Genomic DNA, 72,089 nt, shown 5'->3' with positions numbered 1-72,089 from the left:
ACACCCTGGGGGCCATGGTGAGATTGAAGGGCAGCACTCTGAATTGGAAATGACTGGCTCACAGCTGGAAGTGGAGGAACCTTCTGGAGCACTTATCCATCTTTATGTGGTAATACGTGTCCTGAAGGTCTACAGAGCACATCCAATCATTCTCCTCTAGAAAGGGAAGGACAGACTGAATCGTGACCATATGGAATTTTGTTTGATGAATGAAATTGTTCAGAAGGCTGAGATCTAAAACTGGTCTCCAGTCCCCTGTCTTTTTTGGCAATAAAAAGAATCCTGAGTAAACTCTGGATCCTCTTTGGTCTGGTGGGACTTCTTGGATGATTTTTTTTCTAGCAGCTTCTGAATCTCTACAGCTGCTTGGTCTCTCTGACTGGGTGGAATATCAGGGACTCTTTTTGTGGTCTTTGGAAAGAGAGTAACAGGAATTTGGTAACCTCTGGTGATAATTCTCTACATCCAAGTATCTGAAGTTATCAATACCCAGGCTGTCTGGTGCAGTGAAAATGTTCCCCCGACTGCTTCCAGAGGTAAGCAATTGGGCCTCCATTCAGGAGTGCTGGTAGGTCTGCCAGGAGAAGGGATTTCTGGAGCCCTGATTTCATGGACCTTCTCTGCCATGGGGAGGGCATCTTCCACTTCAACTCACCCCTCTGCCCCAAGGGGAGTATTCACCATGTGTGCCTTGAAAAGGCCCTTGGGACTTTTTGAGTCACATTTTTCCATTCCTCTGATTAGTGGAGTAGGATCGCTGAGGAGCAGAGAAATGAATGCCCATGGCAGAAAGGATCTTTCCATCTTTTTCACACCTGGCTAGTGTGTCTCTGACTTTGGGGCCAAACAAGGAAGATCGGTCAATAGCAGCATTGATGAAGGAAGACTTGAAAGGTTCAGCGAAGTCACACAAGCGCATCCAGGAATGGTGCCTTATGGCAACACCTGAACTCGCTGCTCTAGTCGTTCCTTCTACGGCATGAAGATGGGTTTGTGGACTTCCAATCAGTCCTCTGTTTTAAGATTTCCAGGAAGTCTCCAAATAAGATATCTTCAGGGGGTGATCGGGGGGAACCCTCCCCTTCATCTTAGTCTCTCTCTTCCTTGACAGGTTCTTCTGGAGAATCTAGATGCTTCCTCTTGCAAGTCTTCTTATGGGGTGGTTCATCTCTAAGGAAGAATCCAAAGAAGAGGGGCCCTGAACAGGGATATCTTGCCATTTTGTTGCCCGCTGCCCCGACATGAGAGATGGTGACAGCTGCAGTCCAGAAGGTAAAAATATGTGACACTCTGAAGTAGAAGGGGCCAGCTGAGAGCCCACCGAGGCTAAAGCTCTCTCCATGATCTGGAAGGCAGGCCCACCCAAAGAGGGATGGTAGCCCAGAGCCGAGAAAGACAACCTCAGAACCAGGGTCACACTCCGCTCTGAAAGACCGCCCTCCAAAACAGTAGCCATGGAAGAATCCAGAATTGCCATGGTTCTGAGAGCCAAGAACGGCTCTGAACATACAATCGGTACTGTACCGGAGCTTTCCAAACCGATAGCCAAACTATGGCCAGAGAGTCTATCAGTTCCGGGGGAGCTGAAGACATCAGTGCCGATCCAGGTACCAAAGAAGGAGCTTCTGTCAGCACCGTAGCAGCTGGAACCGGGGTAATCGAAGTGCTGGGCTCTGAACCTAAAAAGTAGGTCAGAGGAGGAAGCAGTAAATAAGCTATAAATTACTACAGCACTCAACTTTCCTCACTTGTCTAGAGGAAAACAGGTTTTAGTACTTAATAAATAAGCACCTATCCAGGCATGTCTAAGGGTCAGCTCCCAGTGTTTTCTCCTGTCTACCTGATGAATCTGGGCATCATGGGACAATGCAGCGATTGCTTCGTACACAGACAACGCTCTCCTCCTACCACCCAACACTACAACTTGAGAGAGATGCACTTATATAGCCAAACTGGAAGCAAAGCTCTCTTCACCCAAGACTGGACTAGACAGTCAAGAGGAGAGGGTAAACACTTGCACCACACCACACTCATCACATAGTCCCTCAAAACCTACACCACCAAAACACACACCTACATTCGCGGAGGCTCTCAATAAAAATATGCCCAAGCAATGCAAGTAACCTCCACCGCCCAACACAACCCAAATGACACATAGTCCACAAACTCAGTGTGCCACTCAACCACAGCCCATAAGGCATAACAACGTACCCAACACTCTAGTCATAGGTGACTCCATAGTCAGGTAGAATGATGTTCCACTCTCCAGGCTAAATAAGTTGAAAGTTACTGTCAGCTGCCTGTCGGGTGCCAGGATCCACTACATAACACAACAAGTAAAAATATGACTCTGTCATTGTCCATGTTCGAGTGAATAACCTGAGATGTACCTCCCTGGACTACATGAAAAGAGACATGGAGGAGCTGTCCGATCTTGTAGCCCAATCAAGTATGACCCTAGCCCTGAGTAGCATCTTGCCATCACCCAGAATGATACCACAGTACAAGGACAAAATGACTGACTTCAACAATTGGCTAAGCTACTGGGGTCATTCTAAGGGGATCCAGTATCTGGAATGACATGATTGACAGACCACGATGCTTTGCCAGAGATGGTCTGCACCTGTCGCCCTTGGGATTCCGGATACTGGCTAAGGCTCTTGCCACCCCTATAGTGCCTTTTTAGGCAAGGTTCAAATGACAAACTCACCACCATAACAGGCACAAGCAAGCAAAATCTGAGGGTAATGCTACTCAGTGCTAGAAGTCTAAACCTCAAAATGCACTCACTCGAGGCACTCCTTAAAATGGAAAACATCGACATCTGTGCAGTGACAGAGACCTGGTTCAAGGCTCCAGAGAGCACCCCTGCATTACCAGGCTATAAGTCATACAACACCTTTTGGCCACCTAACCTGGACTGAAACACTAAAGGCAGAGGTGTGTCCATATTCATTAAGGACACCTCCAGGCTAGTTGCTCAGCATAATGCATCCGAGATTATCCAAGTGCAACTAACTCTGGGCAAAACTGCAATCCAAATTGTAGCTTGCTACAGATTCCCCAACATGCCCCATGATTCCCACTCCTCATTTCTTGATACATTGGAAAATATTAGGGTACAACCTAACACCCTAATAATGGTTGATTTCAACTACCTCACCATTAACTGGGAAAACTACTCATGTACCAACTCTTTTGCTTAACATTTTCTGGAATTCATGAATTCCAACGCCTTGGATCAACTTATCCACACCCCCACCAGGGGCAGCAATATCCTACACCTGGTCATTACCAACATGGGCAACCGGTGTTCCACACCAGAGGTCAATTCCTCATTGGTCAGATCCGACCAAAGCTAATCACCCTAGACATCCACATCCCACCCCCACGCCCCATTAGGGAAACCACCGTAAAAACTTTCTCCAAAGCTAACTTCACGCTTCTTAAGACAGAAATGACAAATTTCATGACACCCATGCAGATGGACAATAGAGGTATGACTGCTGAATCCTACACAAATGCACTTTATAAGCACTTACACGAGTGCATGGATCGTGCAATCCCTAACAGAACCAAGATGCTATCCTCCAAAAAAGGAAGCCAATCTGGTGGTCCCCTGCCATAAACAAACTCTACAACAGAAGAAAGAAACTATTGCAAAAAAGAGTAAAATCCCATGATTGGAGAAACTCCCTGGTCAGCCTCAGTAAAAAGCTGAGATCCCTCATAAAATCCTCCAAAGCTAGTTACGAAAACAAAATTGCCACTGATTCTAAAGACAACCACAAAGCATTCTATAGCTATGTCAATAATCTCAATGGCAACCCCCAGATCTGCTCTGAGTTACAGCACAATGGCACTAAATATACAGAATCAACTGATAATGCCCAACATCCTGGCAGATAGGTTCAGTGTTAGCTTTACCCCCCTCTCACTCCCTAAAGGGCCCATCTCTATACTGGAAGAATACAAAGTTCCTATAATCATGGCTGCACAAGTAAAAACTACACTCTCCAAAGCCAAGGACACAGCATCTATGGTACCTAACAACATCCCAGGCTGAGTTCTACACAAAGTACAGAACAAACTGGCACCCCACCTAAGTACCATGTCCAATCATAGCCTCACCTCAGGTTTGTGCCCACTGAATGGTGTACAATGATGGTTATCCCACTCCACAAAAGGGGAGCCACCATGGACCCCGGAAACTACCGCCCCACTAGCCTGATGAGCCTGGTCTGCAAGGCTATGGAAAGTATCATCATGGAACTTATAAACAATGACATTGGTAATCTCCAAACTCTGGACCCCACCCAGTTTGGGTTTGTAAAAGGCAGATCATGTCTCCTAAACCTGACAGACTTCTTTGAAGCGGTCACCAAAGCCGTAGATGAGGGTAAGGTGGTTCACACAGCCTATCTAGATCTCGCCAAGGTTTTCGATACCATCCCCCACTCTGAAATTATAGATAAACTCACTAAACTAGGTATAAATCCCTATGTCCCAAGACGGGTTGCCAACTGGCTCACTGACAGAACCCACACTGTGAATGTAGCAGACTTCAAATCTGACTTCAGACCAGTGACAAGTGGAGTACCACAGGGTTCAGTCCTGGGTCTTCTCCTGTTTGGTATCTACTTCTCAGAAGTACAGGTTATCACAGAAGGTCTTTGGCTAATGAAGTTCGCAGATGACTGCAAATTAGGAGCCATAATCGAAACTCCTAATGATGTGGACATCCTACAAAAGGGCCTCACTCAGACAGATGCCTGGCGCCAAAGCCATGGCCTCAAGCTCAATGCCAAAAAGTGCATTGTCATCCCTTTTGGTAAAAACTCTGTACCCATGAACTGCCATATAGGCGGTAGTCTACTTAACACCGAAAGTGTGATAAGAGACCTTGGGACACAGGTGGACAGTAGTCTCTCCTTTGATAATCACATTGCCACAGTAGTCAGGAAATCCTTCTACATGGCACACCTCATCAAAAAAAGGTTTCTCATCCAGGAACAAAGAGGCCATTGTTCCCCTCTACTTGTCACTCATTAGACCCATTATAGAGTACAATGCCCCTTTTGGTATATACCTCACAAGACATCTACAACAACTAGAAAGGCCGCAGAAATACCTCACAAAGAGGATTAACGGCCTCAAACAGATGCCCTATGCAGACCATCTCAAAAAGCTCCAGCTTTACTCCTTCGCATATCGCCTACTCAGAGGCAATCTCTGCCTAACATACAAAGCTATGTCAAACCCAGAGCTGTTGGACATGCTCCACTTAAAGAAATCCCAATCCTTCCGAGCTACACTCTCTAGGGACCTAAACATTGTCACCACAATAAACAGAACATGCTGGAGGAAGAGATTCCTGTCCCAGAGACTTCCCATACTCTAGAACAAACTACTTATCTATATCAAACAAAGCTCCTCATTAGCACTCTTCAAGAAAAATCTTGATGATTGGATGGGAGACAGGAAATTCACCCCGAAGATCACTTCTGTGGCTCTGCTTGACAGGGGCACAGGAAAATAATTTTCTTGGGTGGCAAAAGCCAGGGTACCTTTTGGCTAGGCTTATACAGGCCCTAGAGCCAATAGCCTAGCACCTACTTATGAACCTATGAACCTAAGAGTCCTGGAAGAAGAGACCTCAACTCCGAGAGGGAGGATGGTCTGAGCTGTTGCAAGAAGACCCCTGGCCATCAAAAGCTGATCCACTAATCTCACCATGTCGATCTCGGAAAGACTTCCCACACTAAATAACATAACAATAAAGGGAAATAAAGTATTCTATAATATAGAGAATGTGTACAGAAATATAGATCAAATTAAAGCACTTAGCTGGGAGATATGAAGTGGCAAACAAGATCTGAGGTAATGGAGAGAGGGGCATTGTGGGCAGAGTCTTAGCTCAAGAGTTTTTTTGGCTGGCACGAGCTGTGTAATGGCCAATCTGGTACCGAGGGGTCAGAACCGAGTCCCATTCGTCAAGAATGAATGAAGATCGACAACATCAGATCATCAGTTTGAGACAGGATTGTAATATAAAAGAACTTGAACAAGAGGGAGTGTATAAATACTTGGGGAAATGATGAAGGATCAACAATAAAACATGAACAAATGTGAATAAAACAGTAAGGAATACTTTAGAAGACTTAAATTAATCCTGAAAACAGTGTTGACATCTAGGAACAAAATCCAAGCTATAAATCAATTTGCTCTTTCTGTCCTAACTTACAGTTTTGGAGTGATTGACTGGCCCCAAAACGTGTTGGATAGATTAGACAGGAAAACAAGAAGGATGCTTCATGCTCACCAAATGATTTGTAAAAATCAGTGCATACCAAGATTATACATTCCCTGTTCCGAAGGAGGTATCAGCCTCCTTGAAACTGATTACATGTACTGTATAGATCTGCAATTGTGGGACTGCACACATATCTGCTGACCTCACAAGACCCAAATGTAGTGAAAGTTCTGAAATATGAGGAGAATAAATCTAAGATGACTTCCCTGCTTTGTCTAGCAGAAGCAAATTGCCATCAAGCAGGAATGGAAATCAAACCACAAGCAGATAAAAATCAGGCAGCAACTGAATGTGTCAAAAAAAACAAAACAAAAGAAAGAACATAAGGTGAAGGACTAGAAGAGAAGGCAAGAAATGTGGAAAATGCATAAATATAGTTACCAGTATAGAAAACTTCTGGAAAAACCTCATGTTGATCAAGATCGAATGCAGGAATGGTTAAGGAGAGGCAAATTCAAACCAAGAGATTACAGGTTAATATTGGCGGCCCAAGATTGCGGGCTACGTACCAAGTCCATTTTACATGTGGGAGAAACAGACAAATGTAGGTTTTGTAAAACAGAATTGGAAACAGTTGCACACCTCATCGCTGATTGTGACATACTAATGGCAGAAGGACTGTATACTGAAAGGCATAAAAATGTGGCAAGGCTACTGCACTGAGGATTGTGCAAACATTATGCCATTTACATGGCTGAAAAACACTGGAAACATGAACCACAAAGCATCATAGGAAATAATAAAGTCTACATTACATGGGATCACCCATTGCTAACAGTTCAAAAGACAGATGCTAGAAAACCAGATATAGTGGTCCATGAAAAGACAAAAGTAGCACTGATCATTGAAATCGCCACACCCAGTGACTACACTTGCGTACAGAGAGACACAAGTCATAAAATGTCAGGATTTGCAGGCAGAATGAGAGCAATGTGGAAGAAAGATACCCAGACAGTTCCAATAGTAGTAGGAGCAACGAGTCTTATAAAAAGAATCTACAGTCATATTTAGATATGTTACCAATACATGTAACTCCTTAGGAATTGCAGAAGGAGTCATTACTGGGCACATTGCGGGTGCTGCAATGAGGACTTCTGGATGACATCACAGACTGAAACAATACTAATTTCATGAACTTTAATCATACTTTGACTTAGGAATGGGGGTCCATTGGTATTAGAAACCCAAAATATTTCGAGAAATTAAAAAAAGAGGAAAAGAAGTAGCAAAACCAGTTTTTATTCATCATAGTAATGAGACTTGCCAACACAGTTTCAAGTCAGTTTCATTCTCTTCCATATCACCCTGGTGCCCTAATGACATGAAAGCCACTAAGCCCTTCAGCCACTATATAATTACACCCCAGCAGAATGACAGCTCTTGGTCTTTCATTTTTGTTACATTAACAAGAGGGGACTGCATGTCTGGAGATCAAATATACTTCACAAGCGATCCCCTTTTCTTTATATTATATATAATATAATTATACATTTGGCAGCAGAGGATTAAGGAGCTGCCAGTGAGCTGTTTCCTGTGGCCCAATGCAGCAAAGTTCGACTCCCTCAACTTCCATTGTCTAACTGTGTAACTCTTAGCAAGTCACTTAACCAGACACTGCTACTGGACTGAATGTGAAAAAGGTCCATGGAGATCAGTGCTCTGTCCCAGAAAATAAGCATAAATGAATAAATAAATATTCAGAAAGATAAACGTAATGTACTCCTTTAGTTTTCAGAACAAACTAAGAATGTAGACGAATAACAAAGAAGAGGAAAAAAATATACATTGCATTTTTAACCCTTTCATTTAAACTGGCATTACCCCTGCCTTCATACATTTTACAACTACTAATGTATTACAACAACTGAATGTATGATAAGTTAGTTGAATTGGCCCTGGATGCAGCAAATGAATTTGATAGTTCACTCATACTTTATAGTCTTACTTTTGCTCAAATTATTTGGTTTCTGCAGTGCACATATTCAGTTTATATCAAAATCTGTAAGACAACATCAGTCAAACTTAAAATAATGACATGCTGTCTGCTCCCACAAGAATCTACATGGGCACAAAACAAGGCTGACCGCTGTTACCCATCTAGTTAATAGGCCCCTCTAGCTTCCCTTCAACTCCAACAGCCATTATATACCAAAAAACAAGAAAAGGTTAACATAAACAGTTACTCAACATTGATAGACTGATGAATCACTGCTGTGGTCTCTAAGCCTTAAAACCAAATGTCTTATACAGGAGAAAGTAGCAGCTATCCTTATTTCCCAAATAACATTTATGCAATTAGGTACAGTTCAGACCAACATTTTTTTATAGCTTGGAATTTTTTTTATAAACAATAAGAAAATAAAGACAGATTAGAGATAAGTTTACATTTCCATATGTGGGCCAGAATCCCAGCCCACAGTTTGCACCTGGCACCCCTAAGAGTTTGGCTGCTGAGAAAGGCTTGTGTCTCCTCCATAGTGCCTTTTTTATAGGCAAGGTCCCGAAAACAACACTACCGACTTGAAATTAACCAGTCAGAACAAAATAAGGGTCCTGCTCCTAAATGGTAGAAGCTTAAACCAAAAACTGCTCTCCATGGAAACACTTCTATCACTAGATGATGCAGATGTTTGTGCAGTCACAGAAACCTGGTTTAAAACCTCAAACAGTACACTGCCCCTGCAAGGTTACAATGTCTTTCACACCTTTAGACCACAAAATGAACGTGTGAAAACCAAATGAGGCAGTGTTTCAATCTATATTAACAATAAATTCACCTCCCGTCTAGTTAGACCAGACAACTCCATGGAGTTACTACAGGTCCCGGTTACTGTGACCCCCATTCAAGTCCTAGCTAGTTATAGATTCCCCCTCCATGGGTCAGGACACCCACGAAGCCTACTTAACCAAACTGAAAATCCAAATTTACCAAATACACTGATTACAGGGGATTTCAATTATCGCACCATCAATTGGGAAACCTACTCTAGCCTAAACTCACTAACATAAAAGTTCCTTGACTTTATTGAATTCAAATGCCCTGGAACAAATTGTCCATACCCTGACAAGAGGAACAAACATTCTTAATCTGGTCCTCACCAACATGTCAAACAGGTGCACCGCTGCAACTGTTGTACCCTCATTAGTTAAAACTGACCACAAATCAGTCACCTTCGAACTGACACTAACACCAGAACACACAAAGGGTGAAATCAGACTAAACAACTTCACCAAGGCAAATTATACCCTCCTAGGGGAAGGTATAAATGCATTCCAAGCCCCACCCCAAGCTGAAAGTGGCAACTACACCGAAGCTTATACAAGCAACCACAACATTCACAAAGTTAACACTGGTGGATGAGGTAAACTCATACTCAGTTCTCCTAAGGTTCATAAAGTACTGAACAGTATAGTCTTGTAGGATGCCTACCACAATGAATTGCAGGTCAAAAGAAAAATGGAATGCAACAGTTTACTTTATGTCAGAAGTTAGGAATGACAGTGGAAGACAGGGCACCTGCCTGTGCTTTTACTAAGGGAACTGACAGTACGCGTCTACTGTAGAGTACAAGTATTTATATTGGTATGGAATACAGAACAGGTGTACTGGAAGTTTTTTTTTTAATAGTATAGCAAGCAATAATTCAGAGTCCAGACAAAAATAACTTTTCTCCAAGTTAGAACAATGACTGTGGCTTAAGCACCAACCACAACTAACAGAATTAATACCCTCTGGGTCACTGTCGCCAGTAGTATCAATATCACTGACAATGTTATTACATGGAGATGTGGGTGTGCACAAAGCATGCAGAGGAGGTGGAGTTTCTTTCTATTTTTTTACAACTGTGAAATTTCAGTAATACATATTAGAATATATTCTGTACTGGCAAACAAAGTGCTTTTGAGGGTGGCATCAACAGAAGTACATAAAGACATCCTGCTTCACCATCTGTTAGGCAGTACTACTTTGAAGTAAACATTTTGGTATTTTATTACATCACTGGGATCTTGAGTGCTGGAGTGCTTCCTGTGTGGAGTCTGCATGTCCTCCCCGCGGTTGAGTGGCCTCCGAAAGACATGCGTGAATGGGCGTGCCTTCGCTGAAGGTTGGACGTTGGGCTGGCAACTCGGCACCATAAAAATCGACTGCCAATCATTAGAGGACCGGAGTTCTGCTGTGGCGACCCCTAACTGGGAAAAGACAAACTGGGATCTTGAGTGCAGCTGCCTGTCTCCCTAAGTCAGGAAGACTAAAGCAATCAGCAAAATAATAGGGAGATTTAGGGACATTAGCACAGTGCACTATCCCGATCAGCTGCTTCTATATGTGCAAATATGATCACAAATGAGTAGAGACGAAAAGAACAACTTTATCAAACTTCTGGCAGAATGAATGAAACGAAGGCAGATAGATTTGGGGCCACCCAGGCAATTACAATTTTGGAAACTGTCTGGGTCATAACCACAATGACAGCACAGAAATCTCTTGTAAACAGATCTTTGAGTTGGAGATGTTGGTACTTCCTTTCTAACTGCAATGTAGAATGCTAAAGAAAGTAGAAATCTCTGGATCTGACCGACCGGCACTTGCGAACAGCTTCTGCTTCGGGCACCACGCGGCAAGAAAGACTGGGGAAAATGGCGTCGGCTGATGCCTTTATACCCAATACACAGCAGCTATGATGTCGGGTGAAGTGCGACATCAGCCGAGGCCAGACCCAGACTTTGGAATCCGGCCGACCAAGGGGCTGCCTGAGGCAGGACAACCGATATGTTAGGACTGCAGATGCATCCTTGAAGGACATCAGCTTACAGTAAATGTTACTTCCTGACAAGGTGCAGTTCTAGGATATATACTGCACATCTGACTTGCAAGGAAATCCTCAAAAGTATTACCTAATTTCAAATGTAATCACACTTCTAAGTTCACTTCCATCAGAAAAACGGAATTAACACCAAGTTACATAAATTATGCTTCCCTGACAAGAATTCTTAAGTGCATTAGCCAGCTGTTCATAAACTGACCCTGTAAAATTATCTAAATAACACAGCAGTTTGCTAAACATATTCAGCATTAAGTGTTTTTCTTTCTTTCTTACCCCTGAAACAAGAAGAAAGCAGCTGAAAGGGGAAATACCGTCCTTCAAATTGTCAGAAATTTTAACAGTTCTGCAGGGAATCCCATTTCTTCTCACTTCTACTACAGAGTCTCCAGTACCTAGAACGTAAAATGAACAATTAAAATAAAGTGGTTGTAGTAGATGTGTGAATGCTAGGTGATAAAATTCTTAACATTACAATTTTTAAAAATGTTGTGTTAAGCAAACACCATTGCAGGGATTGGGCAAATCAAACTTTATCCATGGAGGGAGGTACTGCGCAGTTATGAAAATTTATGCTGAGTGACTAACTAGAGCCTCCACACCACTGGTAAAATACTCAGTACTCATGACACTGCCTTGTACACTGCTGTTATACAATATTATTAAAAAAAAAGTCTTATTTTCCTTAAACAACGTCATTGTACAATCGGAAATCCATTCCACATTGTTTTCTCTGGGATGACGTACGTAAATGGGGTAAGAAATGAGATGCACTGTGCATGCAACCAATCCGTTTCTGCCACTGTGACAAAGCCATCACACTAATGAAGCAACTGTATTTAAAACTCAGAGGCAGCGGCATTTTAAAGTAAAATATCGTAAGTGTCTTCTGAAATGTCTTTGTGGAATTATTTTTAAGGGGGAACAGCAGTAAAAAAAAATGCTTATTCTGCCATTTGCCAGCAACAAAAGATGGAAGCCATCAGTTCTGAAGTGTTGAATATCTGCAGTGATCTGTTTTTCACAGTGACTACCAACTTTAGCATGGGACACTAGCCTGTACTTTCACATTGGAGTGCAGTGTTTCAATATGTGAAAACATACTTGGAAGAAAACAATGTGCGTTGATTAGTACTTAAAGCCCAAATGTAGCAGAGAAGTAAACTCTCTGACATACCTGATTAGGTTTTCGAACTTCTGACTGGTGGCAAGGCAGCAATTGGTTGTGGTCTCTGAGATCTATGCTGGCCAGAAGATATCACATAAGGAGTTAGCCTCAACGTCTAGTGATGGGAGCACTCCATCCAGCTGGGGGATGAAAGGTCACATACTTCTTCCAAACAGCATTAATGGCACCCTTAATGTGTAGATCCATAGGGAGATGATCCATGACTCTTCCACATTCTTCTCTAGATTAACATCATTTAGACATTTCTGGGTAGAAAAAATGGGGGCTAAAGGACCTCATCAGCTATAAAGTCTTTCCAAAAGTGGAAACAGTCAGGGGAAATTGAAGGGCACCAACATTAACTGTCCATTCAGTCTTGGACACAATGACTTCTAGGTCCTAAGACCCTCCACAGGAGTCTGAGTGGGAGCAGCCTTTGGTTTTATGAGATCCAAAAGTAAACCTATACCCCCATCACAGGAACAGGTGTGCAAGAAAAATGCATGCACTGGATGTTGGGTGATATGGATATGGACCTTGCAGCATACCTGCAGAGGATGGAACTCAAGTGAGAAAAGCCTGCCCTGAGCCCAGAAGTGGAATTAGACCATATTTCCTAAGGATATGTTACCACACACATGCAGTTGTTTATCTATTTATCATCTGGTGACCATCTGACTGGTCCATGAATTCCTTTCCAGGTATGGCATGGGCTACAACGCAAGAGTAAATAAAATATATGAATTGGTCATTGTAGCCAATCAATTAGTATGCTTCTTTAAGGTGATAGGAACCAAAGTATACAGAGAAAACCCAAACAGACCCAAGCAAAACAACCAATTCTAGATGGTGACTGGAAGTCAGAACCGAAGAAACTGCTTTATCATTGCAGCAGTTAGCACAAAGGATTACTGCTGTGATATGCTAACTAGCTACATCTTGTCATCTGTAATTTGATTCTGTCAGCCTCCACTTGCCTACTGAGTGGCTCTGAGCATGTGTCATATCTAGACAGTTCTTCAGTGTCACCTTTGAAAAGAGGCTTGTGCCTGCTATAGTTACCTGAGTGATAAATGAATAAAACAAAAACAACCAAACCAACTCTAGACGCTGGAGTTGTAAAGCAGAACTATTACCACTGGCACAACATACTGCCCCATGGACATGACCCACCACATATCAAATGTGCTTGAAGTCTACGCCTGGAACTGTTAGCCATGACAAGGGATAACCCAGTGGACCTCCATCAACCTCAGCCAAAAGACCTTGCTGGGCTGGGGAGGAAACAGTTTTAAGGCATTCCTTGACATTGAACACCCCCAACCTGAACTGGTTGACTTAAGAGACTTCTCCCTGGGATCACTAGCTCTAGGTGGTCATCTTTGGGGTTGGGTGGTGAACCCCCTGGAACGCATCTCCCATGTTGCACCTGGTCTTGCATTCTCATTATTCATACAAGTGGAGGAAGTACAGGAGTGTAAGCCCTTCCTAGTTGGTAATGAATGTACGTTTGGGGACCTGACAGCTATGCTAGTAATGGTTCTACTTCCAGAAGGGCTAGATTGTGACCTAATGTCCAAGCTTCAGTCCCAGTGATGGAGATCCATCTGAGACTTAGACCTGCATATGGGATCCTCCCATCAATATCCATGCAAGGAACTTTCAACAGCACTATCCTTTTTCTTAGAAAGAAGATATGCAGACTTTTCTCATTCTGACATTTCTGACTGACAGAGTTAAAGCAGTGGCACTTAAGTCATTGTCTCATGTCATTCTCATCTACTAGGCAGTAATGACCATGTTGGTAAGGGTCCTGATTAGACAGTCAGTGGGAACTTAGCAAATTTGCTTGAAGTAATCAACCAGGGGAACTTTTGCCTTTGGATTGAGATCTGAATTGTGCTAGCACCAGAAAAGAAATGGTGGGCTCAGGGGCTAAGCTCACTTATGTAGTCAAAGTGTGACCTCACAGCATGTACTGGTAAGAAGCACACATTCCCCTGACTATGGTAGCTTCTAACATACTTACAGTGATGAACTGTAACTGAGACGAATTAACTCAATTAGTGACCTATAAAGGGGGGACCCAAACATTAGACCTTGGCCAGTCGTTGTTTAACCCTGTTGTGACCTACTGAAACACACAAGGGTTGCTTGTGCATATCATTCCTGGCAAAGATGAAAATGCAGTGTCTTTATGATACTGTGAAAATCTACCACTTGCAATGCAGGTCTGTGAAACAAAGCAAACCATTTTAGCCTAGAAAACAAAAAGATGAAATGAAGATAAATAATACAGGTGGAACGTTAAGTGCATATACCACTAAAATTCTGAGATCCAAACAAAAAGTACAGTTTTGTACCTACCATAAATGTAGATGTTCGAGTGCTCATACAGCTGCAGTCATAACAGATGGGTTATCCTGCCGTCAGGCAGGTCCTCGGTCGGCCGAATTCCAAAGTCTAGGTCCGGCGTCGGTTGTCGTCACTTCTTCCCTGGCGTCAGCGTGGCAGGGGTATAAAAGAGGCAGCCAATGCCATTTTCTTCAGTTTTTCTTGCCCCAGATGTCAGGTGCCCCCAGAAGGAAGGCAAACATAATGTTATGCAAAGATGCAATGTTGATAAATCAAAAACAGTAGTTGCAAGCAAATACACCATAAAAGAATACCCCAAAAAGGTTATATAAAAAGTGTTTGTCATAAGGCCTGTCCTAAGAGGGGATGGAGGGAGGGAAACCTGGACTGCAGCTGTATGAGCACTCGAACATCTACATTTATGGTAGGTACAAAACTGTACTATGTTCATCGTGCATACAGCTGCAGTCGTAACAGATGGGTAGAATCCCAAAGCTAAGTAAGGGTGGTAGGCACTAAGTGGAACTAGGAGGGGCTAGGATGCCCTGCAGGACTGCTGTGGCAAAGCCCGCTCTACATTTTGAGTATAGTGGGAGGTGATAGTGCTTGGAGAAAGTGTGCACTGAACTCCAGGTGGCTGCTTCCAAAATGTCCTTGGTAGGGACCCCCCTGAGGAAGGCTGCAGAGGTAGCTGTGGCTCTGGTGGAGTGGGATCTGATGCATGCAGGCACAGTTTTTCCATGAAATGAGTAACAAAAGCGTATGCAGTGGGCTATCCATTTTGAAATTGTCTGTTTGGAAATAGCCTTTCCTTGAGCACCTGCAGCAAAGGACACAAACAGTTGCTCAGATTTCCTGAATGGTTTTGTCCTGTCCAAATAGTAACGAAGTTGTCTGTGAATGTCCAAGGAATGTAGAAGTCTTTCCCCTTTGTTTTGTGGATTAGGATAAAAGGTAGGTAAGTGGATAGTCTGATTCAAAGCTACACTGGATACTACCTTTGGCATAAAGGTAGGGTTGGTTCATAAGGAAACTCTGTCCTGATGGAAAATGATGAATGGTTGCACAGCCATGAGGGCCTGTAGCTCCGAAACCCTGCGTGCTGAGGTGATAGCCAGAAGAAAGGCTGTTTTCCATGACAAGTACTGTAACTCTGTTGAAGAAGCTGGCTCGAAGGGAGGAAGGGTCAGCTTTTCCAATACGAAGTTGAGGTCCCAAGCAGGGACTGGTGGTTTCCTTGGGGGTTTTATATTCTTTGCCCCTATGAGGAACTGCCTTAAGAGAGGATGAGAGAATAAAGGAGGATCTGTGTTGTATTGTGCAGAAATGGCTGAAGCGTGGATCTTGATGGAGGAGAAGGAAAGTCCATTGTTTAACATCTCAGCTAGGTACTGTAAAATTTGAGGTATATTTATTACCCAAGGATTCTGTCGCTTTTCTTGATTCCAGGCACAAAATCGTTTCCATTTGGCGGAGTAGGCCTTTCTAGTAGAAGGTCTTCTGGCCTCCAAGATGACATCCTGCACCTCCTTGGAGAGGAGAAATTGTTGGGAAATCAAGGAATTCTCCATGCAGCTAGATTTAGAGTTTTGAGATGGCTGTGAAGGGTTTTGTAGTTGTGCTGGGACAACAGAAGAGGGACTAGAGGTAGGATCCATGGTGGGGAATGTGTCAGGCTCTTCAGGAGCGGATACCAGTGTTGTCTTGGCCAGTCTGGAGCAATGAGAATCATTTTCGGCCTCTCTGCTCTGGCTTTTAATAGAACTTTGGGCAGCAGAGGAAGAGGTGGGAAGGCATAGACTGTCAATGTTGCCCAATTGAAGGAAAGTGCGTCCACTTTCCAGGCCTGTGGATGATAGGTCCTTGAACAAAATTTTTTCAACTGGCAATTTCTGTGGGTAGCAAAGAGATCTATGTCTGACTGTCCCCATGCCTGAGTTATCTTTGTGAAAACTTGAGGATGCAACTTCCATTCGTGCGGATCTGACATATTTCTGCTTAGGTTGTCTGCCAGTGTGTTTTCCTTCCCTGGCAGGAATTGTGCCTGTAGCTGAATTTGCAATCCCAGTGCTGTGTTCCATAGGGTCGTGGCTTGCCTGCACAGGGGGTATGAATGAGTTCCCCCCTGTTTGTTTATGTACCACATCACTGTGGTGTTGTCTGTCCTTATCAATAGCTGGCCTGGATGCAGTAGGTCTTTGAAGGTCATAATAGCCTTTTGCATGGCTAGCATTTCCTTTTGGTTGATGTGAAGGTGCTTCTCTTTTCGGGTCCATTCTTCTCTTTTCGGGTCCATTTTCCCTGAATGCACTGATCTGTCATGTGTGCTCCCCAGGCGTAGTCTGAGGCATCTGTTGTGATGATTTGAGTTGCTTGAGGTACACAAAAAGGAAGACCTGTGTTTCTTTGGCAAGCTTGAGCCCACCACATAAATTCCTTCTGAAGGCATGGAATGAGTGGTATAATTGCTTCCAAGCTGTGGCTGTGTTGAGACCATAAGTTTTTTAGGTACCATTGAAGTTTCTTTATATGCAGCTTTGCACATGGGATTAGTAGGATGCAAGATGCCATGAATCCCAGAGCCTGCAGGACTTTCCTTGCAGTTAGCCTGGTGTAAGTTGCCATTTTTCTGAAGTATTGAGACAGTTGCCCTTGCTTGTCTGGCGTGAGGTAGGCCATCTGGGTGGTTGTATCCAAGCTGGCACCCAGGAAAATTACTTGTTGAGAGGGTATTAGTTTTGATTTCTTTTTGTTGACTGTGTATCCCAGGAAGTTCAACAGTTTTATTACAAATGCCAGGTGCTGCAGTAGTATGTCCTTGCTGTCCGCTTGGATCAGGCAGTCGTCCAGATATGGGTAGATTTGTATCCCTTGCAGTCTGCAGAAGGCGATTACTGATGCCAGGCATTTCGTAAACACTCTGGGCGCAGTAGATAAGCCAAAGGGCAATGCAGAGAATTGGTAATGGGTTGAACCTGCAAGAAATCTGAGGTATCTTCTGCAATCTTGTCTGATAGGGACATGCAGGTATGCCTCCTTGAGGTCCAATGTTACCAGCCAAGACTCCTTGCCCAGCATGGGAAGAAGCTGCTGTAATGTGAGCATCTTGAATTTTGGCACCTGTAGATATGTGTTTAGGATGGATAGGTCTAAGATAGGTCTCCAATCTTAGTCTTTCCTTGGTACCAGGAATAGTCTGGAATAAAACCCTTGACCTTGTTCTTTTGCAGGTACCTCTTGAATTGCTTTCATGTCCATGAGAGCTGAAATTTGTTTTTGTGCCTCCGCCCTTTGATTTTGTGGCAGGTTTGGCATGCCTCTCATTTTTGGAAGGGTGTGAAAGTGGAACCTGTAGCCTCTGTCTATAATGTTCAGAATCCATTTGTCTTTTGTAACAATATGCCAATTTTTTGAGAATAATGTCAGTTTTCCGCCCAAAGGTGCTGCCATTAAAGCTTTGCTTGGCAGGTGTAGGGGGAAGTCATTGTGTCTGTTTTCTAAAAGACTGTGATCTATCTTCTTCACCTCTTGGGGTTGATGCTTGCCACTGTCTGGCTCTGAAAGATCCTTGAGGTTGCCCTCTACCCCTTGGACGCCTGTATCTGCCCCTTTGAGGTCTGCCCGTGGCTGGAAAGGACCAATTTTTTGAAGGCCAGTTTCTGCTGAATCGTGGAGGCTGTACCTGCAGGAAATCTTTCACTGTTTGCATTGATTTCGCTTTTTCCTCCCTTTTCTTTAAAACCTCCTCAGCTTTAATACCAAACAATACATCTTTTTGAAGAGGTGCATCTAATAATTTAGCTTTGACATGATCTGGTAAGGTTTGCTATTTGAGCCAAGCATGCCTACGTATAACAGACCCCGTAACAGCAGCTCTACATGAGGCCTCTAAAGCATCAAAACCACACTGCAAAGTATGTTTACCCACTTGCTCTGCACCATGCAACAAATCCTGCAACTCTTTTAAATCTGGTTGTTCTGGTTGTGTCATCTTGCTTTTCAGCTGAGATATCAAAAACTGTTGATACTTTAACATATGGAACTGACAGTTTAATGCCCTCATGGTCAAAGTGGCCGAGGTGTACACCTTTTTTCCCCACCTTTCTAAAGATCTGGAATCTCTCTCTGAAGGTAATGGGTTTTTAGCAGTAGAGGCCTTAATTCCCTTGGGACCCTGTGAAATAGTTTCTGGGTCAGCAGTATGGCTTTTATATAGGAACTGGTGAGAATCAGGAACCCGGTAATACTTGTCTGGTTTAACAGGAGCTGGAGGCAAAGAATTTGGATTAAGGCTGGCTTCTGTGTACACATCATACAATATATCTAAAACAGGAGGGATAGCCAGAGGCCTATGCTAAGAAATTCCCTGAGCCTTTTCTTGGAATCTGAGTAATCTTGGCCTTCCCAGTGAAAGTGTTCCCTCAATGTATGCAGGGTTTCCCCAAAAGAGAAGTCCTCAGGGGGGGAGACTGAGGGAATAGACTCCTCTGCATCAGAGTCTTCAAATGGAGAATAGGCATAATCCTGGTCCTCAGACAGTTCTGAGGTAATAGAAGCTTGATCTGAGGAAGGGTAGTCTTCCTCTAATCTGGGCCTTTTGTCAGAGGGGGGTTGAGAGCCCCTGATAAGAGTAATCAAATCCTCAGCCATTTTAAGCATCTGTTTTTTAGGCATGGTGCCTTGAGAGGGGGTCTGAGGAACCTGTTTTTTGGTTTTCATGGCTGCTTTAGATTTAGTGAAGGCTTTATTTAATAGAGATGGAGAAAGGCCTGAAGACCCCTTGAGAAATGGCAGGCCTGTCTAAATTCTGAGTTTCCCCGCCAGGAGTGGCGTCAGTATCTGTAGTAGGAATGGGGGCCGAGGAGCCTGCGACCTCGGGTACTGAAGACACCGGTAATGCATTGTCATCGGTAGTCAGGGGGTGCGTAGGCACCTCGCTGAGTACCGGAGAACCAGTAGTCGGCCTTGGCGTGGTTTCAGTAGGTGGTGTGGACCTCGTATGTCGGTCCTTTATCTTTGCGTTTTTTGTTCAAAACTGGAGCCGGAGTATTCGACGACATAATATAATTGAATTTTTTGCCAAAAAAGTGAAGGCGAACTCCGCCCGATGCTTAATAGTGCGCTTGTTGAATCTAGCACAAAAACGGCAGGCCGAGACAACGTGGTCTGGGCCTAAGCAAGGTATACAGAAAGAGTGGAAATCCTTATGCGGTATTTGCTTCCCACATGAAATGCAATTATTAACTTTGTCTGACATCGGTCTGAGGCAAGAAAAGTTTCCCCAACGGGGTACTTAGCTTTCAAGAAGACTTCGGCTGAAATACTTTCGTAAATCTCAGGAGCTGTCCGACCGGCACTTGCGAACTGCTACTGCTTCGGGCACCGCGCGGCAAGAAAGGCTGAAGAAAATGGCGTCGGCTGCCTCTTTTATACCCCTGCCGCGCTGACGTCAGGGAAGAAGCGACGACAACCGACGCCGGACCTAGACTTTGGAATTCGGCCGACCGAGGACCCGCCTGATGGCAGGATAACCCATCTGTTATGACTGCAGCTGTATGCACGATGAACATCAGTGTAGCTTAAAGTGCAACATGCATATAATAAGTCTGAGTCTATGATACCTTGGAACACTCTCTTTATCTGAGGTGCAGAGTTCTTGATGAGGAAAAATTTAAATTTTTCTTTCCTGAATTTTGTGATTACCCATTCAATCTATGGAAATGGCAAGAAGAAATACAGGAATCACCCCTTCTACAAAATGGAGTATGCATCCAGTGCACCTCTTCCTTGCTCTACCACACTGAGTAAAAGAAGGAGAGTCTCATTTTCCAAAGTGGTAAACAAGCCAACTTCTGGAGTTTCTCACTCCCAAAGTATATAAACCAAAATTTATCCAGAATTCTAAGCTCCAGCAGAGGACTGAAGGACTAACTTAGAAAATCTGTCAGTATAGCTATTTTGGCTAGGATGAGAAATGCTGGGAGATTCATATGCCTGTCTATAGCCCAAAGCCAGAGTAGCACCGCCTCTGTGCATACGAGTTATGAAGTCACGTCCTATTGTCTGTTTGGGTCTATATTACCATGTCAACAGGGCTGTTCATCGAACGCCTGTATGTCAACACATGTACACCAAAATACCTAAATGTCGAATGGCCACAAAAGTGATTTTTTCCCAGGGGAAAAAAAAAATCGCTGGGCCACTGTCGGGAATATGCCATTTCCACACCTGCAGTGCAATCTCGGAGTTGGTATATTTAAGTGGGGGGTTTGGGGATGAACCCTCCCACTTCATTGTGTCTGTTGGTTTGTTTTATTTTTTGTTGGCCCAGCGATTTTTTTCCCTGGGAAAAATTTGCTTTTGTGGCCATTCGACATTTAGGAATTTCGGTGTACATGTATCGATGTAAGGGCATTCGATGAACAGCCCTGTCGACATGCTAATATAGACCCGTCTGTTTACATAGCTCACAAGTCTGGTGGTTGGCCCACATCAAGACATGTTCTGGAAGTAGCTTTCTCTCCAAAGCTCTTCAGTGTGAAAAAGATCACATACAGCTCCAAATGGTTGATGTAGACTTCATTGTCCAGGAATGACCACTTCCCTTTATCCATGTAGGAGCCTTAATGTGCTATCAAAGTGTCCTGCATCAAGATGTGTGATAAGCTTGGATGCATGAAAGGGAGACACACCTTTACACAGGTAGGGATTTGTCCACCACTCTAAGATCCAACAGGTAAAGGTGTGACACAAAAATAAGATGTATGAGTGCATACTGAATATGCAGTCAGTGACGCCACTGATGTCACTGTAAAATAAAGCATCCACTAATATAGAAGAGGCACCATGAAGTGGTCATCTTGCACAGAAGATGGAGAAGGTTCCAAGTTTTGACCAGCTGCTGCATCCTCACCTCAGCTGCCATGGGCATGCCCTCCTGGACCCTCTCAAAGGCAAAAAAAACTGATACTGGAAAATACTGAAATCTACTCCAAACAAGGTAATCCTCAAAAACAGAATCATAGTGAACATTTTCCCATTTATGGTCAACCATGGAGACTACAACCATAGGACTGTCCATTATAAAGAAGTCATCAGGTCATCCCTTAACAGGGCCATCAGTAACCACTCATGCATTTAAGGGAACACAAACAAATCGTTCTCCTGCAAGGTCTTCAACACTATGGCTAGCACACAGGGAACACAAGACAGACTAAATGGTAGCACTCTGTACTAAAAGTGAAGGTCGACACAGATTGAATCAAATGAATCTCCTGGGCAGACCCCAGACAGTGATGTGCAAAAGGTGTCCGTTTTGTCCAGTAATAACATTCAAAAACTCCATCCATATATAATCAGCTTTATGTTAATTTCACTATCCAGTTCCTCTGTTCAACTATTATTATCTTTCACCCTCATCTCTCTTTGATTAATCTCAAAAAGAGAATACAATTCCGCAGTCAGACTTTTTTTCATGTTGAAAAAAAACATGCCATGCTTGCCTTTCTACCTTCCACCCGAAAAACAAGCCCTCTAATCTGTTTTCATCGACTTGCCTGTTTGTAATTCATCTCAAGTGAAACTGAACTCCATCCTATTCTTTTCTTTAAATGTGTTCTCACAGTCACTCTCTCACTTTCTTTCCCATACATGCTATACATGTATAATGTGGACATCTATCTAGATCAATATATGTATTTATAAATAACGAATATATATATATATATATATATATATATATCTATATATCTATATATATATATCTATACACATATATCTATATGTATCTTGATCTATATATATATATATATATATATACATATATGTGTGTGTGTGTGTGTGTGTATACATTTATATATATATATATATTTATTTATTTATATATATATATATATATATATATATATATATATATGTGTGTGTGTGTGTGTTTGTGGGGGGGGGGTCTATTTTAGATGACTGAAAGACCATAAAGCGAAACGTTATTTTGCCAAGACCAAAACAACAAAAGTGAAAATGCTGAACCATGTAGTTTTTCCCAGGACAAGTAAGCACTTGGCCAACATGGGGAAATATGCCCTTTTCCCGGCTATAGCTGGCATATATAGTTGACAGGGGTGTGGGGGTTTCACACAGTATAGTTTCACTCAGTAGTAGCACTAAAATCTGAACCCCTGTGACTAGCACTTGCTCTAGAATCTGCTGGAAAGCACTAGGAAGCCTTAAACTGATGATAAGCACTCAACTCTCCTTGTTAATAAGGAGAAATTAATCATAGGCACTAAACCGCCTATAACTGCAAAGTACCTTGCAAAGGTAAGGGAAAATAGCTCTTGTACTTTACAAAAAAAGTACCTAAACAGGCATGTCCAAGGGTCAGCTTCCGGTGATTTTTCCTGTCCACCTGTTGAATCTGGGCATACTGGGGCAATGCAGCAACTGCCTCATGTACACATACAGCCATCTCCTCCCACCACGCAACACTACAACCTGCGAGAGATGCACTTACATAGCCAAACTGGAAGCAAAGCTCTCTCCAGCCAAGATTGCGCTTGACAGTCAGGAGGAGAAGGTTAACACCTACACTACACCTCAAGCAACTCATAGCCCTTCAAAACCCACACCATCAACACCCACACATAGCAACACTAAACCCACATATGTGGAGGCCCTTAACATTAACCTGCCCAAGCAACAAGGACCTCCGAAGCTGAAATGCAAACAAACACCAGTCACAACCAAAGTGACACATAGCTCACAACACCAGTGTGCCATCCAACAACAGCCCCTAAGACAAGACAACGTACCCAACACTTTAGTCATAGGTGACTATATAGTCAGACACATTGATGTCCCACTCACCAGGCTGAACAAGGAGAAAATTACAGTCAGCTGCCTGTCGGGTGCCAGGATCCGGCACATAACGCATGCACTCAAGTCACTCCACAACAAGTACAAATACGACTCTGTCATTGTCCATGTTGGAGTGAATGACTTCAGACGTACCTCCCTGGACTACATGAACACAGACATGGAAGAGCTCTCGGATCATGTGGCCCAGGCGGGTATGACCCTAGCCCTGAGTAGCATCCTGCCTTCTCCCAGAATGATACCACAGTATAAGGACAAAATGAATGACCAACAATTGGCTAAGCTTCTGGTGTCATTCAAAGGGGATCCAGTATCTGTCTGCCTGGGACGACATGATTGACAAACCACGATGCTTTGCCAGAGATGGTCTGCACCTGTCGCCCCTGGGGTTCAGGTTACTGGCTAAAGCTTTTGCCACCCCTATAGTGCCTTTTTAGGCAAGGTTCAAAGGACAAAACCACCACAGTAACAGATACAAGCATGCAAAATCTGAAGGTAATGCTACTCAATGCTAGAAGTCTAAACCTCAAAATACACTCTCTTGAGGCACTCCTAAAAATGGAGAACATTGCTATCTGTGCAGTAACTGAGACCTGGTTCAAGGCTCCAGAGTGCACCCCTGCAATACCAGGCTACAACTCTTACCACACTTTTCGGCCACCAAACCAAGACCGAAACACTAAAGGTCGAGGAGTGTCCATATTCACCAAGGATATTCACACCTCCAGGTTAGTTGCCCAACACAATGCATCTGAAATTCTCCAGGTGCAACTAACACTAGGTAAGACTGCAATCCAAATTGTAGCTTGCTACAGATACCCCACCATGCCCCAAGATTCTCACTACACCTTTCTAAACATACTGGAAAATATTAAGATACAACCAAACACCCTAATGCTGGGTGAATTCAATTACCCTGCCATTAACTGGGAAAACTACTCGGGTACCAACATCTTTTCCCAACGGATCTTGGAATTCATAATTTCCAATGCCCTGGATCAAATAATCCATTGTCCCACCAGGGGCTCCAATATCCTAGACCTGGTCATTTCCAACATGGGAGATAGATGCTCCACACCAGTGGTCACCCCCTCATTGGTCAGGTCTGACCATAAGCTAATCATCCTCTAAATCCACATCCCACCCCCACCCCCTAGTAAGGAAACCTCCGTAAAAAACTTCTCCAAAGCCAAATTCATGCTACTCAAGTCAGAAGTGACAAACTTCATGACATCCATGTAGACGGGAGCTGAAAGTTCGACTGCTGAATCCTACACTAAGGCACTGTATGAGCACATCCACTCGTGCATGAATTGTGCCATCCCAAATAGAACCAAGACACTCTCCTCCAAAAAAAGGAAGCCAATCTGGTGGTGCCCTGCCATAAAGAAACTATACAACAGAAGGAAGGAAACTGTTGCAGAAAAGAAAAATCCCAGGATGCAAAAAACTGCCTTACCAGCCTCAGTAAGAAGGTGAGATCCCTCATAAAATCCTCCAAAGCTAGTTACAAAAATAAAATTGCCAAAGATTCCAAAGACAACCACAAAGCATTCTATAGTTATGTCAAGAATCTAAATGGCAATGGTGAGATCTGCTCTGAGCTACAACAGAATGGCATTAAATACACTGATCCCAAGGATATTGCCAATATCCTGGCAGATCGATTTAGTGCCAACTTCACCCCCCCTCACCCCATAAAGGGCCCATCTAAATACCAAAAGACTGCCAAATTCCGGTAACCACGGCCACACAGGTAGAAACCGCACTCTCCAAAGCTAAGAATACAGCATCCATGGGACCAGAAGACATCCCGGGCTGTGTACTACATGAACTACAAAATGAACTGTCACCTCACCTAAGTGTCAGGTTTAATCATAGCCTCACCTCAGGATTCGTGCCCACTGAGTGGCGTGCAGCTACAGTTATCCCACTCCACAAGGGGGGGATCCACCTTGATCCCGGGAACTACCGTCCCATCAGTCTTATGAGCCTGATCTGCAAGGGCATGGAATGCATTATCATGGAACTTATAAACAAAGACATTGGCAACCTTCAAACACAGGACCCCACCAGTTTGGGTTTGTCTCCTGAACCTGACTGACTTCTTTGAATCAGTCTCCAGAGCTGTGGACGAGGGTAAGGCGGTTCACACAGCCTATCTGGACCTCGCCAAGGCCTTTGACACCATCCTCCACTCTGGAATCATAGATAAACTTACTAAGCTGTGCATAAATCCCTACATCACTCAATAGGTTGCCAACTGGCTTACTGACAGAACCCAGACTGTAAAAGTAGCCGACTCCAAATCCAGTTCCAGACAAGTGACACACCTCAGGGTTCAGTCCTGGGACCACTCTTGTTTGGCATCTACTTCTCTGAAGTACAGGCCAAAACTAAGGGACTCTGGCCAACAAATTTTGCAGATTACTGCAAACTGGGAGCCATTATTGAATCCCCAAATGATGTGGATATTCTACAAAACGGCCTTACAGAAACAGGCATTTGGTGCCAGAGCCATGGGCTCAAGCTTAATGCCAAGAAATGTACAGTTATCCCCTTTGGGAAAAAACACATACCCATGAATTAACACATACGTGGCAGTACACTAAACACCGAAAGTGTGATGAGAAACTTAGGGACACAAGTGGACAGTGGTCTCACCTTCGATAACCACATCGCCACAACAGTCAGGAAATCCTTCTATGTGGCACACCTCATCACTAAGGGCTTTTCATCCAGAAAAAAGGAGGTCATTGTCTCACTGTACTCATCCCTCATTAGACCCACTATAGAATACAACGCCCCTTTTGGAATGTACCTTACAAGACATCTGCAACAGCTGGAAAGGCCGCAGAAATACTTCACTAAAAGAATCACAGGCCTAAAGCAGATGCCCTCTGCTGACCGTCTAAAAAACTCCAGCTATACTCTGTGGCATATCGTCTACTCAGAGGCCATCTCTGCTTAATATACAAGGCCATGTCAAACCCTGAGCTGTTGGACATGCTCCACTTAAAGAAATCCCAATCCTTCAGAGCCACACGCTCCAGGGATCTAACCCTTGTCATCACAATGAACAAAACATGCTGGAGGGATAGGTTCCTGACCCAGAGACTCCCCAGACTCTGGAATAGACTGCCCATACATGTCAAGCAGAGCACCCTCTTGGCCCTCTTCAAAGGGAACCTTGACGATTGGATGGGAGATAGGAAATTCACCCCGGGATCACATCAGTTGCCCTGCTAGACAGGGGTACAGGGAAGTATATATTGTGGGAAGAAATATCCAGGGAATTGTTATGGCTACGCTTGTATAGGCCCTAGGGCCGATAGCCTAGTACCAACCTATGAACCTATAGTGTGTTTTAGTGTAGTTTTGGGCAAGTGTTTAGTTAGCTTGGGAAAAACTATGCGGTCCGGCATTTTCAGTTTTGTTATTTTGGCCTCAGCAAAATAACATTTGGTTTTCTGGGTGGCTATGTAAAATAGATAGTACAGTTGTACACACTTACCATAAATGTAAATGCTCAAGTGTATTCACTGTTGCAGTCACCACATTTGGATTATCCCTGCCAGGGTAGCCCTCGGCCGGCCCGAATACCAGAGGCTTAATATTTCTGCATTGGTTGCTGTCGCTTCAGGACTGACATCAGGTCATCAGTAGTATAAAATAAGGCAGCTGACGCCATTACATCAGTTTTTCTTGCCCTAACCGTCAGGAGCCCCCAAGTGGGAGCAAGGAAATGGTGGAAGATCCCCACCAGAAGAAAGTAAATACCAAAAGGTTCCTTGTAAGGCGAGAGAGAGAGAGTGAGACAGAGAGAGAAGATGGGGATGAAGGGAGGGAAACCAGGACTGCAACAGTGAATACACTCGAACATCTACATTTATGGTAAGTGTACACAACTGTACTATGTTCTTTGTGTTTCACTGTTGCAGTAAATCACATTTGGGTTGATTCCCAAAGCTGAGGAAAAGGGTGGAGGCAGTCAAGGAGAATAGGGGCTGGCTAGGATGCCATGCAGACTACGACTGCAGTGGCAAAGCCTGCCCTGGATTTGGAGAAGATAGGCAGGTGGTAATGCTTGGTGAAAGTGTGAACAGATGTCCAGGTGGCAGCCTCCAGGATGCCCCTGGTGGGGACTCCTCTGAGGAAAGCTGCAGAGGTGGAGGCTGCTCTGGTAGAGTGAGTCCTGACCCCCTTAGGGGGAGATTTTCCATGTTGCTTGTAACAGAAATGGATGCAGTGTGTTATCCATTTGGAAATGGTTTGTTTGGAGATGGCTTTGCCCTCTGCCCCTGCAGCAAAGCTGACCAGTAATTGATCAGTCTTTCTGAATGATTTAGTCCTGTTTAGATAGAATATGAGCTGTCTGTGCACATCTAGAGAGTGCAGAATCCTTTCCCCCTTGTTTTGTGGGTTAGGGAAAAAGGTGGGCAAATGAATGGCTTGGTTGGGAGCCACACTGGACACCACTTTCGGCATGAAGGATGGGTTAGTCCTGAGGGAAACCCTGTCAGCAAAGAAGATGATGAAGTGCTCTACAGCCATGAGTGCTTGTAGCTAGGAGACTCTTTTGGCTGAAGTGATGGCCAGAAGAAAAGCTGTCTTCCAGGAGAGAAATGTCAACTCTGCTGAAGATACTGGTTCAAAGGGGGGCAGGGTGAGCTTTTCCAACACAAAGTTTAGATCCCAAACTGGGGTAGAAGCTCTTCTGGGTGGCCTCAAGTTGCTAGCCCCTCTTAGGAACTGTTTGATCAGAGGGTGTGAGAAAAAAGGGTTCTCAGTGTGGAAATGAGCAGAGATAGCAGAGGCATGAATTTTAATAGAGGAAAAAGAGAGACCACTGTGTAGCATGTCAGCTAGGTTATCCAGGATGAGAGGTAGGGGAGGGTTGTGCCGTATCAGCTCTCTTGGCCTGAATCCAGGTGCAGAACCTTTTCCATTTGTCAGCATAAGACTTTCTAGTGCTAGGACGTCTAGCCTCATGTATAACATCTAGAACCTGTTTACTGAGGTTGGCAGATTGATCAGTGGTCAGGGAATAAGCCAGACTGCCAAACTGAGGGACTGCAATTGGGGATGCATGAATTCTCTTTCCCTCTGGGTCAGGAGGGTTGGGGTCTGAGGGCGATGTCATGGCGGTAGTGGGGACAGGCTGCACAGCAATGGGTACCAGTGCTGGCGAGGCCAGTCTGGAGTAATCAGAATTGTCCTTGGTTTTTCCTCCCTTATTTTGAGCAGTACCCTGGTGATGAGAGGTAATGGGGGAAATGCATAGACCAAGAGATTGACCTAGGGGAAGGATAAGACATCTCTATTGCCCTCATAGAGAGCAGGGAAAGGACTTGCTTTTTCACCTCTGCCCACTGGTTTGGTGGTACATCTGGGAACCCCTATGGGGTTGGAAGAGTGTGCAAAGAAAATTTGTATCCCTGGGACACTATGTTGAAGACCCAGGGGTCATTGGTAATGGTGGCCCAGGTGCTTGCATGGAAGGAGAGTTTTCCTCCTGGGGGCAAGTGCAGGTGGGCAGAGGGAGGGGGTGAGGGAGGAGAGTCATTGTGAGTTCTTACCATGTGGGGGTGGCTTTGAACTCTCTGGTTTTGAAGTGGAGGAACTCCAATGCTTTGATCTCTGCATTCCCTGTGGCTGCTGTGTGGGGGTTCTGCTTCCCCGGAGTCTGGGCTGAACTGACCTGGTGGGGGCAGGAACGGACCAGTGCTTGGGTGGCTGGACCTGTAGGAAACCCTTAACTGTCTGCATAGATTTAGCTTTTTCTTCCATCTTTTTTAATCCCTTCTCTGCCTTGGTGCCAAATAAGCTGTCTTTGTGCAAGGGTGGATCCAATAATTTAGATTTGACATGGTCTGGCAAGGGCTGTTCCTTAAGCCAAGCATGCCTTCTAAGGACAGAACTGGTGACTGCTGCCCTGCAAGAAGCTTCTAGGGTGTCAAAACCACAGAGTAAGGTGTGCTTAGTTACTTGACTTGCAGAATGCATTAACTCTTGTAACACTTTAGATTCTGCACAAGCAGGAAAGGAACACACTTTTTGTTTGAGGAGTTGCATGGTATGTTGCTGAGATTTTAGCATATGGAACTGACAATTTAGTGCTCTGATAACAAGAGTAGCAGAGGTGTATACTTTTTTACCCCATATGTCTAGTGTTTGGGAATCCCTGTCTGAAGGGGTGGGATTCTTAGCACAGGTTGCTTTAATTCCTTTAGGGCCTTGAGATATTACCTCAGGGTCAGCAGTAGGACTTTTGAAAAGAAATTTGTGTGAGTCAGGGACTCTGTAATACCTATCAGGTTTTCTGTGAGCAGGAGGGATGGTGTCAGGAGTCAAACTGGATTCCAGGAAAACATTGTCCACAACATCCAGGACTGGGGGATTGGCCAGGGGTCTGTGCTGTGGAAAATCTAAGAATTCTCTGAGTCTCTTTTTAGACTGAGGGTAGTCCTGACATTCCTACTGGAAATGCTCCCTTAAGGTATGAAGGGTTTCCCCAAAGGAAAAGTCCTCGGGTGGAGAGGCTGAAGGAATGGATTCTTCTGGATGAGAATCCTCATAAGCAGAGAGGGGTTGCATGTCTTCAAATTCAGATGCGTCAGAGTCATCAGACTCCTGTTCAGATAAAACTAGTGGGGACAGATCTCTTTTCCTTTTGTAAGGGGTAGCTTGGCTTCCCCTGATCAGCATGATAAGGTCTTCCGCCATCTTAATTATTTGAGACTGAGGCAAAGAAGCAGGTGCCTGAGATTGGGTCATCGGTTTCTTGGGTGTGGCTCGTACCCTGGGCCTTAGAAAGTCGGTAGTTTTTGAAAGAATAGTAGACACGAAAGAAGTCATTGGTTTGTATCGAGAATCAATAGTGCGAAGTACTTCCTCGGAAGCCAGTGCCAGCTCAGCGGCTTCGGACCCAACCAAGGTAGAGACAACCGCAGGATCCTTAGTCGAAGAAGAGTTTTGCAGCATACCAGACTCCTAAAGAGTCTTGATAGCTGCCTGCGAATCCAAAGAAGAGGGGCATCAGGGGCTACGAAAGCACCTCACTGAGGACTGGAGAACTAACGAGTAGCTTAACGGAAGCGTCATCGGTAGGTTTGGATCTGTGCGGTCTGTCTCTGTCTTTATTCTTACGTTTTTCGGAAGATCTACTGTTGGATGGCTTACTGAAGCCATATTGGAATTCGAGGACTGTAAGCGAAAATATCTAGCTACAATTAGGGCCCGACGATGTATAGTTCTGGAATTAAACAAAGCACAAAAGCAACAGTGAGGGATGTCATGGTCTGGGCTTAAGCAAGTGACACAGTAAGAATGAAAGCCTCGGTGTGGCATTTGCTTTCCATAGGCGAGACAATTGTTAACTTTTTCTGACATCGGTTAGAGCAAGAAAAAAGGATCCCTAATGGGATACTTAGCTTTAGAAGACTTCAGCTTCAATTCAGAAGACAAAACTCAGGTAGTGGCCGACCGTCACTCATGCAAACTGCTTCTGCTTCGAGTTCCATGGCAAGAAAGACTTATGTAATGGCGTCGGCTGCCTTACTTTATACAACTGACGACCTGACGTCAGTCCTGAAGCGACAACAACCGACACAGAAATACTAAGCCTCTGGTATTCGGGCCGACCGAGGGCTACCCTGGCAGGGATAACCCAAATCTGCAACAGTGAAACATGAAGAATACCCATAGATTTTATATACATATATATATATATATATATATATATATATATATATATATATACATACATACACATACATATACATACACACACACACACACACACACACACATATATATATATGCATATATCTGTGTACATTATACATATGCACATATACACATATATGTGTGTGTGTGTGTGTGTGTGTGTATATATATATAAATATATATATAGATATATATGTTATATATATATATATATATATATATATATATATATATATATATATAAACATAAAATGTGTCATTACTGTATGCAATTATAGTATACATCCACTCACTCACACACACACACACACACACACACACACAGACACCCACACATACATATAAAATATAACATAATTAAGCAATAACCCACACCTGGGTGTGGGTAATGCTGGATTTACCCATGGCTGGTATGGTTTGGTCATGAGGGCGAAGCCCGAGTGACCAAATAAAGACAACCGTGGGTAAATCCAGCATTACCCATACCCAGAAGTGGGTTATTGGTATTATACAATGACATTATTTAAGAAAAAAAATACTTACTTTTCTTAAATAATGGCATTGTATAATGCCTCCGTGCTGCCCTTCTGCAGCTGTCCAGTATCCTGGGGCATTTCTGACGTACTGCGCATGCGTAAGAGGCATGTTCCCATACGCAGTACATCAGTGCTGTGTAGAGGTAGCAACGGAGAAAGGAATATCTCCATTGCTTTTTTTTTTCAAAAAATGCCTCGCTATGTTATAGGAGATGAACTCATATAACATAGCGAGATATCTAAAGCAACAGAGATTTTCCTTTCTCAGTAGAAAGGAAGATCTCTGTTGTGTTATTTTAAGATATCTTGCTATGTTATACGAGTTCTTCAACTCGTATAACAGCAAGATATCTTTAAAAAAAGTAATGGAGATCTTCCTTTCTCTGTTGCTATCTCTGAAAAAAAAAAAAAAGAGCTATACTAATGCAAAAAGTCCGGGCGACCGGACCTTTTTACGTTAGTATAGTCTCAAATTTACAATGGGCACGCTGGTTGGTCCGGCCAATCAGTGTGCTCGTTTTTGCATATTTACAGCCAGTCATTGTATAATATATACATACCTCACATCATTTATATAAATGTACCGCTCTCCTTCTTACACAGATGTTTAGTACTAGTAAACTCTGTTGAATAAGCTTTAAATTGACAGAGTTTACCGTTGCTACTTTTAATTGAAAATAGTACTTACTGTAGTTCAGAAGTGTTGAAGTGAGAATATCAAATCTTCCTGGTCAGTGAGAGTTTTAACTGCATGAAAAGTAAACAGTTTGTTTTACTGTCGAAGCTTTTGGAAATACTGAAGCCTTAGTTGTAGGAGTGTGTGTGTGTGTGTGTGTGTGTGTGTGTGTGTGTGTGTGTGTGTGTGTGTGTGTGTGTGTGTGTGTGCATATGACTGTCTTGTGTCATGGCAAGGTAATGTGAGGTTGGCATAAGGGGCAGTAACAGGGTGTGGTTTAACACAAAAAACGTAAAGGGGCAGTAACAGGGTGAGGTTTAACACAAAAAACGTAAAGCAGTTTGTAAAGACTTTTTTTTCTACAAAATTCATTGTTTTACCAATAGATAGATTCACAGTATTTGTACATTTATGGATTTAGTGTTGTCTAAAAATGTTTTCCTATTCAAAGACAATTTTATTTATTTATTTTTTTTATTTTATCCTTTTGCTGACTATATGAAACCCACTTTGGCCAATGGCCTCTTTTCACAGTAGACGAAGGTGAAATTGATAATAACTAGGATGCAGAGGAACTCTCCCTACTGTTTAAAGTCAGTATCATGGGATTGTTTACATCTACTTGAGCTACGGCCAGCTCAAGAAGGGCTTTGGTTTAATGTTTCATCAAAAGGATAGCACACTCAGGACAGTAGCACCCTCCCTTATGCTTCACGGCAATGTCAGAAATGAAAAAGTAATCTAAACACATAGTGTGAGAATAGGTTCATAGATTAGTACTATGCTAACTACCCTTGTGGGCCATTTCAAGCCTAGCCAATTACCCCATGTGAAAATCAAACCCTGTACCTTGTGTCTGTAAGGTAAACACTTTAACCATTATGCCATCCTCCCACCCACCCACAGAATTGCATCACCAAAGGCAAGAGAGCTATCTGTTGGCAATTTACAAATAGAATAAAAAAGGTGTGGCAATTGTGGCAAGCATAGCCTCATTTTTGCCAATTTCAGCATGAGACAATGGGCAAGTGAATTCTTACACCTTAGTTAATGGTTCAGTTAGGTGGTTTTCTTTATGTGCATATTTACAGTTAATCAAGTAATTTACTTGTTTTGTGGTCAAATACCTCTCCAGAATAACAAGAATGTTTTCTGGAAATGAACAATAACACAGATTTTTTTTTTTTGAGATTTACAAGTTCTATAGTAGGTGGAAGTTTTATTCACTTTCTGCATGTTACTTTACTTTTTAGAGTCTTTTACAGTTCATTAAAAAAGTGTAGTCAAATGACAGTTTAGCAGGGTTAGAAGATGTACTACTTTGAACGTGCTTTTTGGTAAAGAAACAAATAATCTGAAACAAGTGTTTTTAGACAGAGGTTGTGATGAAATGTGGGTAACGGCTATTGCAAATGAAATTACTAGTAGGAGGCAAGATTTTTATCAACCTAGCAATGCTCTAGGAAATGTTGAGAAATACATTCAAGTCAATACTGTGGACTACCAGTGTGGCTTTTCCAGAAATTATTTGGTAGATTCCAGGTCATTTTAAAAATTTTAACAAATGGCAAATTTTCAAGGGTAATAATGAAGTGTTGAAAGTGGTAGGAAGGCTCTAAGTTTGTAAACAAGAAAGGCTATCTATTAAAGAATTATGTTACAACAGAATGACAGCATAGCTCGGGAAGAAGGAAGACCTACAGGAATGTTTAAATATGGATTTTGTTCTTACTGCAGGTATATCAACAAGAATCCTCTGTTAATCGGCCTCCTGATGAAAGAATACACAAGATTAAAGGGCATTACATTTGTAACACAGGGAGCGTGTATGTAGCCCTGGGTTCAGGCTCTGACAGCTTCTTTGTGGGGAGGACTATACAGAAGCTGTCAGGACTTATTTATGAGTGCTTTTATGCCATTAAAACTAAAGACATTAACAATGCCTTTATGCAAACATACCTTAGGATGTGAAAAGTACAAGAAGTTTTTTTTTTTTATTCTATATCGCAGAAGGTTGATTTTAACTTAAGAGGGGGAGAGACAGTAGCAGCAGGCTGGAACTGAGGGAACTACATTGGCAATTGACTCAATGCCACTTGTCCATCCAGGTCTTAATCAGCACATAGGTATCAAATGTTTGCTAAAATTAAGACAATTAAAATAAAACAAAATATAACCTACTGGCATCCTTCTCCACCTTTCACACCTCTTTTACTGTTTTTTTTATACAATTTATAAACATGTTTTAAAATACTGGAATCTTCAGGTTACCACAGTATATATAGTTTTATTGACTATGTACGGCTACACGATTTTTGCTTGTTGTCAAGACAGCCTCGTTGGATATGTGGGACAAAAGTGCTAAACCATCTAGTAAACTGAAGACATTGTTTGCTTTCATGTTTTATGCAGGTATGTTCTATTTGCTAAATTGCGCGCGCACACACACACACACACACCCACACCCACACACACACACATATATATATATATATATCTATATATATATATATATATATATATATATATATATATATATATACACACACATATACATACACACACTTTACGATCAAAATGTGGAAAAATCAAAATAATTTTCAACCTTTTGATCAAACCAGTTTGCCAAAATCTGTAATAACGAATTACCAAAATTTCAGAAATGGTAACATGGAATCGACATTTGAACACTGTTGAAAGTCTGTGTTAGCAGTAATGTTTTTGCAGGGGGCAAAAGCCCCCCTGCACCCCCCACACCCCATGCATATTATATAGTCCAACTTAGAGATCGCACTACAGTGAGAAAAGGGTAAATTTCCCAATCCTCACTGTAGTACGATCTGTTATCAGAATGTCACTTCCTCATTAGGGAATGCACACTAACATTTGCTAATGAGAAGTCACACGTTTTTTGGATCGACATTACGTGAACTTGAAAACAGCCTTTCGGCCTTCCAAGCTTCAATTAAGTGCCAATCTAAATTTTGATAGTGAACACACACATATATATATATATATATATATATATATATATATATATATATACATACACACACACCCACATACACATAAAGACACACACGTACACGGATGTTGTGTTATATGATTTGTAGCAGCATGCATTTATCTCATGTTTAAATTTTGGAAATATTTGTTGGCGGTACACATGGTCAAATTACTGTAGATTGACCATTATATAATTCAAGATTTTATCCCTTTCTTCATGGCTGTGTGACTGTAGAGCTTTTATTATTAATTTACAGGGATGTGACCATGGAGTTCCAATGTAGGAAGTTGTGGGGGGACACAGCTGCCATGCACAAGCTGTTTATTTATTTTTTCATAATCCCAAATGTAACCTGCTAGTTTACGTTTGTGATCACTTTAGTTAGACTATTTCAAGTAACAATGAATGTAAATGCCAATGAGGTTGTCTGATGTTTTGTTTTGTTTTCTGAACAGTCTCGTCGGCTATTATTCATTATATACTCATATATATGACACAGTCGACATCCGACATACAGTATCGAGACTACAATGTCACAAAGACAAAACAATGTAGCAGCATTTTTTAGGAACCTAATATCAAATTTATTACTAGGCAAAAGTCACTGCATGTTCCTCTGCCTACATGTGCTTTGCTGAAGTGCACAAACAGAAGCAGTTTGTGTAGTAAATAAAGCAGATGGGGCATTCCCAAAGTGAGTGTAACATGCACAATGTCTTCCACTCTGATCACAGATTCAGAACTGTTAAAGTGTGATAATACATCCAGGCTGAATAATAATGCACAGAACAAAAACGCTGTTTTACAAGTGTAGCAGTGTATAAATGTGTGCCACGGTAAATTAGGGACATGGCATTAACTACATCTTTAATAAAACAGCAGTTGATTTTAGGAAAGCCTGCACAACATATTCTGACCTTTTAACGGTCACATTTTGAAACTGCTCTGATCTTCCCAACAACGTTCTCTTCCTGGGAGATGCTGTATGTCAACTACACATCTGCAAGTGGTGCTCCCTGACTAAGAAAGACACAACTGATGTTAAATTTAAACACATCTACCCAACAGCTGGTATGCCACTCCTCAATACAGTATTGTATATGTGGCAAAAACAAATTTAAAATGACCGCACTCCAAAATGAGATTGGGAAGAGTGGTGGAAATCTGGATGCTGTAGTCATCCTAGTCTTAAATTTATGTGGTTTTCCAAGTATGTACCAGTCAGTGAAGCACCTGATCCAATCTCTCCCATCACTGGGAAAGTTATCACACAAAGTCATGAATGCAGCCATAACTTGAATCACAGTGCAGCCAGTTTTTTCACTTGTAACTGAAACTGCAAATTTTACATACAGAGAAGAGAGCCCCAGATGTTAGTCTTTGCACCAAATGTTTTCACCAAAGTGAAAAATATTCCTTTGAAATTACTCCATTTATGTTATCTTTAATACTGTTCACCACAGCAATTTCAAAATCACATAATATGTCATTCATATGTGTATTGTGGTTCTCAGATGATAATAACTCAAACATACACTGCCACATGTAGTTAACAGGCTTTCAAGGATTTCTCAGACATTAGACGGTAGACTAATAGTGTGGTTTTTGTGGTTCTACAGTATTTAATGAACCCATGAAGGTTGTAAAAGTTGCCTGCAAACATTGATCTTTGCCAGGAAGGTGCCATCCATAAGCCAAACTGTAGCCTGACTTAATTGCATAAATTCTGCTAAGTACTGAGGAAAACAGTTGTGCCAAGAGACTGCATCTGATAATTTTTTTTAAATAGGAATGTACCACACTTTAACTAAAAGTCATCTATATTTATAGACTCTAATGTAATTTCCTAAGTGTTTCTCTGAGTTTTAATTTACACACCCAATACTTGCTTTTATTCCTTTTTCCACATTACACATATAACTATCAACCAGAAGAATCTCTTTCACTTTTTGAGCGGTGACAGTTTTGTACACTGTTCCTATGCATCTAGGTGACATTTGAGTAACTTCTGCTATGATGTTTGCTCACTTCTTGATCTACATCCCTGTATGTGTGTTTGTGTTTTTTTTAATACAATTTTGATATTATGAGGTACGCTGAAATAGGTCCCCTACTATATCGACGACAATTTAGCTTGTCAAAATGCCAAACATCGACAGCTAAACCCCGAAACGGCAAAACTGCGAATGGCCACCTGAGTGAATCTTTTCTCAGGGAAAAAGATTTGCTTGGCCATTACCGAGCATTTGCCCTTTTCCCAGATGTAGACTGATCTCAGAGTTAGTATATTTAGTTAGGGGGTGTGGGGCACAGCCCCCCACTTAATTAGGGTTTAAAGGTTTTTGTGGTGTCTGTCGGCCAAGCAAATGTTTTCCATGGGAAAAAATTTGCTTATGTGGCCGTTCACGGTTTTGCCATATCGGAGTTTAGCTGTCGATGTTTGGCATTTCAACAAGTTAAACTTTCGCCGATATAATAGGGAAGCGCTGAAATACTGTTTCATTGTTCAACGGTAAGTACTAGGGTAGTTGCCCTTGCTGGCCAGTTTCCCTGTTTATACTCAAATTAACCTAACCCTTTGGTTGGTGATTGGCCTTACCCATCCCATGGTCGATAATTACATATTACCCCTAAAGAGAATAATTGGGATCATACCATTGATAGTGTGAGGGGACTCATGCATGGGATAATGTATTTAGGATCTGCCTCTATCCATTAGTAGTACAGAGGGGCAGTCCTAGGGTACATTGTTTTGTTTCCCATCCATAGATCCAAGATGTACTTGAATATGGGCAGTGATGAATTTTGTTTTATTTATTACTGTAAGGAATCCCTTCTATATTTCACAGCTTATAAACAAAGGGATTGTGTCTAGATCTAGGAATATCACTGTCCACCTTTACTTGGCTCTCATTAGCCCAGTCATTGAATGTAATGCCCCTTTGGCATGTATTTGTCCAGACATATGCTACAACTGGAAAGTCCACAGAGACACTTTATTAAAAGGATATAATACCTAAACAACATGTCCTATAGACTCAAAGCCCTGTCACTATACTCCGTATCATACAGACTAAGTGGTGACCTGTGTCAGGCATACAAGGCATCCTCTGACCTACTGCTGATGGATTTACTGCACATCAGCAAGTCAAATGGCATCAGAAATACTCAGTCTAGGGATCTAGACCTCCTTACAGCAATAGACACATGTTGGTCAAAAGTTAGGTCACTGTCCGCATAAGTTCCCAAATCCTGAAGTACTGGGTCAACTCTTAGGGTCATATTGTCAATGTAGTAGTTCCCTGGGGTAGATGACTTCCCAAAGGATACAATAATGCATGTTTGTTATTTAGTTTCAGTCCATAATTTTGGCACCAGTTATTTATTTTGAATTATTCGGGATTTTATTTATGATACAATCCTGGCTGAGGGTGGTGGGTCTTTCAACATAACCTGACTCCAAACCTGAGACAGAGAAACAGCTTAACATCCCACCCTTCTAGTTTTGATTATGTAGTTAATGCAGATCACTAGCTTGATGCTATAAGCCTTTAAGCTGCTTTCACATGGAAAGCATACTCTGCACTTCTATCACCTGTGTATCCCTAAAGTAATTTCACAGCTTTCACTATCTTCAGAGCATAAGAGGTCAGTCCTATAGGACCATGTGGGTACCTCTTATTTTCATCAAGATGGCAGATAAGAAAAAAGTTCAGCCCTTCCCAATATCCACGTAGTAATGGTATTACCTGCTTTATAGTTTGATTCATATGTTCTACCATCTGAACTCTGGGAATGATAAAATATACTGAATTTTTGCTTGATGCCTAAGAAACTTGTACATAATCTTCAGAAATTCTCTATGTAAGGGCTAGCTTGATCTAAGGCTAAGTGATCAAGGACTCTTGGATAAGCACAATCTCTTCATTGAGAATTCATGCAGCTGTAACAACTGAACAGTCTTGGTTAAGCAAAGCTTCTGTTATTATTTTTAGGGAGATGTCCAGTAAAATCTATCTCTACCTTTTCTCGGGCCCCTTTAATCTTGTTTAATGTGACAGCTGAATATGAACAGATTTTCCAAAATTACAGTGGGCACATATTATATACCACTGACATCACTTAGCAATATCTCTCCTTATTCCTCACCAAACACCATCATACTTCTGATGATGTGATATGGCATCATGACCAGAATAGTACCTTAGGTCTGTTAACTGCCTAGGTATTTACAACAGTGCCGTCACAGTCCCAGACAAAATCCTTCAACTCCACAGTGAATCTGGTATGGCTCCTTCTCTCTCAAAAATCTTTTGTGATTGATCATCTACATCCTAATGCAAATATACTAAAACCTCTGCATCCAGTAACAGCAGACAGGCAACTTTACCAACTTACATTCTGCTGCTTCTTTGGTAGCTACATTTGATTTTTGGTCTCCCTGCTCAAACCAACCCCTGCCTCTCTGATGGAAACAGATCTTACAATACAGATGCTTCATGTAGCAACAACAACCACTTCAGCTAATGTACGAACCACAGCAAGGTGTTTCACCACTCCTCTTGCTGTGAAGTAACCCTTTCACTTTCAAGTACTCAGATCAATACCCACTCATTTCCTGCTTTCTTCTCAAAGTGCTCATTAGGGTCACTGACCATGTCTCTTGTGCAGCAGTGTGTCTCACTAGGCAGCAGTTCTCCAGATGTGATCTGTTAACATTTTTATCTTGCTGACTGGGTTAACCCATGTCAATCACCACACATATGTCACCCATCTGCCTTATAAGTCCAAATGCCATCTATAAACAATGCATATGAGGATTTAGTGAAGTTTCACTTCTGACAAGCCTCTGTACTTCCTCTTTTATTTACCTTTGGCATGAATGTTCTCCCCGTTTCTGCAGAATGCCTACAGCTGGATTTTTTTTCCATCTGTCTTGCACAAGTTTACTGAGTTATCTTCTAGATATTAAATATGGCCCCTCCCCACTTAGTTCATTTATCACTGGAGTTTCAGCTAAATTATTGTTTTTCAAGAATTTTCAGCATTTTCACCAAAGTTAGACAAGTGTGTAGAATTATGACTTCTAACATACTGACATGCTCCCTATCTCACATATGCCAATATGCTCAACCCAGTGCCTTCAAACATGCTGATGCATCTCTTGTGACTGGATTCTGTTTTTTTTCCTGAATAGTAGGTTATGTGATGAAAATTGCCACTGTCATTCTTGGTGACTACTTCACTGTAAAACTCATCATCAATGTGTAAATACAAACAAAAGCGGTACAGAACAGTCAGTTAATTCCACAGTTGATGTATTTGACAATGCATGTTTAACGTAACATACCTGCTCTTGATCTGGTATCCATGTGATCTTTTCATAAGGTCCTGGACTTTCCAATTTAGTTGCTGGGCTCTGCTAACTCAGTAAAATTTAGAATAAAACTTCAACAGTAATTTAACAATCCCATTGCCTTCCTCAGTGCCCTTGCAGTAATAGGTCATGGCATATTCTAAACATCTATTTATCACTGCACTGCTTATCACCTCTGGAAAGTTACATGTCCAAGGTAACAAACTTTTGTCTGCCCTAACTGAACACAAAACAATAAGCTATTCCCTCTTTGTCTAATGCATCCAAATGCACCTTATAGGTTTTAAAACTAATACATATATTGTCTGTTGTCTCCATTCTGTTAACACAGTACTGTTGTGCACTTTCTTATCAATGGTACCTAAAGCACCTGTCAATGACTTACGATGTGCTCTTTCTTATTAATGGTACCTAAGGCACCTGCCAATGACTTACGGAAGGCCCAACAAACGTCAAACAGTTGATGCACATCTTACTTGTGGGTCTGTCTTCTGGTCCTAGGTCTAGAGTACAGCCACTGAATCTGTGCCACTGGACTCAGGGGATCAAACCTCAAGTTCTGGCCCACCATCTGGTATGTTCTGGCCACATGACTGAAGAGAAGCAGTGCAGAAATCTTGGGATACACTCCCTAAAGTGGTTGCTGGGATTCACCTCTCAAATGATTATTTAGCCGATGAGAGGCATAAGCTCATCTCTCCAACATTTGAGGATCCTCTTGCAGCATGTGAAACTGCCCTTGTGGTAAACATACTTTGAGGAAGATGTAACCACCATTTAGCTTCTTATTGCTTTGCCCTCTCTTGATGCTGTTGCACACTGGCCTAGAATCACAAAACGGGGCCTCCTGCTAATCTCTTTACTGAGCAGCCTCAGTTAATGCCCACCCTGAGTGAAGTCAGTTATGAGTCTAACCTTTTACATTCTCCAGTTAGCTGGGTTAAAGCGCTTGACTACTTGTACATTACCCAGGTAAAATAGAAAGTGACAGTACAGATCCTAGCTTATGAGCTGACACCTGAAGGTAAACTTTGATAAACGGTTTAGGCACTGAACTTTTCCATGTGATCTGAGCTATTTAAGTGGCTTTAAGGATCTGAGAAGCATGAAAGTTGAGCGCACTGTCCACCAATGATGCATTATGCAATGGCATGTACCAACAAAAGGTGCGAGTGTCCCTTAGTACAGTCACAATACAGAAAAAGTAGACAAGCTTCAGGATATAGAAGAGAAAAACCTACTAGCTACTCACTTCATAAGACCCAAAAAGTCAGACCTTGCATTACTCCATCTGTCAGGCACATTGACTGAAGTTCCAGCAGCGGTGCCAGATATGGACATTATGCAGTTCTGTCAACAGCAGTCGACACCTCATATGTCTCACTTTTCTAAAGTATTTGCAATACTTTAATATTAATATTAATAATTTAATTAAGTAATGCAACACCTCCCCCCAAACAAAAAAGGTGGAGGTGTTGCATTAATCTATTCTAATCTACTTACTTTAATTCCCCTACCAAACCCCAATCCCAAATTCGCCAATGCAGAACTAACAGTCGGTCTATTAAAAATGAACAATCACAAAAGCCTCCGTATCATCACCCTTTATATCCCACCCAGAAATAATGTCTCAACGCTTGAAGACATACTCCAATGGGCCTCGGATGAAATTAACCTTGAAACTTACAAACTAGGCGATGTAAACATCGACTGGAATAAAATCAACAGTCCCATGCCCTCCCTGTCCATTAACCTCTTTAACTTTACTCAAGTAATCCACTCCATCACCAGACCCAATAAAACAAATCCCCCACAATCCCCTCTCGATTGGATCTTAGTCTCCCATCCAAATAAAATTACCAACTCTGGCACCATCCCTGACTCTATTAGTGACCACCTCCCAGCATTCATTTACTGTGCAACCACCTCCCATCCACACCAACATCAATATAGTCAGACCTGCAACCTTAGTAAATTTGACCCCCAAACTTTCTCTAACTATCTCAAACAAATGAATTGGAACATTCTAAAAACCCTTCCACTCGATAAGCCATAGACCACTTTAATTCTACTTTCCTAGATGCTCTAAATTCCCCAGCTCCACCAAGGAAAAAAAAGAATAAAAACTATAACTGCCCCTTGGATAACCAAAGAAACAAAGCAAATGATGCATCAAAGACACAAATCCTGGAAGCTTTACCAAAGGAATAAACTTCCCAAAACCTTTCTCCAATATACACAGCTCCATAACTTTGCAAAAAAAAACATATCTTCAAAGACAAAAAAATCCTACTACACTAAGCTCCAGTTAAACCATCCCCAAAACTCTAGGCTTTTTTGGAACTCCATAAACTCACTCCTCAACCCAGGCTCCAAAAATAACCCATGTCCCGACCCAAGTAAATCTGACCTCGAATTAGCCTCTCTATTCAACTCTTTCTTTATAGAGACAATATCCAACCTAACAAAAACTTTTCCCAAGAACGACCCGTCTCCCCTACATTCCACCTCTTCTAAGTCCCCAAACAACTTCTCCCCCTATGTTCGAGCTTAAACCTGTCTCCACAAACTACATAAATAGACTTCTATCCAAACTTAAACCCTGCTCTAATGCACCTGACAACATCCCCTCTTCTCAAGTCTGCTGCCAGTGGTATAGCTCTCCCAATTAGTATCCTAATTAATAGATCTATAAAGGAATCCTATGTCCCTAAACTCTGGCGTTCCACCTTTATTCTTCCTCTCCACAAGGGAGGAAAAAACACTAACATTTCAAACTTCCGCCCTATAGCTCTTCTCTCTCCAATCTCCAAAATCCTAGAAAAATGCATCCACCTCCAACTTATGCCTTTTCTGACTAAAAACAACTTCTTACACCTACCCAACATGGCTTCCAACCAGGACACTCATTCTCAGAAACTGTCAATCAAGCCCGAGATTCTGGGAACTTAGTATCCACAGTGCTCCTAGATCTCTCTAAAGTATTCAATACTATTTCCCATAAGCACTTTCTTCTAAGTCATCTATCAAACATAAATCTCTCCCAAAACACACTTTCCTGTTTCTCAAGCTATCTGTCAGATAGATATCAGGTTGTGAAATGGAAAAAAGGCACCTCACCTTTCTTATCCACTCCTACCGGAGTACCATAGGGGTCCATACTTGGACCAATGCTGTTTAATATCTTTATCAATAAATTTCACTCTGCTATTCCTAATGCCAAAGTCATCCAATATGCAGATGACTCTACACTTGTCTGCGCTGCCTTTAACCTCTCTGAACTCCTATCTAAAACTCAGACTGCCTTCTCAACTACTGAGATCTGAATGTGCCAAAATCACCTTTCTCTCAATGCTAACAAATGTAAAATACTACTATTCACTCCCTCAAAATCTTTCTCTGTTGATAAAAATTCCTTCCAAGTCCTTAGCCAAAACAACTCTCCAATCGAAGTTGTTCTCTTTGCCAAACTATTCGGTGTAACTATAGATGAACACCTCAAGTTCGACATCCATATTCAGCAAAATATAAAGAAAACCCACCAAAAACTAGGTATGCTACACAGGAACAACCACTTCCTCTCTACTTCTACCAGGCATACTCTGGCCTCCTCTTACCTCCTTCCCTCCCTTCTGCATGGTGCCCCACTACTAACTAACCTATCCTCTTCCATCACTTCCAAACTTGAAAGCTGTTATAACAAAACTTCTAAGTTTGCCACCAAAGCCAAACATTCCATAAATCACTGTGTTACCCTCCAATCCCTCAACTGGTTAGAATTCACAAATTACCTGGACTTCCTCCAGCTCACTACAGCACACAGACTAATAATTAATCCACCCAAATGCCCAGCTCGAACCAACATCCTTCCCGCATACACCCCAAACAGAACTCTCAGATCTGAACACCAAAACTTGATTACTATCCACAAACCTAAACATCCTGCTGGACAACTTCTCCTCTCCTTCTTCTTAGGTAAGAAATTGAACTCTCTCCCTTCCACACTAAGGACAATGTCAAATACAAACAACTTCAAAACACAGCTTTACACCTACCTCTCCTCCAAATGGAAATGTAACTGCATTCTCCTTACCTAGAACTCTTTAATAAAAGCCCCTGGGAGGGTATCCTCCTGAGTTCCTAAGCACCTTATAGCTGGCTATAACCTTCTATAGCTAATTCCCATATGATCGCTCACACTCTGTAAATACTGTAAATAGCTTTTGACTTTGACTTTAACTGTGTGAATTTGGCAAAATATATCTGCACAATATTTTTCCACTATGGGCAACATTGCTTACACTTTGTATTATTTGATATGTATTTGTAGTTGTACCCTATTTTTATTGGACTGCTATCCTTTCTGTAATCTGTTTCATGGAGCTGTTCTCCCCGGGCCTCCACTGAAAACGGGCTCTCTGGGCCCAGTGGACTTCCCCAGTAATCAAACTGGAAATAAATAATAAATACATTTGTTCTGTATACTGAATCCAACAAAATCGATATGTCTTGGTTTCCTTCCGGAGTGAAATATATTCACTTCTGTGGCTGTTTGTTTCCCCTTTTCTTTTTTTTTCCATTTTACTTAATGCCATTTGCTAACTGCAGCTGTTTCTACTAATACATCTGTTCTCTTTTCTTATACTATTAATACTCTACGTGGTTGACAACAGCAGCTTACCAAATAACTCAACCTCAGTGTGCATACTTACCACTGCTGTCTTCACGTACAAATAAGTATTGTTTTTATGCTCAGGTTACTTTAGCCTCTAGTTTTTTACATGCTGTGATAACTCTAACTTGTATTTACAGTTTCTAACTATGTTTATTATGCTTATACTCATCTTATTGTGCAACAATGCCGTTAACAAAACTGAAAGTCTTAACTGGGAATTTTTTTAAGAGAATCCTGACTTTCCCTACCAGACTCAGTTCCAAATTCAACTTTTTTTTTCAGACTGCAATACTATTTAAAACTGCATTGTATAGCTTATGTTTTTTTTTAACTGGATAAGTCTTCTAGCTGCAGATACCTCAGTTCATGAGCAACCTGTGAGGATTAGCTGGTTACAGTCACACACATCAAGTAAATGGAGACTGAGATACCCCAACCCAGGTCTACAAGATGTATCTTACAGGCAACCAATAGCCTTAATCCTCTGTGCTAAACTTCCACTATGCTTTATTATTATGTACTGCTCAGTTATTTGGTATTCCTCTTGGACATCTCTGAGAATTCTGGTCTGTAGTTGTTAGCTTAAGTTTTAATCTTTAGGTAATTGTCCCTGTATTCCTTTGCAACTGTTTTTTGAGGAAAAATTTCCACTACCTGAAAGGTATTGCAATAGGGCCTTATCATTAATGGGCATTATTTCTCTGTGTGCTTATTCTGACCATGCATTCTCCCTAGCCTGACTCCCTTGTTTAAATATATTATTGATGTTTTTTTTTGTTTCCTATAGCCTTTACTGCTCTTTGTTGCCTCCCCTGCCACCCCATCACTCCTACTCTTCTTGCTCCTGTCTCACTACTGACTTCTCCTGTCTTCTGACTGTTTCCTACCTGTAGAACAGAGTGCGTGTTGTAACTTTAAGAAGCATTACCAAGTGTAGGCACGTGCATATAAATAGTGAGCACATACAGGCAGGGGTAACATTTTGAGAGAACAGTCAGAGTGTTAACACGCATGAAGTAGTCAGTCTATTTAAGTTTTATACATTTATTTAAGTTTAAGTTACTAAGCTTTAATCCTGATGTGTTTGTGGATAATAAAGCTGCTTGAACCAAACCCACAACTGTCTGTTTTATCCTGATCAGATGAGCGACACGGTGTACGAACAGGGATTGAGAGTGCAACTTCTTCAAGCTATGAGGTGCAGAGTTGACGGTGAAGGTATATTGAACAGGTCGGGTGATACAGTGCACAAACAAACAATTAAAAAAGGCCAGAAATGAACTTCAGGTAACCAGAACTTAGATAAATGATTTATTTTGCAAAGAAAACGATACAGAGCATTTGTAAAGCACAAAATGCATTATTAATCAAACGAGTAGCACAAAACATATTATTAATCAAACAAAAGGCACATAGCGCATTGTTAATTAAATGAAGTGTTCAAAACCACGCCATTTGATAAAATTATCAGAAATACTTATATGGGGTTCAGAGTTACCTCCAATTTGCATAATGAGCATGTTTAAAATAAAACGAGGACAAGGAAAGTATAATGAGCATGATAGGAGATTAAATGGGCATAACGAGTCAATAAAAGGGCAAAATAAGCTTAGAAAAGCAAGGTGACTGCATGTTTTTTAGTAAACGACCGTATTGTGGCATGACATACTATTTCACATTGAATGAAGCCAATCAAAGCATAACTAGAGTTGTTCAAAGTATCTCAGTGTGTGCAAAGTGTTTGCAGTGTGTGCTTTGTTACAGTGCAAGTTCAAAGAGTTTACTGTGTGTAAAGTACAGTTAATTTGCAAAGTGCAATCAAAATACAGCCATTTCGAAAAGTTTCTTGTGCTGTATAAATTTATTCACAGAGTGTCGACAAAGTGTTTCTTACACTGTACATAGTTATTTTGTAAAGTACAGCCATTTTGAAAAGTTTCTTGTGCTGTATTCATTTGCATTCATTTTGAAGTGTTTCTTACTCTGATAAAGGGTGGTTTCACAAAGTACAGTGATTTTAAAGTGTCCTTGTGCTACAGACGTATTTAGCAAAGTGCAGTTGTTTCAGAGTCTGGCATATATATGTGTGTGTATGTTCATACATAATTTCAAGCACCTTCGCTACTGTGTGTTGATATAGCAGAGGCATTTTGCAGACCCAGTCCACTTGTGTTTGATCATAATATTGCAGAGAATTGGAATGTATTTGAGCAGGAATACGATATTTTCATATAAGCAGCTTTTTTTGACAAAGATGCACGTACAAGGGCATTTATTTTGCTTAACTTAGTGGGGTCAGAAGCCATTGAAAAGGAGCATTCATTCGTGTATGCTCCAGCAGTATATGCAAGAGAGGGGGGACAACCACCATATTGCTGTACCGAATTAATCAGGTGAGGACCCGGAGTGCTTTAAACGTAAATTTAGAGAAATGTATAACCCCCAGACAAATGCTAGAGAGGTACCTATTTTATACAAGAGACCATAAACCAGGAGAAACTTTTGCAGCTTATATCACTGACTTGAGAAATAAAGCTAAAACATGCAGATTTGTTGATTTGAAAGATGAGTTGATAAAGGACAGGCTTGTGTGTGGTGTTAATAATCCTGCAGTGAGAAAGATTTTGCTTTGTGATAGTGATTTAATATTGAGCAAGGCTATAAAGATTTGTCAAATTCACAAGCTCACAGAAAGGCACACGACTACGATTGCAAATGATAACAGCATGGTTTCAGTAGCCTCTATAGAAAGTGTAGACAGCATGGAGCACGTGGCAGAAGCAGGCATAAGCACGTCAGATGCAGCCCCTGCAGGTATTTCAGGGAGAATCTGTGACTTTCCAGCAAGTTCTAAGACTAGCTCGGCAAAGCGGACATGCTCAGTAAAGTATAAGAGTAAGTCAGCAAAACCCAAGTCAAGTTTTATTGTCAACTGTCATAATTGTGGTGTCATTCATGAGTCTAAGAGAGAAAAATGTTTAGCATTTGGTCAGCAATGCCACAAGTGTAAAAAATGGAACCTCTTTCAAAAGTTTTGTAAATCAAGCAAGCCTCACTCAGTTATTAAGAAAGGTCACTCAAAAAAGCAAGTTGATCATGCAGAAAGCTGCAATCCTACTTTCTATGTAGATGGTGTATCAATGGTTGGTGAAAAGGCTGATGCAGTAGATTTGCTGGAAAGAACAAAGTGTTTTGTACTGTTCTGATCAATGGTAAACCCATGGAGCTCAAAGTAGACACTGATTCAAAATGTAATGTTATGTCAGCAGAAACATTTGCAAGAGTAAGAGCTGGTGAACAACATAATTTAGCTAATTGTGAAAAGCTTGTTGCTTATGAAGGTGAAGAGATTCAAACCAAAGGCTCAGTAGTGCTTTCATGCTATTCAGCTGGGAACAGTTACAACTTGCAATTCTATGTACTCAGAAGACCTGTGCAGTCATTATTAGGTCTCAGAGACATTTAAGAATGAGACTACTTTCTTTCACCAAACAAGTCCATCATGTAAGCACATGTCCTAGATTCAGCTTCACTGATGCTATTTTCTCAGAGTATGCTGATGTTTTCAATGACAAGCTAGGCAGACTTTCAGTTGTGTACACCATGAAAGTAGACTCAGAGGACAGTCCAGTGGTCAGACCAGAGAGGAGAGTTCCAATAGCTATGCAGGACAAAGTCAAGGTCCAGTTAGATAAGATGGTGCAGCAAGGTGTGATCTGTCCAGTCACAGAGCCAACTCAATGGGTTCCTTCCATGGTAGCTGCTTATAAGAAAATCTCAGATGAAATCAGAATATGCACTGACCCAAGAGACTTGAAGAAGGCATTAAAGAGACCTCATCATCCTATGCATACGGTCGAGGAGGTTGCCTCCTCCATGCCAAGTGCCACTGTTTTTTTCTGTCTTGGACACAAAGAGTTCATTTTGGCAAGTGATGCTTGATCAGAAATCTTCACTACTGACTACATTCAGTACTCCATTTGGTAGATCCAGATTTCTCAGAATGCTTTTTGGAATAAATTCTGCCAGTGAAGTCTTTCAGCGTGCAGTGGAGCAAATTTTTGGCGGTTATCCGGGTGCTATAATTGTGGATAATTTACTAGTTGGAAGTAATGGAGAAGCAGAGCATGACAGAAATCTCAGGAAAATTCTGGATAGAGAGCATGAAATGAACTGCTCAATCCTCTGAAATGTAGATTCTGGCTACCAGAAGTTACTTATGTAGGCCATTTATTTATCAGTACACGCTTATGACCAGACCCTTCCAAACAAGCAGCCATTCTTGAGATGTCAGCTCCAGACAATGTCCAAGCCCTACAGCATTTCCTTGGTATAGTTAACTATTTGGGCAAGTTTATACCTGCCTTTTGTGAGATATCAGCACCTTTAAGAGAGCTGGCATGCAAAAATGTTGCCTGGTCATGACTGGAACAGCACCAGAGAACATTTGATAACCTCAAACAACAAATTGCCAATCTACCTACATTGAGGTACTATGATGTCCACAAACCAGTAATTCTTTCCTGTGATGCTTCAAAATTCGGTCTTGGTGCAGTTATTCTTCAAGACGGCAGACCAGTTGCCTATACGTATAGAACTCTTACCCAAACTGAAATGCAGTATGCTCAAATTGAGAAGGAACTTTTGGCAATTGTGTTCACATTTTCTAAGTGTGTTTGCATGTTTGAAGTTCCATGATTATATTTATAGCCGAGCTATCCAGGTCGAGATTGATCATCACCCTCTAGTCACTATTTTAAAGAAACCTATGCATACAGCTTCAGCAAGACAACAAATAATGATGCTCAGATTACAAAAATACAATTTCAAAATGGTCTATACAAAAGGAAAACTTCTTTATCTGGCTGATACCTTATCCAGATCACCCAGAAATACCACAAAACAGTTTAATGCAGAGAATTTTGACTTCGATGTTGTTGAAGTGTGTAATTTTTCTACCACGAGACTTGATGAACTGACAGATCATACAAAGACTGATCCAATTTTGCAGAAGCTCAGCCACTTCATCAATGTTGGATGCCCGTCAAAGCAATCTTGTGTAATGCCAGAAGTACAACCTTATTTTCCATATACATATGAGATGCTGATGGAAGATGGTATTATTTTCAAAGGTCCTAAAGTTATTGTTCCTACTTCCTTACAACATGAATACATTCAGATTTTGCATCGTGGTCACCCAGGTTCCGAAGCTACCAAAAGAAGGGCGAGAGGATTAGTGTTTTGGCCTTCTCTGTCAAACGATATTGATAAAGTGCTTTCATGCTGTTCAGTATGCAATAGTACTAAACTGCATTTGCAAAAAGAGCTGCTTCAGCTAAGCCAGATTCCGGAACTACCTTGGTCAACAGAAGCTACTGACATATTTGAGTGGAACAATCAGTATTACTTAGTGTTGGTAGACTGTTATTCGAACTGGTTTGAGATCGATTTGCCACCTAACCTAACATCCAGTACTGTTATTACTAAGTTGAAACGTCATTTCATAGTCCATGGTAGTCCAGAAAAAGTTATTTCTGACAAAGGTACCCAGTTTACCAGTCAATTATTTCAGAAATTTGCAAAAGAGTGGGACTTTATCCATATTACTAGCAGTCTGGAATACCCACAAACAGCCTGGTTGAACGTGCAGTACAGAGTGCAAAGCAATTTCTAGGGAGCTCAAAAAGTGACAATACAATACTGATATCTTCTTGAATTTACTTAATCTCAGAATTATACCCTGTGGCAACCTACTTGGCTCGCCTGCTCAGAGAATTTGATCAAGGCAAACCGGAATAACCTATCAGTTCTAGTTTGTTGTGCCTAATGCTAAAAACAACAGAGCAATCAAAGCCCAACTATTTAAGACGCACTCCTTTCAGAAGTCCAGCTATGATAAAATTAGCAGATTTCCTTTGTTGAAAGAAGGAGAGACAGTGAGGATGCAAACGGCGAAAGGCTTTGATCGAACTGGTCAAGTGACAGTTTATGCCGAGCTGAGATCCTACTTAGTGGAACCTGAGGGTACAGAATACAGGAGAAACTGCAGGCCTCTTCTTCCGGTGTCTGAACCAATATCACATTGCACCTATGATACAGACTCTAGATCTCAGAGCAACCCAGACAATGTTCATATTGAGGAACATTTCACAGTACCTATTCCCGATCCTGCTGATGTCCCAGATGACCTTAAAGTTAAACATTCCTTGAAGACAGTCCCCATTGCTAGATCCAATTCTGATTTTTATGTTACAAGATCAGGTTGTATTTCTAGACCTAGTGTAAAATACACAGCAACCTAGACGTGATTGTTTTATATGTGTTTAGTTTTGTATGGCTGCATGTCAAAGAATAAGTTCTGTATAATTGCATGTCCAAGGATCATTTCTGTATAATAGCATGTCAATGAATGTTGTTATTTTAGTGTATGATCTATTTCTCAAAGATGGAGGATGAAGAACTGAGTGTGTGTTGTAACTTTAAGAAGCATTTACAGATGTAAGCATGCACATATAAGCACATATAAATAGAGAGTACGTGCAGGCAGCAGTGCCATTTTGAGAGAACAGCCAGAGTGATAACATGTATGAGTGTAGTAGTCAGTCTGTTTATTAGTTTATTTAAGTTTAAGTTACTAAACTTTAATCCTGATGTGTTTGTGTATAACAAAACTGCTTGAACCGAACTCACAACTGTTTGTTTTATCCTGATCAGACGAGCTTTACCCATGTAACCTGTCATTTCCCAGCTACCACAAACTGCTATACAAATACAGTCCTCTCAAGCAAGAACTCATACCTGATGCTCAGGACAGTCTGTTGGCTATGTCCTTCCTCTGGAGCTTGAGCTGCAACTGAAACTGATAGCCAACACTATTTCAGGACTTCATCAGGAAAAACTGAGCTGAATGACAGAAACACCTAAAGTAGTTTCAGTGTCAGGTTCTGGAGATGCTTGAAGGGAGAAAGGATTCTTATTCATGCTGAACATTAACAATCCATGGAGTGAAGGATCAAAATCTAATTCCTGATGAGCCAGTAAAGGGAGACCAGAGTCACAGACAGCATATCCACTCTGAGCATTGTCAGAAGATGGGCTTAAAAGAAAAATGTGCATGCAAAGGCATTCTCACTGGGAAGATGGACTGCGTTCATCCTCTACTCCCCTTGGTTCATGCAGACTGAGCAGACCCAGGATGAAAAGACATCTATCTGTGGACCACTCACATTTGGAAAAGTCTGCTGTATCCAGTGGCTGAATGAGAATTTTTTCCCTTCCCCACAGTGGGTTCCTCTTCCTATGCACCATGTCTATCTCCACTGGGCTCTACTAAACTGCTGTCAAGGGCCATTGAGTAGATCAAGAATGACTGTGCAGCATCATATTGCTGCCAAGGAGTATGCCCCAACTCCTACTCTCTCACTGCAGTCTTGCCAGCTCCACAACTGCTGCCCTCCTGAGGTGCATATGCACTTCTGAGCATGTGCAAACTCTTGAATAAGAAGCTCACCACTTATGCATCTCGGAACTCACGAGAGCTCATGTACTGCTTACTGCAGTCAGCCTAGGCTGTCTCCCTGCCCCCAGAATGGGTGCATAAGGTTTTAGGAGAAAGCTGCACTTTAGCATACACCAACAACCAAGACATGCTTTAATTCTGGGACATGAACCATGACAAGGTAATCATGTCATTCAAGGTTCACTGCCAGACCTTCACAGCCTTCCTGAATACAATGTAAGATCCCTGATGCTCTGTCCTTTCATCTGCGTATCCAGGTGGTGCTCCACAGCTTGCTTATGTTCACTTCCTAAATTATGTTATGCACTTAGTTCACTTAATAAAAATCGAATAGTAAAATATAACTGAAATACCTGCTACAAATTAATCAAGTATAGAAACCTAAGTAGTCCACAGCTGAGTTAAAAATGGAATATCCTTTATTGAAGAACACAAACAAGCAATCCTAGCTGAGTATAATGAAAGCATCAAAAACATTGCGTATTTATGTGTGATCAGGTTATTTGGAGCAAGGGAGTAGTTACAGAAGGTGGTTCTGTTAAGAACAATAAAAACATTACAATCATTCCTTTAGCCAAGTACCCCTTAACACCATAGTGTAATTAGAGTCTGTGCTACCTAAAACTGAAACTAGAAAGCTAGAGACAAATTACAATGTAAGATGAGTTTATTAACACTTTGTATACGCTAACCAACAAATCAAAACTTTATTAATTAAGATACTAACTGACTAACAAAAAGATCTACCAACAGATATCTACCACAATGAATATTAATAAATATAAAATTTTAACAAAAATCACTTTTGTATCAAATAATTTTTATACATGTTTTTAACAATAATATTTTAAGTTAATTTACTGATGCATTGTACAAAAAGGGTTAAGTTACGCAGAATGGATTAATTGTTTTCAAGATTGATTGTTTAAACGGATAGCCAATGGGAACTTTTTAGTTAGTTAGTATTCGTGTATAAATATATAAAATAAAACAAATGTTCCAAGTTATTTATTTTTTATTCTGATGAAGTCCTCATTACAAGGACGAAAGCACTTAATTTATTTATTTAATAAAGTGTGGATATTTCACCTCGGACACCCTTGTTTATGTGTTACAACTGGTAGATTATTAGTTTACTTTTAATGCATTTCACCTGGTTTTGGTTGAATGTTATAATTTAACCAAGTTAAGGTAAATGGACAACAGGTCCATTTGTGTATTAGGGCAATTCTATATATGTACTACAGCCAATGGGACTTTAGTACACACACTGACATCGAACATCAATCTGCAAGAAGCAGCTATGAACATTAAACAATACTGCACATCAGGTGTGGACAAAATTCCCTGAAAACTATCACTCAACACCACCACACACAAGTCTGGAATGGAATTTCAAGATAGGTTCAAACGGCTTTCTGCAAACACTTGTATATATTCTTCACAAAAACAAATAGACTAAGATTTGCAATCTTATTTGGATTTGCTTCTATAATTAAAGATCCTCAAGTGTAAAAATGAAGTCTCTCTCTCAAATTCTTTCAAAAATCACATCAGGAGCAGTACAGAAGATTTTAAATGGGTGTTCTATTCACCAGTTGGTCAGCATTGTCTGAACTTGTGTTCCACAGTGAAGGTTACTGCTATGAAAAAATGATGTAGAAGACATCCCTTTCAGAAAACAGAGATCAGAAGACTAGTTTAAAAGCATAAAAATTGTAGTGTTGCACTTTTAACAAAACTATCAGCTTCATTACATTAAGGGCAGGTTCTGGCTAGCTGTAAGTTTCAAACTGCATATATCAGAACACTGGAAATACTTGTGCTTATTGTATCATTAAAGACAATTTATTTTATAATTAGGAAACACTCAAAACCAATAAAAAACAAAAAAACTATAAATCCAGAAGGAAGGTGCAGCTCAAAAACACAAGTCAAGCACAGAATGCCAAATAGGAATGTATTTAGTGCACCACCACTTTATTCAAACGCTTTCGTCATAAAACAGACTTCTTCAGAACAAGAAACAAAGAGCATCAGCAAGGAACACTATTTAAACACTTTCCAAGCAATTCATTGTCAGGAATTAAGTTAACTGATACCTTTTACTATACATTTTTTACATCAAACAGGTCATATGTAAATTTTGGTCCATTTTTAATTTTGACAATCAGGTGGTCAAAAGAGTAGGTTCACATCCCCTGGTGGTGTATAAAAAGGACATTTCCCTGAAGGGTTGAGAGAAAAATATGTAATCCAGGTGACTTTGCTAATTTTAAATGTGGGATATGTGCACAATGTCCCTTTATCTTTGATAATGGCATAATGACACGTAAATATTTTGGGACCATCTTGCCTTGTAAAAAGTATTAGTGTTACGCCAAGGGAATAGTTTACATTGCATTATGTGACCTATGCAATGATTTTTATATAGGTAAAACCAAGAGAGCTCTCAAACAGAGAATCTACCAGCATTTATATGACATCAAACAGCATAATGAGAGGAATGCACTATACAAGCATATCAGGATGTTCCCTACACATTCTTTTAAATTTGGAGCAATAGATCATATTGATCTGGGTACTCGGGTGGGGGGTCCATTTGATGAGAACCTTGAATTTTTAGAGTTAAAGTGGCAAATCAGGATGAATGCCTGTCAACTACCTGGGCTTAATGACAGGTTGTCCATTAGTTCTTTACTAAGATTAAAATCTATGTATTGTTTTTAACATCTTGGCTGTTGTGGTTAACAGATTGACTTTGGTATATTTATGGATATATGTATACATATATAGATTATATGCATATATGAATTATTTTAAAGTGTATGTACTTGGTTTTAATGGTTGAGTTTTCTTTAAGAACTTTTATATTGCACAATGACTAGGGGAAATGAGGTCTTGTGTAATCAATTAACTTGTTAATTCCTGACCAATGAATTGCTTGCAAAGTGTTTAAATAGTGTTCCTTGCTGATGCTCTTTGTTTCTTGTTCTGAAGAAGTCTGTTTTATGACGAAAGTGTTTGAATAAAGTGGTGGTGCGCTAAATACATTCCTATTTGGTTCTGTGCCTGACTTGTGTTTTTGAGCTGCACCTTCCTTCTGGATTTACAGTATAATTAGGAAACAGTCTGAATAAATTAATGACTTACTACACCTAATTCCAACAGTCTGTAGTGATCAATGTCACTTTAATGCAAAGGACTAAGGCTATAAGGAGTTTCATCCAGAAGAGACCCATGTTTGATTCCCTCAATCTCCCTTGCAAACCGTGTGAGTCTAAGCCTATAAGCAAATCACATACGAGACAATGCTCTTGACATGTCTCATTAAAAAAAAACAGTAGTTCTACCTACTATATTTACCTGATTAACAAATTAAAAAAAAGCCTAAATAAATGCACCTAGCATGTAAAAGGTTATTTTCCTTTTACTTGGCAAAACCTCTTGGAACCTCAACAGCACCAGGGATTCACAAGTTCCTAGATTTGTACAGGTATGTATGGACCACTATGTCATCTATAATCATAGCACAATTTAAGCAAGTTGCACTGACAATACACATAACAGTCCTTTTCATTTAATAAGGTCTGTAGGCACTTTTTTTCCCCTTACATTTTATACTAGATGCAGATCAGTTGTTAATCTAAGTTTGTATCAAGTTACTTCAAAGACTTTTTGGATCCTGTCCGACCACTGAGTATTTGGCAGAGCCTGTGTCAAAGTGAAGGGATACATTTAAAGCCATCGCTACTTACAGCACCAAAGCATGTTGTTGTAGAGCTTGAAAGAAGACATCTTTTTGCAAGGCACTTGAAAATGGTGCTTGACTTTAAGAGTGCTGACATCCCAGACGATAACTGTGCCATCCAAACTGCATGAATAAGCCTGTCTTTGGCTGAAAAATATTCATAAAATATTATGAGATACTACATGTAAAAAAGAAATGCATGTTCCAGCACAAAGCAGTCTCATTATACAAAGAATAAACAGAAAGTAATACTAAAAGAGAAACTTTTATCTGACTACTCCAACCTCTTCTCCCTTTTTTCCTTTTCCCTAAAGTTTATCAGAAAGGCATTTTGTGTATATCAGTACTTCCAGCCAAAACTATGGTGAAGGTAGGAATGGGGAAATAGTTTATGCATTACTGCATATGCCTCCTTTAATTTGAGCCAGGTCTGTACCCCGGATACATTCTAAATCTGATTGTTCTACCAGTGTTCCTTCACATTTCTGATTTGCATTGCTCTTACGCAGTTTTCACTTCATTTTCATGTATATATGCATTGTTTACTATAATATGTTCTCAGCAGTAAAACTTGATGTAAATGCTGTGAATGTAGCAACATTTTCCAACAGAGCAGTCCAATCATTGACTTTGTTAAATACTTTTACATCTAAACACTGACACAAAAATATTGTCAGAAAATTTCCAGCTTATACTGTAGATGTTAATCATGCAACATATTTTATATACTTTATACTCTACTAGAATAAATTCATCATCATTTGATGGTAAGAGAAAAGTACAGTTGTCTAAGTAAACTTACCACAACAGTAGATGTTTGAATGATCACTGCTGCAGTAGCCTTAGCTATATGGATGTTATATCCTTGGCAGGTTATAACCTTAGTTATCCTGCCAAGTATATAATCGCCGGCCAGCATCCAAAGCTTCAGGGCACTGTCCATATGTCCAAACCATCAGGCAGCTCAAGATGAGCTGACTAAAACACAAGTTTGGGCACCACACCCTTCAGATTTTTCCTGGCAACAGAGGGAGGCCAAGCCCTGAAAGGACAATGCTATGAGGAACAAAAATAACCACATTCTGGCATAACTAATATACCAAAAAAACAAGAGGGATGGAAGGAGGGAGCGGCTACTGCAGCAGTGTTCATTCAAACATGTACTGTTAAGGTAAGTTCACTTACCCAGCTATACTATGCTCATCATATTGATCACTGCTGCAGTATTCTTAGCTATAAGGGTAGATTACCCTAGCTTACTACATTTGGGAAGTGGAAGGAGAACACCCCAGGAGCCCCTAGAAAATGGTCTTTGAAAAGCCTGCTCAAGACTTAGAGAAGACACCGAGTTCATTGTGCTTTGTAAAAGAATGTAGAGAGGACCCAGCTAAAGTTTCTAGAATACTTTTAGAATCCAACTCTTTCCAAAAAGTCACAGGTGACACCAAGACCCTGGGAGAGTGGGCCTTGACCCTGTCTGGAATAGTTTTACTTTGGTGAGCAGAGCAAAACGTAATAGCCTTAGACAACCATGTGGAAATAATCCATTTTGACACAAGTTGTCCCCTTCTTCTTACCTTTATAAGAAATGAACAACTGATCTGAAGATCTGAAAGATTTACTTCTATCAAGATAGTACCTCAGTTGTATGTAGAGATCCAAGGTATGGAGTACCCTTTCTCCCTTATTTTGGGGTTCAGGAAAGAAAACAGGAAGATGGATAGTTTGGCTTAACGTAAACTCAGATATCAATTTAGGCATAAAAGAAGGATTAGTTCTCAAAGAAACCTTGTCCCTCAGGAAAATGAGATAGGGTTGACTCCTATTACACTCAAAAATAACTGAGATACTCTTCTTGCAATCAGTAAAACTGTTTTCAGTGTTAAGAACCTCAAGTCATCCAGGCTAGCTTGTTCAAATGGAGCAAGTGTTAGCTTCTATAACACAAAATTAGGATCCCAAGAATGGGCGACCAGTTTTCTTGGAGGCCTGTTATGCAAAAACCCTTTCAAAAACATTTTGACATGAGTATGCATTGAAAGAGGAGAATCCATGGGCAGACATGCTAAAATGGCCAATAAATTAATCTTGATGGAGGATTAAGAATGGCCGTAAGATAGTAACTCACACAAACATTATAAAACCAGAGAACAACTAACCCTGAATGGGTCTGGTTATGTTGTTGGCACCAGATAAAAAAACTCTTCCATTTGCTAATATATGATTTTTCTAACAGCAGTATTTCTTGATTTCATTAGTACCTGCTGCACACCCTCAGTAAAGTGGTACTTAAAGGGAATAAAGACCTTATCATCCAGGCAGGGAGAACCATGGTTGCCTGAGATGGAAAGGAGTCACCACAATGATCTTGGATATTAGGAGAAAGGGTGGAAAAGCATACAGAAACATTCCTATCCAAGGAAAAGAAAAGGTACCTGTCTTCCACGCCTTCTTGCATGGATTCCTGGAGCACAATCTTGCTAGCTGATTGTTTAGAAAGGAGGCAAACAGTTCTACTTGAGGAACTTCCAAGAGATGAATCAAATCTTGGAAGACCACAATCCAGTTTCCATTTGTGTGGGTCTGCCCTAGCCTTTCTCAGCTGTCTGCCACAAAATTCTGCTCTGGTGGAGTGCAGGATGCCTGTAGCCTGAGATTGTGCTCTGAAGCTTTATATCAAGCTAACATGGCTAGTCTGCAGAGGTGTATGATCTGGTTCTCCCTTGCTTGCTGATGTACTATATGACTGTGGTACCATCTGTAACAATGTGAAGACATCCTGGGGACCAAATATGATTCAGAGAGTTGAATGTCTTGATCAGGGCAAGCATCGTCTTTATACTTATGTGCTTGCATCTGTCGTTGGTGTCCCATACATCTTACAATTTTATCCCTCCTGAAATTGCTCCCCAAACAAAGACCGAAGGGTCTGTATTTCTGTAGTGACTGACTACTTTGGAGCAGGGAGAGAGAAGAGGAGACATGGATTTAAGGATATCTACTGGTCTCTATCATGAAAGGAGATACTGCCAGCCCAGCTATCTGCAATTTTGTAAACAATTATATGTCATTTGTGAATATTAACATGATTTATATAGAAGTGTAACAAAAGGAGAAACTGCCAGCCCAACTATCTAGAATGTTGTAAATAATTATATGTCATTTGTGAATATCAACATGATTCATATAAGATGTTTGTGCTATAGATATATTACAGCTGTACATCATATAAGATGGTTTGTACAGATGTGTGCTGAAGAGGTATTTTACAAAGTACAGTTTGAAATGTATCCACAGTGTACCCTACTGGAAAAGAACATAAATGTATACACACGCTATTGTAAATGTTTAAATGTATATATTTTAACAGGGGAAACTGGAACACAGCAGGTTAACTTGCAAAACTTCAGAAAAATAGTTGAAATTAAATTACTTTATGGCTGGGCCATAAAAAAAGATGTTATCTTTCAGTTTCAGTGCAGCAGGAGACATGATGTCTGTAAAGAGAAGTTTTTTATATTGTCTTTAAATGTGGAGGAATGTAAAATGTTTTACGACTTCCACCATTTGCTAAAAGATCTGAGATCTATGTATTTTCACAGATGGGATGCTAATTGCTGCTAGCTGTCAACAGCAGGGGTTTTACCTGGGATAGCAATGGAAACTGGAACACAAGAGGTTAACTTCAGAAATATTGCTGAAACTAAATTACCTTTTGGCTATGTAATAAAAGGATGTTATCTTTTAGTTTCATTGCAGTAACAGACACAATGACTAGAACTAAAACTTTTCTGTATTGTCTTGGAAGTGTTTTATTGTTTTATGACTTCTAGGATCTGCCTTAGATCTAAGAAAAGCCCTTGTCTATGTATTTTCACAGGTACATGTTAAATGCTACCAGCTGCATCACTGGGGGGTTTCACCTGGGATAGAGTCAGATGACAAGAAATGATGTCATTTTGCAGGCTATCCCAGCAGTAATGTTTGAGATATTAATTTGGGAAGTCTCTGAGAGAGAGATAGCATTCTGTAATTTGTCTTTGACTTGACAACATCAAGATCCACTCACCACATCTGTCTTGCTGCTCTAATTAAGTAACTGTACTAGGAAACAGTATAATTCTCTTAAATTCAGTCAGGAATGTAGCAAAGCTTAGCTTAGACATTTTTTTTATTTATTTGAGACTGTCCTGCAATGTTGTTTTAAATATTTCCTGTGATTTTGAACTCTGATGTTACTATGTATGTATATATATATATATATATATATATATATATATATATATATATATTGTATTGTCTTGTTCATTACATTAAATTAAATAATGCTAAACCTTTAACTGAGGCTGATCTGTGTAGAGACATATTTATGTTCTGAGAGTACTTGAATATTAATTTGGTGGCACTGTGTAGGCCACTCCTAATAGCCTTGCTCTTGCTCAAACTACCATTTGTATTGATAGTAACATTACACAATAAGATTAGACATCCTTTGTTAATGGCCTTAAAGTAGCTGATAAAGAGTTGGCTGGTGACAGTAATAACTACCTTATAGTCTGGGAAGAAGGAAGCATAGCTAGTAAACTTGTGCCAGGCTTTCCCAGGTGTGTGTGTGTGTGTGTGTGTGTGTGTGTGTGTGTGTGTGTGTGTGTGTGTGTGTGTGTGTGTGTAAAACAAATCTCCATGAGTGTGTGTGTCAGCTACTTCAGCAAGGACATGAAGCACTGGTTGGACAAAGAGCGTGTTGGAGGTCTTGGCTTGGACACTCAGCTGAGATCTCAACTCTATAGCTGTGCCAGTGGGGAGTCTTATTGGGGATCTGGAGAAAGAAGGAGAAACGTGCCTGCCCCAGACTGAATGTGGTTTCTGTGTGCTCTTAAGGGAAATTGCACTTGATGCAGTGAGCTGCCTCTGGAAATACTGTGGGTGTACCTGTCATCCTCCAAGTGTACGTCCCACACTGGTGCTAGTGGTGAGGACTGAGGCTCCCTGACTAATGGACCAGAGGAGGGGCATCAAAGTCTCCACCAAAATATTTATCTTTTGACAAATCCCAGCACTGGGATCTGAGAAGACAAGGTGTGTTGGGGATGGGACCAAAGAGACTTTAGACACCAATGTATCTTTCTCATGTGGAGTCTTGCCAGGGGTATCAGAAAATTCATAGAAGCCACGGGATCCCAAATTCTGAGGTATTCCATCACAGTGACCAAAGTCTGAGTGGAAAATCCTAGAAACAGATCTAGATAAAAGTACAGTTTTGTACCTACCATAAATGTAGATGTTCGAGTGTTCACCCTGTTGCAGTCATTACACTTGGATTATCCTGTCGTCAGGCAGTCCCGCAGTCAGCCGGATTTCCAAAGTCTTGGTCTGACGTCGGTTGCTGTCGCCTCATCCCTGACGTCAGTGAGCCAGGGGTACATATATTGCAACCGACGCCATTTTCTTCAGTTTTTCTTGCCCCAGATGTCAGGTGCCCCCAAAACGGTGGTCCAAATTAGTACCAAAACGTGGGAACACTGTGCAAACACAAAATCCCTTCAGCTAAAAGCAAATACATCAGTAAGGCCTAGTAAAGATTTAGCCAGTAAATCAGAGGGGTTGGAGGGAGGGTAACCTGGACTGCAGCAGGGTGAACACTCGAACATCTACATTTATGGTAGGTACAAAACTGTACTACGCTCATCGTGTTACCCTGCTGCAGTCATTACACTTGGGTTGTGTCCCAAAGCTAAGGTAGGGTGGAGGCATCATAGAGGGTTAGTGGAGGCAATGAGGCCCTGCAGAACTGCAGTGGCGAAGCCTGCCCTGGACTTAGAATAAAGAGGTAAGTGATAGTGTTTGGTGAAGGTGTGCACAGAACTCCAAGTTGCAGCTTCTAAGATTTCCTTGGTAGGAACCCCCCTGAGAAAGGCTGTAGAGGTAGCTGTTGCCCTGGTAGAGTGGGATCTAATGGTAGGAGGAACTGGTTTCCCATGATGGGTATAGCAGAATCATATGCAATGGCCTATCCATTTAGAAATGGTTTGCTTGGATATGGCCCTCCCTTGAGAAGCTGTAGCATAGGAAACAAAGAGCTGGTCAGTTTTTCTGAAAGCCTTAGTTTTATCCAAGTAGTAACGAAGCTGCCTGTGAATGTCCAAGGAATGCAGGAGTCTCTCACCTTTGTTCTGTGGATTGGGGTAGAAAGTGGGTAGGTGGATGGTTTGATTTAGAGCTACACTGGAAACCACCTTAGGCATGAAAGAAGGATTAGTTCGTAGAGAAACTCTGTCTTGATGAAAAATGAGGAAAGGTTCCACTGCCATAAGTGCCTGCAATTCTGAAACTCTCCTAGCAGAAGTTATTGCCAGGAGCAGGGCAGTCTTCCAAGATAGGAACTGAAGGTCTGCAGAAAAAGCTGGTTCAAAGGGAGGTAGCGTTAGTTTTTCCAGAACAAAGTTGAGGTCCCATGTTGGTGTAGGAGCTCTTCTAAGTGGTCTAATGTTTTTTGCCCCTCTGAGGAACTGCCTTAGGAGAGGATTTGAAAATAAAGGTGGATTTGTGTCATAGTGAGCAGAAATAGCTGAAGCATGGATTTTAATTGAGGAGAAGGAAAGTCCTTTATGCAACATCTCAGCTAAATACTGCAGAATGTGAGGCATATGAGGCTGAGTTGTGTCTTGGCCTTTAGCTTGGTTCCAAGCAGAAAACCTTTTCTATTTGTCCGAGTAAGCCTTCCTGGTGCTTGGCCTCCTGGCTTCTAGAATAACATCCAGTACTGCTTGTGAAAGAGGGGCTGGTTGGATGCTTAATTGATTTGCCATGCAGCCAGGTTTAAGGTTTTGATCTGGCTGTGTAGAATCTGCTTGTCTTGCTGCGTGAGCAAATGAGGTATTTGAGGCAATATCCATGGTGGGCTGTGAGCCATATTCTTCAATAGCGGGTACCAGTGCTGGTGTGGCCAGTCTGGGGATATGAGAATCATTCGATGTTTCTCCTTTTTGACCTTCAAAAGAACCTTTGTGAGAAGAGGTAATGGAGGAAAGGCATATGCTGTCAGGTTTTTCCAAATGAAGGAGAGAGCATCCACTTTCCAAGCTTGATGGTGGAATGTCCTTGTACAAAATTTTGTCAGCTGGTAGTTTTGAGGACTGGCAAACAGGTCTATATTTGGTAGGCCCCATCTTTGAGTTATCATTGTTAATATTTTTGGTTCTAGCTTCCACTCGTGGGGATCTTTGATGTTTCTGCTTAGGTCGTCTGCCAATGTGTTTTTCTGTCCTGGCAGGAATTGAGCTTGTAACTGGACTTGGTAGGCCAGAGCTGTGTTCCATAAGATTATTGCTTGCCTGCAAAGAGGGTAGGAATGTGTGCCCCCTTGTTTGTTTATGTACCACATTACTGTGGTGTTGTCTGTCTTTATTGCAAGTTGTCCAGGCTGTAGTAGATCCTTGAAGGCTGTCAGAGCTTTCTGTACAGCTAGCATCTCTTTTTGGTTTATGTGCAGTTTTCTTTGTTCTGCAGTCCATAGGCCTTGAATGCATTGCCCTGCCATGTGTGCCCCCCAGGTATAGTCTGAAGCATCTGTTGTGATAGTTTGCCTGGGTGGGGGCAAGGTGAAAGGCTGACCCTTGTTGAGGTGACATGCCTGTGCCCACCATAGAAATTCCTGTTGAAGGCAGGGAATGAGAGATATCACTGTGTCCAAGCTGTGGCTGTGTTGAGACCATACGCTTTTTAGGTACCACTGTAATTTCCTCATATGCAGTTTTGCAAATGGTATTATCAGAATGCAAGATGCCATGAAGCCCAAAGCCTGCAGAATTTTTCTTGCAGTTAATTGGGTCTGTGTTGCCATTGTCTTGAAATATTGAGTCAGTTGTAATTGCTTGTCTGGTGTAAGATAAGCCTTCTGGGCCATTGTGTCCAAGCTGGCACCCAGGAATGTCATTTTTTGTGAGGGTACTAGTTTTGACTTCTTTTCGTTTACTGTGTACCCCAGACAATTCAGTAGATGCTTCACAAAAGCCAGATGTTGTAAGAGAATGTCTTTTCTTTCTGCTTGGATGAGGCAGTCGTCCAGGTATGGATATATTTGAATTCCTCTTTGTCTGCAGTATGCAATTACTGGTGCCAGGCATTTTGTGAATACTCTGGGTGCAGTAGATAAGCCAAAGGGCAGTGCAGAGAATTGATAATGGGTTGAACCTGCAATGAAACAGAGGTATCTTCTGCAACTTTGTCTGATAGGTTCATGCAGGTATGCCTCCTTGAGGTCCAACGTTACCAGCCATGCTTCCTTGCCCAACATGGGAAGTAGCTGCTGTAGTGTTAGCATCTTGAATTTGGGAACTTGTAAGTAAGTGTTTAGAATTGAAAGGTCCAGAATTGGTCTCCAAGCATTTTCTTTTCTGGGTACTAGGAAGAGTCTTGAGTAAAATCCTTGGCCTTACTCTTGAGTTGGTACCCTTTGAATGGCTCTCATGGCCATGAGAGCTGTAATTTGTTTTTGAGCCTCTGCCCTTTGATTTTGTGGCAGGTTTGGCATTCCTCTTTTTATTGGCAAGGTGTGAAAGTGGAATCTGTATCCTCGTAAAATTATGTCTAGTACCCATTTGTCCTTTGTGACCATGTGCCAGTTGTCTGCAAATAGTGCTAGTTTTTCCCAGGGGCTGACAAAGAGCTTTGTTTGGCCAGCTGAGGTGCAAGTCATTGAGTTTGCCTTCTGGTGGGTTGAGACCTGTCTTCTCCTCCCTTCTGGGTTGGAGTGCCCCATTGGCGAGGTTTATACTGAGCTTGTGGTTGTCCTCTGCCCCTTGGGCACCTGTATTTACCCCTCTGAGGCCTGTCAGTGGCTGGAAAGGACCAATTTTTTGTTGGCCAGTTTCTGCTGAAGCGAGGGGGTTGTACTTGTAGGAAATCTTTGACTGTCTGCATTGATTTTGCCTTATCTTCCATTTTCTTTAAAACTTCTTCTGCTTTAACACCAAAAAGAACATCCTGCTGTAAGGGAGCATTTAGTGGTTTTGCTTTAAGATGATCAGGCAGACTTTGTTCCTTTAATCAGGCATGCCTACGTATAACTGATCTAGTGACAGCTGCTCTGCAGGAGGCCTCTAAAGAATCAAACCCACACTGCAAGGTATGTTTGCCCACCTGCTCGGTGGCATGCAACAAATCCTGTACTTCTTTCAATTCAGATTGTTGAGGGAGGGTGGTTATCTTTTGTTTTAACTGAGAGATCAGAAATTGCTGATACTTAAGCATATGAAATTGACAGTTTAGAGCTCTCATAGCTAAAGTGGCTGAGGTGTAAACCTTTTTCCCCCATCTGTCTAGTGCTCTTGAATCCCTTTCAGAAGGTACTGGATTTTTAGCCATGGAAGCCTTAGCCCCCTTGGGACCCTGGGAGATACTCTCTGGGTCAGCTACTGGGCTTTTGTAAAGAAATTTGTGGGAATCAGGTACTCTGTAGTATCTGTCAGGCTTGGCCGGGGCAGGAGGCAGAGAGTCAGGGTTGAAACTGGATTCTAAATAGACATCATCCACAATGTCCAAAACAGGAGGGATGGCTAGAGGTCTGTGTTGGGGGAGTAAAAGAAACTCTCTGAGCCTTTTCTTGGAATCAGAGTAATCCTGACCTTCCCAGTGAAAATGTTCCTTCATAGTGTGTAAAGTTTCCCCAAAAGAGTAATCTTTTGGAGGGGAAGCTGAGGGAATAGAGTCCTCAGCATCAGAATCTTCATAAGGAGAGAAGGAATAGTCTTGGTCCTCAGAGGAATCTGAAGAAACAGACAGTTGTTCAGAGGAAGCAGATTCTTCCTCTTGTCTAGGCCTTTTGTCAGGAGGAGGCTGAGAACCCCTGATAAGAGAAATCAAATCTTCAGCCATCTTGAGCATCTGTTTCTTAGGCATAGGGCCTTGAACAGGAGACTGAAGTGAAGCCTTTTTCGGTTTGGAAGGAGTCTTCGACTTGGAAAACGTTTTGACTGTAAGAGTCGTCGGTCTGAAAATGCCTTCAGAAACCGATGGCGTTTCAGAAGCACCAACGTCCTTGGAAGGTAAATCGTCGGTAGGGCCTGAAGTAAAAGGCTGTGTCGGCCTAGTACATTCCGTCAAAATATCTGTAGCGGTCTCGGTTTCCTGAACTGCGGTAGTCAGAGGCTGCATCGGAGCCTCACTGATAACCGGAGAACCGGAGACCGGATCAACCGAGGCCTCGGAATCGGGCTTAGGCCTGGGCTGTCGATCCTTATCCCTGTGCTTTTTGTGCACGCCGGTAGTCGGTAGCTCCGACGGCATGTTATAATTAAATTTTCTGCCAAAAAAGTGTCGTGCAAAATCAAATCGTCTTTTAATAGTACGTTTATTAAATCTAGCACAAAAACGACAAGAAGTGACGTCGTGATCAGGGCCTAGGCAAGGTATGCAATAAGAATGAAAATCCTTATGAGGTATTTGCTTCCCACAAGAAATACAATTGTTAACTTTTTCTGACATCGGTCTGAGGCAAGAAAAGTTTCTCCAACGGGGTACTTAGCTTTATAGAAGACTTCGGTCTGAAATTCGAATTCTAAAATCTCAGGAGTCGGCCGACCAGCAATTGCGAACTGCTTCTGCTTCGGGCACCGCGCGGCAAGAAAGACTGAAGAAAATGGCGTCTGTTGCAATATTTGTACCTCTGGCGCACTGACGTCAGGGATGAGGTGACAGCAACCGACGACGGACCAAGACTTTGGAAATCCGGCCGACTGCGGGACCGCCTGACGACAGGATAACCCAAGTGTAATGACTGCAGCAGGGTAACACGATGAACATCATCTATGTTTTTCCTTGTGGAACAAAAGCTCTTTAAACTGTGATGTCTGACATCTCAGAAACACACTCATAGGCTCATAGGTTGATACTAGGCTATTGGCCCTAGGGCCTATACAAGCCTAGCCATAACAATTCCCTGGATATTTCTTCCCACAGTATTTACTTCCCTGGACCCCTGTCTAGCAGGCGACTGACATGATACCCGGGGTGAATTTACTATCTCCCATCCAATCGTCAAGGTTCCTTTTGAAGGGAGGTGCTCTGCTTCACATGTATGGGCAGTCTATTCCAGAGTCTGGGGAGTCTCTGGGTCAGGAACCTATCCCTCCAGCATGTTTTGTTCATTGTGATGACAAGGTTTAGATCCCAGGAGCATGTGGCTCTGAGGGATTGAGATTTCTTTAAGTGGAGCATGTCCACCAGCTCAGGGTTTGACATGGCCTTGTATATTAAACAGAGATCACCTCTGAGTAGACAATATGCCACAGAGTATAGCTGGAGTTTTTTTAGATGGTCAGCATAGGGCATCTGCTTTAGGCCTATGATTCTTTTAGTGAGGGATTTCTGCGGCCTTTCCAGCTGTTGCAGATGTCTTGTGAGGTACATACCAAATGAGGCGTTGTACTCTATAATGGGTCTAATGACGGATGAGTACAGTGGGACAATGACCTCTTTTTTTTCTGGATGAAAAGCCCTTAGTGATGAGGTGTGCCACAGAGAAGTATTTCCTGACTGTTGTGGCGATGTGGTTATCGAAGGTGAGACCACTGTCCACCTGTGTCCCTAAGTCTCTCATCACACTTTTGGTGTTTAGTGTACTGCCACCTATGTGGTAATACATGGGTACATGTTTTTTTCCCAAAGGGGATAACTATACATTTCTTGGAATTAAGCTTGAGCCCATGGCTCTGGCACCAAGCATCTGTTTCTGTAAGGCCCTTTTGTAGAATATCCACATCATTTGGGGATTCAATAATGGCTCCCAGTTTGCAGTCATCTGCGAACTTTGTTAGCCAGAGTCCCTTAGTGTTGGCCTGTACTTCAGAGAAGTAGATGCCAAACAAGAGCGGCCCCAGGACTGAATCCTGAGGTACTCCACTTGTCACTTGTCTGGAGCTGGATTTGGAGTCGGCTACTTTTACAGTCTGTGTTCTGTCAGTAAGCCAGTTGGCAACCCAACTCCTGTGGGAAGGGGGTCAAGTATGACTTCTGAATGTTCTCTTGGACCCCCAGCTTGTGTAACAGATCTCTCACCCAAGACAGAGAGAGATTTCCGACACTTTGAAAAAAGTCTTCAAAAATAAGGAAGTCATCTAAGTATGAAAAAATGTGAGTACCCGGTAGCCTCCAATGAGCTGTAACTGGAGCTAAACACTTTGTGAATATACCTGGCACAGACTGTGATGCCCCCTCACTGGCCCTCTTCAAGAGAAATCTTGATGAGTGGATGGGAAATAGAAATAGAAAATTAGAAATAGAAAAAATTTAAAAAAAAATTAGAAATTAAAATAGAAAGTTCACCCCGGGGATCACTCCAGTAACTCTACTTGATAGAGGCACTGGGAACTAACGTCGGGCGGTAAGATGCCAGGGCACTTCTATGGGCTAGCCTTGTAAAGGCTCCAGGGCCATTAGCCTACTACACACCTATGAACCTATGATAGTCCAGAGGGTAAGACAGAGAACTGATAAAGTGATACAGACGCACAACACCTTAACAAACACCTGAAGTCTGGATGAAAAGGAATATGGCGATATTCATCTTTTAAACCTAATGTTATAAAGAAATCTGAATGAGGAGAAAAGAGGTAACAGGTTCCGAAGTGGAAGTGGCATCATTTTGTATTTGGACACTATCACAACCAGGTTTAGGAAAGAAAGATCCGGAACTGGTCTGCAAGCATTTTCTTTCTTTTGCACTAAAAACATCCTTGAATAAAACCTTTTTCCCACTTGGGAAGGGGGAAGTTGTTCTATCACAACCTGAGACAGCATATGATGAAGGGTAGGTAGAAACAAAGAGTTTGGTCTTGAGGATGAAGAATTATCCCCTTGAAAGGAGGAATTTCCTCCCACTGCTACCTGTAACCTTGGTGAATTATCTTCAGGACCCATTTGTCTGAAACCCTCTGTTGCCAAAGAGAAAAGTGGAAATTCAGATTTTTTGAAAGAAAAAAAGGGCTATCACGGTGGGATAGAAGAAACAAAGTCTCCTAAATAATTATTCTGACTTGCTGGACTGTCCTTGGTTCTGGGAATTTCCAGAATTCTTCCAGAATTCTTCTTGGATCACCTTTGCCATTTCTTCTTAAACATATGTTTACCTGCATTTTGTTGAGATTGTTTATTTTGTTGCTTACCAAAATTGGATAGGCAGTTTGAGAATCCCTTGGAAAATTGGAAAAGGAGGGTTGAAAATTCAGAGAGATTCCCTGTATCAGCTATCACCTCTGTAGCAGTGGCTCAGAAAACTAAATGTCTTTCCAAAAGAGAATTTAAAATCTCATATTTAACATCATCTGGGAGGTTCTGAGAGTGCAGCCATGCAAGCTTTCTCAAAACAGTACCAGTGGCCATAGCCCTTGAAGAAGTATCAAATAACTCATACGTACACTGTAAACAATGAGTAGTGACTTAAACAATAGAAGAAATTAAATTATTTCAAAAAGTGTTTTACTAACAAGAAAATATGCAGACAAAATATTCCTCATACTTTCACAAGTAGTCAAAACAAACCTTAACATACGAGCCTGAGAAATCAAACTTCTGAACATTAAAGTTGCAGAAGTATACACTTTCCCCCATACTTATCAATAATCTTTCCCTCCTTATCAGATGAGTATGATTGGAATTAACTGTTTAGCAGCAGAAGGATTAACTAAAGTTATAGCTAATGGATCAGATTTGGGAATAGTGTATAAAAATTTAAAAGACTGAGGAGCTTTATGCATCCTGTCTATATTTTAGGGGCAGATGGCTGACTGTCAGGAAAACTACAGGCAGTAATACAAACATCCTTCAAAGCTGACAGAATTGGGGGAATGAGTATAGTTTCTGGAAATTCCTTCTATAACAGCTCAGTATTTTCTATGTGACTGAGAAACCTCAGTGTTCTCACTGAAAACATTGGCACATTTGAGAAACACTATCACTGAAACAGAACCCGCCCCCCTTTCAGGGACAATCAAAAACTGAATTCTCTGAGTCTGAATAAGTAATCTGGAGAGAAAACAATGCATCTGCCCTTCATCTTATGTCTAGATTCAGAATCTTGAATCTCTTCAGGAAAGGAGGCATCACTCTTTCTTTTTACTAGAAACTATTTTACAAGAAGGATCAACAAACTAAATTAAACCCTGAGTCAGACACAGTAAATTACTAATGAATAAGGATATTTGAAAAGGAGTAGATACATGCTCAGTTTTCTGTTTCTTTTTGACAGGAAAATGGAGCCAAAAGTGTTATTAATGGCAGCTTTCCCAGAGATTGGCACAACATTCTGACAAAACAGGAAAGCCTTTCCTGTTCCCTCTCCTAGGATTTGACAAAACAGGAAAGCCTTTCATGTTCCCTCTCCTAGGATTGACAAGAGTAGCTTTCTCTTGCTACTGAGGGGACCCCAACAGCCACAGAGGACAAGGCTAACCTCCAGTCTATTGTGGCTGTAGGTGCTAAACCTTAGGGATCTGGGGTAAAAGATGAGGGGTTTAAGATGAGAAGTTTAAGGTATAACTATCGGCCACAGCAGTCTCATCCACCTGCACCTGAGGCAAACTACTAGCCTGCTGTGACAGCAAAGGTTGTTTGCTTAACTTTTTTTTTTTGTGGCTGGAAGAAGGACTGACCATGTGACCAACAGATTGTTCCATGGTCAATCTGTAAATGGTGCATCTTTTAAAAGTCACTTTTTCATAGTCAATCACAGTAAAAAGCACTTTTTTAAAAATGCTTTGTCAGCCCCATAAAGTGAAAAACACAATTTCTCCAGAGAAAAACTGGTTTTCAGTTACATTAAAACAACTTTTAAACCGACAGGAAAAAAGAAGTCTTATGTTTAAAAGTACAGTACAGTCTTGTGACAGTCCATTAAACACAAACTCCTAGCTTTAAAATAAATTTCCTGAAGAGGAAAGTATTAATAAACAAATATTATTGCATGGAAGATTTTTCCCCAAAGGGAACTTTTCTACCCTGCAAAGCAACAGCACAAGCCAACCATAGACTTTTGAAAACCTCAGAGGAGTGTACTCTTCAGTGGTAGCAAAACTCTGAAGGGTTTGGTGCCCAGAGTTGTCTTTATGTCAGCTCAGCTTGAGCTACCTGACACTCTGGACATGTGGAAGGTGCCCTGAAGCTTTGGAACCTGGCCGTCTGTTGTATCCTTGGCAGGATGTAACCTATAGAGCTAAGGTTACTGCAGCAGTGATCAATATGACGAACATCAGTTATTCCACAATTTCTTTAACTCCCACGCACTATTGATGCTT

This window comes from Protopterus annectens, chromosome 3.part1, assembly GCF_019279795.1.
Source record: "Protopterus annectens isolate FY-2018-M chromosome 3.part1, PAN1.0, whole genome shotgun sequence".
NCBI lineage: Eukaryota > Metazoa > Chordata > Ceratodontiformes > Protopteridae > Protopterus > Protopterus annectens.
Note: the sequence above shows the minus strand (reverse complement) of the source record.